The following is a 72,089-nucleotide window of genomic DNA, read 5'->3' as shown; positions in this document are numbered from 1 at the left end:
ATTTCAAATTCGGTTTCCTGAAATGTGGCATTAACACCTGGATGTACACAGCAGAACATTCCCTGAAGCTAATTGGGTAATACATATCACCCAGTTAAAAAGTCTCCAAAAAGACTCAAATACATGAAAAAAAGGCAACTGTAGCTTAGGGCAAGAATCAGCCTAAATATTTGTGTCATCTGTCACAGTTTTAAGGGAAGACCCTGTAATAAACCAATAGTTTGATGTCTCTCTCCACCTCCCAAGTTGCACTTCTCTTGTACCGTTCTCTAGCTCTTCATTTGGAGAATAGATAGCATTTCTTCCTGTTGAAATCTTAGTAATAAAAAAAAGAAAGAAAAAATGACCGGGATTCTCTCCTCAAGATGAAGTAATTGATATTGTAACTTATAAAAGAGGGTAGGATGCTGAATTATTTTTTATTCCCGCTTTGAGTAATACAATCTTATGAAAGTCTTTTTCACTTGTTCATTTTCCTTTAAGAAATTTATAGTAAGAATACATACATCTAGCCCTGGGCCTTAAGTCTCACTAACTTTTAACAAGCTTTCTTGAGCATCAGTTCTTCCTTTTGGAACTAGTCTGGGGAATTTGCCTTTGGCAGTAGGGCTTTGAGGATAGAATATCAAAGCAAAAAATCAAGGGAAATCAAAAAGAATCATTCTCATGTAGTTGCCTCATTTGTACATAGGAAGTGCTTAATATACTTTTATAGATTTCAATCTACATTTATTTTCTATCCTGTAACTTTGCTAAAGTTATTACCTCAACTAGATTCTGTGATGATTCCCTATGGTTTTCTAAGTGAATCATCATGTTATCTGCAAACTGAGTAATTTTGTCTCCTTTTTAGCCACAGTTATGCCTTTAATTTTTTTTCTTTTTTCTTATTGCTATTGTTGTAACACTATGTCAAATAACAGCGGGGGAAAAGGAGGCATTCTTTTATTTATTTGGAAAGTTTCCCATTGCAAATAATGCTACCATTTTTTTTCAGGGTTAGGTCTTTGTACCATATTAAAAATGACCTTTTCATGTCTAAGCTTTGGTGAGTTTTTAAAATATTAATTGAATACAATTATTTTGTTAATTATTCTCCCTAAGGTTGATCTATCTTTGTGTTCTTGGCATACATCCAATTTGGACATAGTGAATGAGTTTTTGCATGTACTTCCATAGTATTTTTGCTTAGTTTTTTTGGTTTAATTTTTTGGCATCCATATTCACTGCTCTATAATTTCCCTTCCCCTCTGTTCTTTCTCTCCATAGAAACACAAGATTTATATTCTTTAGAAAATTTTGTAGCATTTTTTACTTCTCAAGTTTTAAAAATAAATTTTGTAACTTTGGTATTTGTTTTTTTTAATGCTTGATAAAATTCACTTGTTCTGCTTGGTCCAAGAGTTTTTTCTTTTCGTGGTTCCTTTATGGCTAAATCAATTTCATTTTCTGAGATTGGGCCATTTAAGATTTCTATTTCATGTATTGCTAATTTAACTGCTTTATATTTTTGTGGGTAATTGTCCATTTTCATTAAATTATCAGTTTTCTTCTTATGTAATTATGTGTAGTGGGTCTTGATAAAGCATACAAAGCAGATACAAGGTCACATTAATAGGGAAGTTGAGAAGGCACTAGCATCTGGGGAACCAGGAAAGATTTTTACGTAGAAGGTGTTGTTTACCCTGAGTCTTAAAGGAGATCAAAGATTTCAAGAAAGTGAATTGAGGGTGCATTTCAGGCATGGGAGATAGTCTATGCAAAAGCATGGAGATGGGACATGAAGTGCCATATATGAAGAAGAGCAAGAAAGTCAGTTTGGCTATACTGTAGAATACGTGGAGGACTGTAATATTGTAATAAGGCTTAGAAGTTTAGATGAGTCTGGGTTTTGGAGATCTATGAATAGCAATAAAAAAGGAGTTGGGATTAGGGAGTTTACATGTGAACCTGAAGTAAAAAAAGTCCCTGAAATTTCTTGAATAGAGAGGTGACACAGTTAGAGCTGAACTTCAAAATAATTTCTTTGGAAGCTATGGAAATATAAATTAGAGAGGAGAGAAATGAGAGAGAAAGGCGAAATTAGGAAGTTAATTCAAAAGTCCAATCTGAAGATGATGAGTGTGTGAACTAGGGTGGTGGCCATGTGAGTGTAGGGAAGAGGTTTATTTGAGAGATATTGTAGTTACCTTTTTTAGCTACAATCCAACATTTTGGTAAGTTGTCTCACCTTCATCTTTTACATATTAATGAACTGTTTTTTTATGATTTGTTCCTTGATGTTGTTTAGGATGTTATTATTTAAATTCCCGCATAAGTCTTTATCTTTTATCTGTATTACTATTTCATTATGCTGTATTCTGCAAAGTACTTTTAAATGAAAAAAAAAATTATATCTATGGATTGGAGTTTCTGTTGTTGTTCTGTGGATTCTCTTTATCTGCCCTTTATCATCTGCTTCCATTATTTCTAGGTAATTTTCTGTTTGGCTACATGAAGTATAGTATTCATATTCTTTTTAAAAAATGTTTCTTGAAGATCTATAATCCTTGGATTAGATCTTTCTATATCATCTTCAATTTCATTATTCTTGTTTTACAAGTTCTGATGTTTTCTTCCAATTTCCTTTTAAAAATATTCCATTGATTTTCTTCTGTTTCTGAATTTTTGAAGTCCAATTCTATTTTTTCTTTCTTTATAGAATCTAATGTTATAGAAAGTATCTCTCATTTGTTCTAAATTCTCTTTTTTTATAAGGCTTACTGAATTCTTCCATGAGAGTTATTTCTGTCTTTATTTTTAAAAAAATATTTTCACTTAATTCTTTAATTGTTCTTTTGAACTTTTTCAGAAGTTCTTAGTGTTATTCCACCATCATTTCAGGGGCACGTACAGAATTTTGTGTAGTACCTTTTCATTCATTCCTGAGGGGACTTTGAATCAGTTTTGTTTGTTGTAAAGTATTTGTTCACTTATGTGACTCTTTCCTTCAAATGTTTGTTAATTTCTCTTCCTCAGTTCATTCTTTCTTTGTGAAACAAATTGCTGATTTTTTCCTATAGTGTCCCTACTGTAAACCTGCTTTTTATTTTATCTTATAAGCATGTACTATTTTTCCCTCTCACTGCCCCATCCCCATAGGACAGCCAAAAAAAAAAAACCCCTCATAGTAAATATGCATAGTCCAGAACAAATTTCTCCATTAGAAACATCCAAAAAGTATGTCACATTTTGCGCTTTTAGCCCATCACTTCTATGGTAGGAAATGAGTGGTGTTTTTCATCTTCATTCCTATGGACTTGTGGCTTAGTGCATGTATCACCATTCTAAAGTCATTCAATGTTGTTTTTCTCTATAATATTGTCATATAAATTGTTCTTGTAATTCTGCTTACTTTACTCTGCATCAGTTCACAAAAGTCTTTTCAGTTTCCTCTGAAACTGTCCATTTCATAATTTCTTATGGCACAATCATTTTCCATTACAGTCATACACCATAATTTGTTTAACAATTTCTCAATTGGGAGACACTCCATTAGTTTCCAGTTTGGGGCTATAGAAAAGAGCTGCTCTAAACATTTTTGTACATATAGTCCCTTTCGTCTTTATTTGATATGTCAGGGGCATAGACCTAGTAGTGGCATAACTAGGTCAAAAAGTATGCACAATTAATAACTTTTGAGCATAGTTCAAAATTGCTTTCCAGAATCATTGAACCAATTCACAGCTTCACTGCAGTGCACCACTGCAGATGTACCCATGTACATCTGTTTCTTACTGACGGTCCTTTACCTTATGTAGGCCCCATCTTGCAGTTCCCTTCCACAGGCCTGCCTTCATGTTCTGTGTTGTATTTGCTGTTCATCCTTTGTTTTTGAAGAGGACCAGTGACATTACAGGGTGATGTCTTGACTTGATCTTGAATTGGATTTAAGTGAGGCAGAGTTGCATAAAGTCATAAGCCTCACTGTCTCTTCCACAGTCACTGAAGTCCAATGGTAAGACAAAGTCAAGATGACTGGTGATAGCCTGGGGTACAGTGGATGACCTTGATAGATTCGATGTTTGACCAAACTCTAAGCACTCTACAATGCCTGCTTCAGCCGCATTGATGGCTGTTGGAACAAACTGTTCTCATCTTCCCATTCCACCAGGGAAGTCTTCACTCTTGGGGTAGACATCCCTCCAACTCACCAACACGTTTGAGGCCCATCACTTACCTTCAATCTGGTTTAGCCCACCTGCTGAGATGGTTTTACTAGATGTGGCCCCTATGAATTCTGTGGCAACTTGGAGCCACAGGTGAGAGTTTGGTGATAGATGGACACCAAAGGTGGATGAGCAGCCCTGAAAAAGGCTGAGCAAGCCCTCATAAGAGAGGTGCTAGTTCTCCCTGAACACCCTGTACAATTTATGGGACCACTCCCTACAATTTACACTTGAATTCCCAGTTTGGGTCAGCAGGGGTCAACTGAGTACTACTTTCAGGATTCTAGGGATAATTCTTAAGGTTTGTAGTTTTAGGACTGGCATTTATGGGCCCCTGCCAATGTGTTTCTCCATTAACAATCAGCCAGTAGCCTCAATTACCTTTTAGAAAAGGTTTTTATTAGGATGTTATAATAAAAACAATACACACATTCTTCCTAGCCCCCCAAATTTTTAGACCACACTTTCCCACAAATATGCATATGTTTATGGAAAGAGCGAGATGGAATTTATAGTACAAAGCTAGGGAGACACACATATGGTATATCCTTGAGGCAAATAGGGAAACATATACTTCCTACAGATTTATGGACTAGAAATCCTTTACTGAGTCCATTGTCTGCATTCTTCTATTGTACAAGTGGTCATATTCCTTGAAATTACCTTCTTTCATGTTCATTTAACCTTGTTATGTTACTCTGCTCCTGGCTGAATGTATTATCTCCTGCTGGTCAGTTCTATCTGATTCTAGATGGATGCACTGTCTGTTACTGTTCCAATATCATCAACAACATGGCCAAAAGAAGGAGAAAGGGGGAGGAGGAGGAGGAGAAAGAGATAGAGAGGGGTGGGAGGAAGAGTTGAGAATTTCTGCTCCCTTGTAGTGAGAATAAGTATGTTGACTTAGAATGAAAGCTGTGTTATGTTTTAAGCCTCCATTTTGTTTAAGCCTCTATTTTGTGATTAAGTATAGGCATACCTCAGAGATATTCTGGGTTTCATTCTGGACCACCACAATAAAACAAATACTACAATGATTTTTTTTATTTCCCAGTGAATAAAAAAGTTATTTTACAATATACTATAGTCTGTTAAATGTGTAACAGGTATTGTCTAAAAATGTATATTCCTTGATTTAAAAAAATATTGCATTGCTAAAAATGGCAACCATCATCTATGCCTTCAGTGATTTGGTGGAGGATATTACTGGTGATGTCGCTGGCTGCTGATTGATTAGGGTGGTGGTTGCTGAAGGCTGGAATGGCTGTGGCAATTTCTTAAAATAAGACAACAAAGAATTTTGCCATATTAATTGACTTCCTTTTGTGAAAGATTTCTCTGTAGAATGTGATGCCATTTGATAGCATTTTATTCACAGTAGAATTTCTTCTAAAATTGGAGTCAATCCTTTGAAACCCTGCTGCTGCTTTGTCAAATAAATTTATGTAATAAACTTCAATATTATTGTGTCTCAAGGAATAGGGAGGCCTGAGGAGAGGGACAGAGATGGGGGAATGGCTAATTTTATACGGGCATGGTTTGTGAAGCCCCAAAATAATTACAATAGTAATATCAAAGATCACTGATTGCAGATCACCATAGCAGATATAATAACAATGAAAAAATCTGACGTATTGCAAGAATTACCAAATGTGACACAGAGATATGATGTGAGTACATTCTTTTGGAACAATGGTGCTGGAGATTTTCCTGATGCAGAATTGTCACAAACCTTCAATTTAAAAAAAAATTATAATATCTGCAAAGTGTAATCAAATGAGGTATGTCTGTAGTTGTTATGTAAGTTTTTTTTCTATAGTAAGATAAGCATTCAAGTGCTATAGTTTGGCAATGATGTTTATGTCTCCCAAATCTGGTAAACAAGTACTTATGACATGTATGTGTTCCAAATCTAGTAATTAACTACTGATGATATATGTATATCCCTCAGATTTGGTAAACAAGTGATAATGGTGTGTGTGTGTGTGTGTGTGTGTGTGTGTGTGTGTGTGTGTGTGTATGCGTGCATGGGTGTGTGTCTCAAATCTGGTAAACAACTGATAAACACTTGTTAATGACAGCTTTGACGGATAGTTTCCTTTGATTGTAGGCTTATTTGTCATAAATAAACATTAGATGTTTTCCTATCAACAATGCAGGATAAACAAAATTTGCCAACTTTCACTATGACTATTCAACATAATTTTGATAGAAAGGGAAATGTGTGGGAAGCATTCTGCCTGGGTTTTTGTTAGTGGGATAGTGACTCATACCCTGTAGTTATGACTAAAGAATTGTCTGGTTATTTTTTTTTAATTAGGGAGAATTCTTTTGTCCCTCTCCCTTTTATATCTTATTCATTTTTTAAAAAAACACATTTTAATGATATCCTTTGTTTTTACATCATCTACTTGCAAACTGAGGCTTGGGGAAGACCTTAATCTAGAAAGGCCAAGGTCACTGCATCCTGGGCCATCTCCAGTCATCTTGACTTTTGTCTTGTCATTGCATTTTGATGACGCTGGAGGAGAAAGTGAGGCTGACAACTTTGTGCAGATCTGCCTTACTTAGATCCAATTCACATGCAAATCACATTTTCACCTTTGTGTTGTCATTGGACTTTTGAGAATGAAGAACAAATAACAACAACAAGCTTAGGTCATCAATTACCAATCTGCCTTTAGCCAGAACCATTAGAGCCTATTACAGGTCCTAGTCATCATCTTGTTCTTGGATCATAACTAGGAGAAACTCTTGCATTCCTCTCATTTGGAAATGTGAGCATCCCATGTTCACTCTTGAGCAGTGCTGTTTGACAGAAATTTCACAGAATGACACCTCAAAGAGAGAGATGATTGCCTCTGGCTGGGCAGAGAGGAAACCTTATTATGAACACTAGGTACAAGAGGCATGAGACGTACTTCTTTAGGAAACCAGTTAGTGGCTTATTTCTAAATGGTTTGATACTTGTTTTACAGAATACGTGATAAAGTTTGATTGCTAGTAGTGAGGAATGTAAGTCTTATTAGTGTACCACAAACCCTACTGAGCATACGTAACAAGTTGGTTTCACATGTGTACCCATGCATTGCATCTCCCCAGTGATTGCTTTTGAGGAGCTTGGCTCCAACTCTTGAACTGGAATCTTTAGCTCTGGAATTTGGAGCCCTCTACCACTGGACTGGCCCATCTGGGGTGTGCTGGTAGATGTTTTACAATTTTATTTCTATAAAAATGTACAAATAGCATACATAAGTTTTTAAAAATTTTATTTTAAAAGAATTATTTTTTACTTTTTAAGTTCAATTAAGTTTAATAAGTTTAAGTTTTATTGACATGTTCTCAATCAGTTTTTTAAGTCTGGACAATCAACAGAACAATAAATTAAATGTTTTTGTTAGTTTGCTGATTTCCAAAGTGCAAATGCTTACATGGAAAATTTAACAGTCATAGCTGGTTTGAGCTGACTCCAGCACACCCCTGTAAGCACCTTTGAATTTTTTAAAAAATTATTTTATTAATTTATTTTGATTTATCAACAATCACTTCCATATGCTTTTGAGTTTAAAATTTTTCTCCCCCTTCCTCCCCAATACCCTCCCCAAGATGGTGCACAATCTGATATAAGCTATACATTTACATTCCTATTAAACATATTTTCACATTAGTGGAGTTGTAAGTAAAAATTAAAACCAATAGGAGGAACCATCAGAAAGAGGAAACAAAACTCAACAGAAGAGAAAAAAAAGATAGCGATTCAACTTTCACAGTTATGATTACTATCTGTGTCTTTTTCTCCATCCTTTTTTCCCTCGTTTATGCTTTTCTTTCTCCTTTCTCCTTTCCCCGCCACTAGTGTTTTGCTCTTGACCACCATCTCCTTCAGTCTCTATTCCCTTCTATTATCCCTTTCCTTTTCTTCCCTTTGCATTAGTGCTTCTTCCTCCTCTTCCCCTCCCTTTTCTTTCCCCTTTTCCCTCCTACTGCCATAGGGCAAGTTAGATTTCTATACCTAACTGATTATGTTATTCCCTTCTTGAGCCAAATCTGATGAGAGTAAGGTTCAAACAATGCTCACCTTCCCTTCTTTCCTCTGCTGTAATAGGATTTTCTGTCTTTTCCTGTAATGTAATTTACCCTTGTCTGCCTCTCCTTTCTCAGTACATTTTCTAAGATCAGACTAATCCACTACTTGGATCCATTTAACCCACTTGATTAGATTTTTTTTTATCATTACATCAAAGTCAACTAATATCCACCCCTTTATGTACTCCTTTAACATGTGTAATAACAATACAGTTCTCAAGAGTTGCAAGTATCATCTTCCCTTGTAGGGATGTAAACAGTCCACCCTTATTAACAACATTTGTATCTTTCTGTCCATTTACCTTTTTATGTCTCTTGAATCTTGTACTTGAAGATCAAATTTTTTGTTGAGCTCTGGTCTTTTTATCAGGAAGGTTTGGAAGTCCCTATTTTGTTGAATATCCATCTCCTCCCTTGAAAAATGCTCATTTTTGCAGGGTAGTTGATCCTTGGCTGCAATCCAAGCTCCTTTGCCTTATGGAATATCATGTTCCACGCCTGTGTCTTTTAATGTAGAAGCTGCAAGGTCCTGTAATCCTGACTGTGGTTCCATGATATTTAAATTGTTTCTTTCTGGCTGCTTGCAGCACCTTCTCTTTCATCTGGTAATTTTGGAATTTTGCTATTATATTCCTTGGCATTGTCAATTTGGGATCTCTTTCAGGTGGTGAGCAGATTCTTTCTATGGTTATTTTCCTTCTGGTTCTAGGACTTCGGGCAGTTTTCCTTTATGATTTCCTGAAAGATACTGTCCAGGCTCTTTTTTCATCAATTTTCAGGTAGTCCAATGATTTTTAAATTGTCTCTCCTGGATCGATTTTCCAGGTTGGTTGTTTTACTGATGAGGTATTTTATGTTTTCATCTATTTTTTCATTTTTTTGTTTCTGTTTGACTGATTCTTGCTCTCTCATAGAGTCATTAGTTTCCATTTGTCCAATTCTAGTTTTTAACAGATTGTTTTCTTCTGTTAGTTTTTGTACTTCCTTCTTCAATTGGCCAATTGTATTTTTAAGGGATTTGTTTTTCAGTGTACTTTTTTTCCAGTTTGCCAATTTTGTTTTTTAGGGACTTGTTTTCTTCAGTGTACTTTTTTTCAAATTGGCCAATTGTATTTTTGAAGGACTCTTCTACTTCTCTCATTAGATTTTTAAAATCCTTCTTGAGCTCTTCTAAGAAGGCTTTTTGAGCTTCAGACCAGTTCATATTCCCTTTTGATGTTGCAGATGTGGGTTTGTTGACAATGTTGTCCTCTTCAGAATTTCTGTCTTGATCTTCACTCTTCTCATAATATGAATCTATGGTACGTTTCTTTTTACTCATGGTTTCTTTATTCCCTGGCCTTTAAAGAGATTGAGCTCTCCTGCTGGGGAACAGAGGGCACTGACCCAAGCTTCTTGTGTTGGGAGCCTAGGTCTTGGTCACTGGCTTTGTGTGCTGGGGCCTCTTATGTTGGCAATTGGAGGCTGTAGGGTTCTGGCAGCTTACCTCATGTTGGGCTGGAATCAGCAAGGCTGGAACTTTCAGGCAATTCTAGGTTGCCTGCTTTTCCTTTCCTTTAGCTTTCTTCAGCTCCTTTTAGATGGGTGCTGCAGGGTGTTTATCTGCCTGGGGCCCTTGCAGTGCTGCCTCCCTTGTTTCTGCTAATGCACTGGGAGATTTCTTTGTGGTAGAGTGCTGAGGCACCTGGTGGTTTTCTGAGCTGGTTTCCACTGGTCCTCCTGTCCTCACTGAGGCACTTGGAGGTCCAGGTGTTGGTGTTTGCCTGCTGTACCACCTGGGCTTCAGGATCTCCTCCTGGTTGACAGTTGGAGTCTGTAGGGTTCTGACAGCTTACCTGGTGTTGGGTTGGAATCAGCAAGGCTGGGACTTTAGGAAGACTCTAGTTTGCTTTCTTCAGCTCCTTTCAGATGAATGCTGCAGGGTGCTTATCCACTGGGGTCCTTTGTAGTGCTGCTTGCCTTATTTTTGCTGAGGCACTGGGAGACCCATTTGCTGGGCTGCTGCACTGCTGTCCCTGTTTTTTCTAGTTCAGCTGTTCCAGGGTTTTTTTTTCCTGGGGTGATATTTTCTGGGTTTTCAGAGTTTGATAAGGGAGGGTGAGAGTGACTACCTTTTCACTCTGCCATCTTGCCTTCCGGAAGCCAGCACCCTTGAATTTTAGGCTAAACTGGTACTCTTAAAACATGTAGTCCAAGGAGTGTGATTTGGTTTTCTCAGTCAAGTAGGAGATATTTCCTAGTGGCATGATTTTTCTATTTGCCTTCAATGTCAAAAGTCCTATAATGCTCTCAAGTTGATTAAGAAATCATTTAGGCCTAAAGTGAGTTGTAGGAACATTCCTGACAATTGATTCATTGATGTAGGGGAAGGAGGGAGGATCTGGGTTTTTGTGATTATATTAATTAGAGAGATAGAATCCTGCTTACATTTTTATTTCAGATCACCATGGTTGAACCAGATCTGTTGCCCTCAAGAGATGAAAATGACCATTAGGGGTACTGTCATAGGGAATTTCTGAGAGGTCCCTCTAGCTAGGCCTCTACTTTTTCCATGTCTAGGTTTTTGGGTTCAAACCTCCTCTGTGAGGCTATTTTCAGTTCGTAGAATGACCCTTGAGGGTTGGTAAAGCAGAAGAAAGGGAAAGTTCTCTTAGGACACTGCTTGGGGGAAGCTTTAGAAGCCTTTGTAATTGGTTCTTCCACTTTTTCTGTTGACTGCCTATTTCTTCCTATGAACCTGAATTTCTCGAATTGTTATTGATTTGGATCATTTTTATATGGTTATAGATAGTGTGGATTTTTTTCCCTTGAGAACTACTTATGCATATTCTTTGAGAATTAATTTATTGTGAATGGCTTTTGTTGTTATATATTTAAATAAATTTCAAATACATCTTAGATATCAGACCTTTGTTAGATTAACTTGCTGCAAAATTGTTTTTTTTTTTCCCTAGGCCCTTATCATCTCACACTTGGACTATTGGCAGGTATCATCATCCTCCTTGCCACATAGCCTCTCAATTTCTGTGTCATTCTCAGCTCTTCACTCACTTACCTTGTGTGTCTAATCTGTTGCTAGTCTTCTTGTTTATACCTTTATAACATCTTTGATGTATGTGTCCTTCTCTCCACTCATACAGACTGTTACCCTGATGAAGGTCTTCATCATCTCTTGCTTAGACTATTATAATAGTAGGTCTCTCTAATTCAATTATTTCCCCATGCTACCCCATCCTCCATTCAGCAGTGATTTTCCTAAATTTCAGGTCTGATCATGTCATTCTACTCATCAGACTGAAATAGCTTTCTGTTTTCTCCAGGATCAAATGTAAAATCCTCTTAGGGTTTTAAAGCCCTCCACAATCTGGCCCCTTCTTACCTTTCTAATCTTCTGACACTTGACTCTCTTCCTCTTATTCTATCAGCGTTATACAAGACTCTCCACTTACTACATACATGCCTTTTCACTGGCTGTCCTCCTTGTTTGGAATCCTTTTTCTCTACTTCTGCTTCCTAACTTCACTGACTTCCTTCAAGACTCATCTCAAATCATCACTCCTGCAAGAGGCCTTTCCTGCTGTGTTCTCAACTTCTTCTATTAATAGTGCCTTCTCTCTAAAGTTACCTCTGACTTTCATTGTAAATATCATATATGCACACAATTATTTTCATGGTGTTACCGAAATTGGAATGTGAGGCAGGGACCATGTTTTTGTCTTTCTGTTCCCAGCACTTAGCACAGTGTTTGCCCATAGTAAGCACTTAATAAATGCTTATTGACATTTTATGCCCTTGGTTCCCTTCTGAGATCCCTCCAGTGCTAAAATTTCACATTCTAAAATTTTATGTTGTGTATGTATAATAGCTTTATCTATTATAACTCTAACATTCCCTGGATCCATTTGTACTTTCATTTTTGTGTTTAAGTTTCTATATGTAAATATGTATGTGTGTGTAAATAGATGTATAAATATACATATATATGATCTAGATGTATATAAACTATTCATGTAGTTTATCTATACAAATAATTTTACCCTTTGAAGGTATCTATTTATCAACACGCACACAGTGCTGGCAAACGGTAGATTTTCTCATGAGAGTCCAAGCTAAATTTAAAGCGTTTGGCTATTTGACAGTTACTGTGTTTGGCTGAATGTTGAGATTGCCTTTTCTTTGCCAGATGACCCTGGCTTTGTTTACATGTCCGAAGCAAGTAGCAACAAGTAAGGAATCTTCTTTGTCATGCTTTCAGGGAAAACCTTACTGTGTGCCTTATAATGAATAGACCACTCATTTATCCATCAATCAATAACATGTATTAAGCACCTTCTAGGTACTAGCTGTTATGCTAGGTTCTGGAATACAAATGCAAAGAATTAAACAATCTTGGCTCTCAAGGAGCTTGCATTCCAACAAGTATATGCAAGAAAATAAAAAAATAAATACCAAAAAATACAAAATTGTTAATGACAAAGTTGTTTGGGAAGAGAACATTAGCAATTGGAAGAATCATGAAATGCTGAATATAGATGATGTTTGAGCTTCTTCTAGAAGGAGGAGAGGAATTGTATAAGGCAGAAGGGAGGACGGAAAAAAAATTACAGGAATGAGGGATATCCAGAGAAAATGCCCAAAGTCAGTAAATGGAGTGTCTTGCTTGAGGAAGAGCAAGAAAAGAAGTGCTGCTGAATCATCCAGTATATGAGGAGGAAGGGGTGTAAGAAGACTAAAAGGGCAGAAAGCCAAGTTAAAGGCCTTTGATCACCAGAGGGTTTTATTTTTTATCCTAGAAGTAATAGGGACCCATAGGGATTCATTGTGTGTGTGTGTGTGTGTGTGTGTAGGGGAGTTGATATAGCCAGACCTACATTTTAGGAAGATCATTTTCTCAGCTGAGTAGAGGATAAATAAGCAGGGAGAGAAACTTGAGGGAAACAGACTAACCAGAGAGCTATTGCAATAATATAGACATGAGGTGATGAGGGCCAGCACCAGGGTGGTAGAAGTATCAGAGGAGACAAAGGGATATATGTGAGAGATGTTACAAAAGTAACATCAACAGGCTTTGGCAACAGATTGGATGTGGGGGGGGGGCAGTGAGAGATAGTGAGAAATTGAAGGTGACACGTAGGTTGCGAGCTTGAGTGATCTGACGGTGCCCTCAAAAGTCAGAGAGAAGTTAGAAAGAGGAGAGGGTTTGGGAGAGAAGCTAATGAGTTTTGGACATGTCGAATATAAGGTGTCTACAGGACATCTAGTTTGAGATGTCCTCTAGGCAGTTGGAGACGTGAAACTGATGGTCAGCAGAGAGCTTAGGCGTGGAGAAGTAGATTTGAGAATCATCAGCATAGAGATAATAATTTAATCCATGGGAGCTGAGGAGACCACCAAATGAAATAGTATACAGAGAGTATACAGAGCATAGTATAGGTGTATAGAGAGAGAGAAGAGAAGAGAAGAGGACCTAGGATAAAGCCCTTTGGCAGACCCATGATTAAAAGGTATGACCAAGAAGAAGATTCATTGTAGCTAAGTCATGCTATTATTTAATGATGGGGATATTGTGGAGGAGATTCCTTTTCAAGTATAGGTTGGAATAGATGCTCCCTGAGGTTTCTTCCACCTGTGGAATTCAGTGACTGTATAATATCTAATGTTGTGTAAGAGGTGCTAAATAAAAATATATAAAAGTCACAACCTTCTACCTCCTAACCCCATACTACTTTAATCATATTTTTCAGATTGAATCAATTTCCCCTTCCAGAATGCATCTTTATTGCTTCATTCCCCTGCATACAAGACTTACAATCTTCCCTCTTCTAATACTGATGAGCTGAAATGAAAATACTGAATGACTGTTACACTCAGCTTTTGCATAAAAAAATTCTTTGTTGTTATAATTGAGTGCATTTTAAAGTTTCATTTTCTGTTAGAATGACTTTTCATACCATTTTTGAGCAACATCCTAAACCACTTTCTTAGTTGTGTTTTTCTTGCTGTATTTCTCAATTCTATTCCATTCATTTCAATTTGATGTACTGACAAAACACTGGATTGGAAATCAAGAGTCCTGCCTCAGTTATGAATTTGCTGTGTGATCTTGGGCAAGTCGCTTGCTTTTTAGATTTCAATATCACCTGTAAAATAATTTCAGAAACTGACATTTCTTTAATCCTTTAGAGTTTGCAAAGTGCTTTACATGTATAAGAAAGTGTTGCCAAAGTCCCTCTGGTTGGCTTAGGACTGACTGACTTCATACAAGAAGGATAGAAATGTGAATAGGAAAATGGTGGAGATGATTTTGTCCCTTGTTCTTGGCATTCCTCTGTGTCTTTTCTCTCCTTTGGTAGAATGGAAGAGATTTGGAGTGTGAAAAATGGTGATCTATAAACCCTCTCCTCCTCTTCCTCTTTTCCCCTCCTCTTGTTTTCTTTTTCTTTTTTTCAAGATTGTTTCCTTATCTTGCCCAGGATAGAAGAGGAGCAGCCACTCATGGGCCCAATCCTAACATTGATTGGTTCAGAGGCTTTAACCTGCTGTGCCTTTCTGACCTAGGCTGCTTCTACTCTCCTGTTAACTGTTTGCTCCTAGGGCCTCACTATATTGATACCAAACTTATCATGGGCATCTGATCAGTTTCACCTTTACTACAGTTCAAAATTCCTCATCAGACTCATGAATCCAGTAACCTCAGTCTCCCTTAGTAGCAAAGATTACAGATTTGTGCCACCATGGCCAGTCCTGGTGGTCTTTTTTTTTCCTAAAAGAACTGGAAAAACCTGACAAAGCATAGTAGCATCTAACTGTTTTCTGAACAGAGAGCCAAGGATTTGAACTGAGCCAAAAGCTGGAGGCACTGGAGACTACAGCCAAGGCACTGCAGAGATTGCAAGTCTGGCAGAAACTATGCACCCAGCTGAGCAGCATCTGACCATGGAGACTATACAATCAACATGGTATAGGTCAAGCAATTGTAGAGCAATATAGTATCTCTCAAACACATCAGTAGCTCTGAAGCTTCAGATGGGAGTGTTGCCTCTTTACTTGTAGAACTCAACCATATATATTCCCCATGTGTGTGGCTCTTCGCATGGTTCTCCATGTATATGTACACTGTTCTTACATATGTATCTATGAAAGAGTGTGCCCCAGATGTATGGGAGAAATGTTTCATCATTATGAAATGATTTGCTGCTATTTTTCTTACCATTCTACTTCATTAAATGACTTTTCTTTGAACTAATTATATACTTTGACTGACTTAAAAGTAAGCATAATGGTAGGGCCTCCGTTACAGTTTTATGGGAAATTCATGGAATACATTGACCCCAGCGTAGACATCAGGACCCACACCATGAGGTAGGAAGTGCTCCCAGGTATTACACATGTATTATCTCATTTAATCTTCACCCTCCTACAAAAGTCCCTACAAACCAGCAGTAATACTCTCCTCGGTATTCCTACTCTATCCCTGAGGAGGATGGGCTCAAACTTAAATGGGTTGGTACATAACATTTCCTCATCCTTTTTCCCTTTGAGAAGTCCCCATCAAGTTTACTTTTGTATATGCGGCATAACTGAAGGATAAATACCTACTGAAATTCACATATCATCTCTGGACATTAGAAACTTAATGATCACTTCAAAAATTAACCAAATTAGAAGTTTAGGTGAAGAGACACTAAACTCAACATGGACATCTCTACATTCTTGTTCTGCTTTGGTAATAATGTAAAAAAGAAAGAAAAACTAGTTCTGTCACTGGAGTCTCTGAGAAAAAGAAAGAACATTCTAACTCAATCAAACTGAGCTTTGAAAACAAACCATAGAGTCATTGAACTTGCTTTAATGGGGGGGGGGGTGAAAGAGTGCTATACAGCACCACAGCCCCTGATGCCCTCCAGTTTGATTTGGTGCTGAGTTGGTACCCTGACCCCTTCTGGGGAGAATACATGGCTCAATGCTGAAAGGACTCGGCACTTTGATATGACGCAAGAAATCCTGGATCATTCTTTGGTCCTCCCCTATCCAATCCAATAACAGTGGCAGGGAAGCAAGATGCTATTTCAGTTAAAAAGGAGAGGTTGCTTTTGACTGGCTGTCTTCTTTTCTGCTCCTAGAACATGTGGAAAGTATTACTCCTTCCCTAGGCTTCTTGTGAGAGGTAGCAGATGGGAGGTGCCTTTCTTCCTACTCCAGCAACACAGCGTCTGTGAATATACGGCATGTAGACAAACTGAGCCTTGACCTTGGGCTCCTACCTGCCTTTTCTGCTTTGGATTTCTCACTTGAACATAGGTGACTGAATGGTGATCTTGAAATGGAAATTTCCAGGATTGGAAGCATGCTCATGAGTTCAAGATATCAGAATTTATGCAGTCCTTAGAACTGTCAGCAAAAGAAATTTGTGCTTTGGAGGGGATGACCATCAGTAGAAGGAGGTGATCAACTTCATCTGGCTTGTCAGAAGACATAGACTTGGAGGGAATTGTTGGATAGTAAAGAGCTTAGGTGAAATATGAAATACCAATTTATCAGTTCTGCATATCGCTCTATGTTCTAAAATTTAAATCTCAAACTCCCAGGAGGATACAACAATTACATTATTGTAATGGCTTGTTTAAGTTTTTCTGTAAATGCATGGGTGTGGATCTTCTGTATATTAAATATTTCTTATGTGTAGAGGAAATAAATAGCTGACTAATGCTTCATCTTTATTGTAAACCAACAATTCATTAGAGTGATTGTCTTTCCACAACCCCTCCATCACTGATTATTTCCAAATTTGGTCAGAATTTGATTCTATTTCCATTTTGAGGTTAATCCACTGAAGTTACCCTTTAGTCTTTCAGTCAGTTCTGAATTTGGCTGGCGTCTTGCCATCTCGTCCACACAAACAGCATAGGAGGTCTAGGAATTTCTTAATTCCTTTCAGGGCTAAGATGCTAATTAGGACTATCACCAATGCTCCACTCTTGCCCTAAACTGGGCTCCTGTGTGTGTGTGTGTGTGTGTGTGTGTGTGTGTGTGTGTGTGTGTGTGTGTGTGGTGAGGGAATGGGCTTTTTCTGAGAACTTTTTTTTTTTGAGGAGGGAGGTAAAATTGTTCATAGCACACATTAATCATTGAGGGATGCATAGTTTCAGTACTGATCGATTGCACAGGGGAGAGGCATCAAAGCCCACCAAATGCAGGAGTCTGTTCCTGGTTGCTGAAGATTAGGCATGGATTTTTTTTCTACCAGTTGGGGTCTTGGAAAAGGGAGAGGCCATTTGAGGGTTTGAAACCTATGAGGCCCCAGGCAGGATCAGAAGAAGTGAAAAGAAATGGGAACTAGATACATAATCCTTGTTAAGTTCCAAAAGGGAAAAGGTCACTGGCAACTTGTGGGTGTGGTCTGTGATTTCTGGAAGGAAATGGCATTTAAGCAGAAATTTAAAGAACAGATTAGGATTCGAAGTGGTATCAGAGGTGGGTGGCATTCTAGGCAAAGATAATAATGTAAACAAAGTAGGGGTAGGCTAGAACCGGTTCCAAGTAGCTTGTGGGAGCCGGTTGTTAAATTTTCAGAGTGAGCATTCATTTTTCAAAAACTCATGATCGTTACAAATTAGGGCTTGATTTATTATTTTGTTATTGTCTAAACCAATGAAAGTGTCAATAATGCAGAACAAACTGCAAAGGGTATGTGCATACATTTTTCTCCCAGAGGCCAGTTGTTAAACATTTACCAGCACACCCTCTTCTCCTTCCCCTTCTCTCACTGCTCTATAAACATTGCTTGGGCTCCTGGCTCAGCAAAAGGCTCAGGGCATGAAATCATTTCTAGACTGGAGGCTAATATCAACAACAATAAATAACAATAGTAATAGTAACAATGACGTTTATATAGCACTTTAAGGTTTACAAAATGCTTTGTATCAATGATTTTCCTTGAGCTTCCCAATGCCCCTGGAACAATGGTACAGATGTGCATAAAAACAGACATATTTGTGGAACTGTTCAGTTTGACTGGAGCATTGAGACTGTCATAATGGTATCAGATTGTGGAAGGCCTTGAATTCTAAACAGTAAGATAGGTTAGAGAAAACTTCACTCTGTAAGTAATTTAGAGTCACTGAAGCATTTTGAGCAGTGTTGCAGTGTTGGGAAGGGCATTTTGGAGGGAATCTGTTCCCTTGTAATCTTAGGAATTCAGAGTTAGAAAGGGCTTGATCTAGGTTATCGATAAGGAACTCATTGTCTCTTGAGGTAGTTCAATTTTGGCATACCTTGAATTGTGAGGAAATTTTGTCCTATGCATCAGCGGCCTCCTTGTGATTTTTTCCCTCTTTTTTTGTCTGTATGCAGAGGCATTCAGAACATGGCTGGTCTGAACGTAGGACAAGACTGCATTTCCCATGGAGTTTAACCCTCAAAGATGGGCCTGATTCAAGTTATCAGGACATCAATTGTCAAGAGACTGTTTTGCTAGATGCAAGGCAATTTCACCATGATGTGCAGTCTGGTTGGTATGAGGAGACTTTGGGGAATATGAAGGTTTGAAAGAAATCTTTTCTGTAAGAAATATGAAGCAAGGCAGGCAGATTGTTTAGAAGTATAATTGAAGTGCACAGGAAACCAGGAATTACATTATGTTCATGAGACCCAATGAAGCAAGGAGAGAATATAAATAATCCCTGATGAACTACAGAGACCACCGAAAACAGTGTTCAATAATGATACTAGGGACATCTGCATTGAAGGCCTAATTAGACCCTAATTTTGGCTGACTCTGCTAAACCCTAAGCCACACCCCAATCAACTGCTTTCCAAATACCCTGGGGGAAGGGAAGAAAGGAGCTTGAACTACTTGTTCAGGAATGAATGATGAAAACAATTTTTATTGTTTTGTTTAACAACTGTGTCTTGATTAAATATTATACTATTTTATTGAATGACTCAAAAAGTCCCCAGTTGTAATCTTGGTAAGGGTTTGAGGCAGAGGACATAATAATTGTCATCTGAAATGCTCCTACATCAAACTGTTAATATGAATCTGAGGTGAGTGTCATGTTGGTGAAATTTGTGGTGGGGTTTATTTGGGCATGTTTATTATTGTGATGTATAAAGGCATAGTTTCTGGGTAATTAATAATATTAATATATTAATATTAATATTATTAATACTGCTGGCATATTATTAACAAAAAGATGTTCATTTAGCCATCTCTCTTGGACTAAAGACTCCTCATGGATCCCACTCAACACTTATATGCTCTTGGAAGAGTGGGCATTCTCAGGGTAGAAATCAATTCTGATTGGTTAACAATTAATAAGAGAATAAATATTATAATGAGAGGTGGATCTATTTTAAGGAGGGTCTGGGGTACATGACTGACCAGTCATGTCAAAGTCAAAGAGACTTATCCCATCTGACAAAAAGGCCAATCCACATTTTCTCAGACCTGTCTCAGCAGAACACAGTGGGACAGAATCCATCAATTCACCTAACTACCTTTTGAGTAGATCTGAGTTCTCTCTTTCAGTATTAGCCCTGCACTTCAAAGACTGCCTGAGTACCTACAGGGGCTGATTTCTGCCTTTTTTTTTTTTTTTGCTTTTTAGTGAGGCAATCGAGGTTAAGTGACTTGCCCAGGGTCACACAGCTAGTAAGTGTCATGTGTCTGAGGCTGGATTTGAACTCAGGTCCTCCTGAATCCAGGGCTGGTGCTCTATCCACTGCACTACCTAGCTGCCCTACGGGCTGCTTTCTGAAAGAGGAAGTAGAAAAAGGGAAAAACCTTGGTCCCAATTCAATAACTAGTTATAAAATACAAGAGAGAAATAATCATTTCTCTTGTTATATTTATGAATGCTTATGATATTTATGAAGATTTTGAGTCAAAATAAGGCACTACTAAGCATAGCACTAGTGGGACACACTTAGCAGAATGAATGGGAGGAAGTGAGGGTAAATTGTCCTTGCTTACAACCCCCCCCCCCAAAGTAATGAATGATGAGGTTTTAACTCCTATGTACCCAACACCCATATCAATTCCTCATTCTCACTACCTGCTGTTCAGTTCTTTATTTCTCTCTATCTCATATTTGACCCTTGCCGTCTTGACCTCCTGCACCAAATCTTGACTGCTCCCCATAAATCACTGCTCTTGCCCCTCATATTCTCCCTCCTTTCTTTCCTATCCTACTGAAGTCCCTGCCTATACCACAGAAACACTAAAGAAGTATGAGTGCATGCTTTCTTAGGGAGATGTTACCCAGTAGATGGAAAAAATAATAGATGAGCCTGAAGAGGCCAAATAGCTAAAGCTTAGTCAGTTAGCCTAGTTAGCCTAGATGTTAGTAGAGAGTAGTTCAGATACCCTGAGATCAGCAAAGATTTCCCATAGAGATGGAAGGTTGAAATAGTGTCAAGCAGAGATAATGAAAGATTCAATGTGGAGTCATAGATCCCAGCAGAAATTATGCTACTTCCGGTGGAGTACAGAGAGCAGCAGACAGAAATACAATGATATATACAGAGGATATTAACAACTCTGCAGTTCTGATCTTATGGAATACCTAGCTACATTTGTGTGTGGGCCACATGTTTCCTGGTGTGGGTGCCCACCATGCATGTACCCTCGTCACATGTGTCTCCTGGATGTGTGCCCTTCCCTACTAGTGGTGTGGTAACCTGTAGGAGAATATAGCCCATATATTGTCTCATGATTTGATTTGCTATGCTTTTGACTGATTAAATATGTTTCGCTTTGAAATAACATTTTATAACTGGATGGTAAATACCCACATCCAGACCCTTGTATCCTGGCTGCTTTGTATCCAGGCATCTAGGAAGATATGTCAATGGTACAGGCCTTAGTTCCCTGAGCCAGTTAAAAATTGAGAACAGTTCCAATATCTTTTTAGGAAAAACTAGCCTGACTTATGCATAGGGAGAGGTGTGAGGAAGAATACTTAGTATATTTCATACACCATCATTACCATTTGTCTAAACTATATAATAGCATCCTACCTTTCCCCCATATTTTTAGTTTTTTCTTCTCTAATCCATCTTCCATAAAGCTGCTAAAATCATCTTCCAAAAGCACACTGCTCTCTTCATAAATCTTCAATGGCTACACATTGCTCCTAGGTTAGAATATCAACACATCAGTCTTGCATTTAAACACCCATGCAGTTTGGCTCCAATCTGTCTTTCTTGCCATATTCCCCTTTACTCTCCTTTATTCACTAAATATTCTAGCCTAACTAGCTTATTAGATCTTTCCGCATTCCATCTCCCACCTTGGTACATTTGTTCAAGCAGCCTCCTATACCTACAAAGCTCTTTCTCCCAAACTACACTCCTCTGAATCCTTATCTTCCTTTAAAGACTCCACTCAGGTACTGCTTTCTGAATGAAGTTCATCTATTTTGCTATTCCCTGTTTTTAGAGTTTTCTCCCTCTTCAAAGGACTTTATATATTCTTATTTCTGTATATATTGTATCCTACTTGCTTAAAAATATTAGCTCCTTAGAGGCAGAGACAGTTTCATTTTTTTTTTTAATTTCCAGCACAGTTAGTACAAGGCACTAATAAGTTTGACAAATTAAACTGAAATCAATCAATAAATACTTGTTAAGCAGCTACTAACTGAGAAACATTGTGCTAAGCACTGGGGATACAAAAAAAGGCAGAAGATAGTCCACATACCTCAAGGAGTTTACAATTTAAGGGGAGAGACAACATGCAAACAAATATGTACAAAGCAAGCTACATCTAAGATAAATAGGAAATAATGAAAAGAGGGAAGCACTAGGATTGAGAGGAAAGAATCCCTGTAGGTGAGATTTTAGTTGAGACTTTAAGGAAGCCAGGGAAGGACAAAGAAGGGAGAACATTATAGACATGGGGGACAGCCAGAGAGAATGTCTGGAGCCAAGAGATGAAATGTCTTGTTCACAAAATATCCAGGAGATCAGTGTTACTGGATGAAAGAATACATGTGCAGGAGTAAAATGTACCTTACTTTCCAGAAGTCTGGAAATGTAGGAGGGGACTAGGTTATGAAGGGCTCTGAATGCCAAACAACATTTTGTATTTGCTCCTGGAGGCAATAGAAAGCCACTGGAGTTAATTGAGTAGAGGGAGGTGATGTGATTGGACCTGCATTTTAGGAAAATCATTTTAGTGGCTGAATGGAGGATGGATTGGAGTGGGGAGAGACTTGAGGTAATCATATCTACCAGCAGGAATCCAGGTGTGAGGTGATGAAGGCCTGCACTAGAGTGGCGGCAATATTAGAGGAGAGGAGGGTACTATCTAACTGTCAGCTATTTTTAACATGTAAAATCCCTGTTAAAGATCTGGTTAATGTTCTTCAGATTTTCTTGAAAATAGATTTTTATTATTATCTCTTATTTTTATATCATCTAGATTTCTGCCTAGTTCCCTCTCCCTCTCTCTCTCTGAGACACTTAACAAATAATTTTTAAAAAAGAAAAAGAAGAAAAAGAAAAAAATCTGAGATTGCTCTGACTCCTTCAAACTACTCTGGCAGTGGGATTTCCCCCCAAGACAGGAATATAATCATATAAAATTTTAAAATAGCAGAAAAAAGCCCACATGATTACTTTAATAGATGTGGAATATCTTTGACAGAATTCAGCTTTCATTGGTGTTAAAATGCCCTAAAATCAATGGAATGGAAAGGTCTTGATCCAAAATCATCAAAAGCATATGTTTCAAATCAGAACTAGGATTGAAATCTTCCTGGCCCAAAGGGAGGCAAAGCACGGATTTCTACCTCCTCCCACCTGGTGCTTGATATATTTCTAGACATTCTAGCTAATGAAATAAGACAATAGAAAAAGATTAAAGGCATGAACGTCCAAAAGAGCAAACAAAATTCTCCTCATATGTAGATGATATGAGGCATATTTAGTAAATCCTATAGATTCTGTGAAGAAATCAATTGAGATGATTAATAGCTTCAGTAGGTAGCAAGATACAAAATAAATGCACCCAAATCATTAGTCTTTCCACACATCTATTTGCAGAAGATAGGATGGCGTACTTAGTGAATCCTACAGAATTGATATGCTGTTACTTATAGAAATGAAAAGTAAGGTATTGGAGAATCAAATTTATAAAAAAATTCAAATTAATCAATGTATAAGATTTAACTAGAAATTTGCCAAGCCTCTAAATTTAAAATCTATGCATTTGGTAATCAAACCAACATTCCAAAATATTAGAAGATATTAACTATATGTGTGCATGTGTGAAGAGTAAATTTATTTTATTCTCATAAAACTATTGTTTGAGTTCTTGTGATTTATAATATTGTTAAGTCCTAGAACCCATATGAAACAAACTGTTAGGATTTAACATCACAAAATGTATAATTGATTAACACTCTCTACTTATGTTGTAACTTTAATATAAAACACCAGCATGTAGCAATTTCTATAACTTTCCACGAAGAATTTTGTAAGAGTATATAGTATAAGATTGGGACACTTGGTTGGTAGAGAGGAATGCCTACTGATCAATCATCTCTCTTAAAGCTATCTGAATGCTTACTAATGCATATGCCCAAATCATCTAAAATGAAGGCACCCATGTGGGAGACGGCAGGATTCTGCTTCTGGAAAAAATACACTGTATTCCTGTACTATCTGGGTGGCCACAGCCTCTTTCCATTGGCTGTGAAGCCAAAATGGGCAGAATCTTTAAAACTACCAGACTGGAACTCTCTCTCTCTCTCTCTCCCTCTTCCTCTCTCTCTCTCATTTTTAAAATTTAGCCACAATTTAGGCCCTGCAGCCCTGAGAAATGACCTTGGGGGTTTTCATGTGTTTTCTTTTCCTTTTTCAGTTCTAGGTATAGGTGGTGGAGTCTCTGGACCTGGGAGCTTAAGCCATAGCAATTTAGGAGCCAAGATTCCAGGTTGGATGGTGCTGCCAGCCACAAGGGAAACCCAAAGCCAGAGTTCTGAGGTGCAAGCCCAAGAAGACCTTGAAATTGGAATTTGTTAGAACTGTGCTACATAAGGCCTGAATTGAGCTGAGAACCTAATTCTTTCCTCACTCCAGAAACTGAGGTGGTATTGGGGGATTATTCTCCCCAGGTGGTGGAGAGAAAGTTTGAATGTTTGTTTTTGCTATATCTTTAAAGTAAATATATAAAAGCTCATTTGTTTAGTGGTTATATAGAACTGAGGTGTTAGGACCCCCTAAAATTGAGAAAGCATACTTAATGGGAACTTTAGGCAACAGCAAGAGAGACTAAACATCCCTGGACCTCCTTAAGGATACCAGAGAACTCTAGGGGAAAGGTGAAATATAACATACACGTCCTTCAGGTAGTGGGGGCCAATATAGTTACTGTTACACCAATAAAATCTTATCTCATAGATCTGATCACTAAACAACTTTTAGTAATTTGATTAATTGCTTCTTACAATTGCAGATTAGTGGGAGAGCCAGGACTTGGATTCAGGTCTCCTGGCTCCCAGTCTAGCATGCTTCCATTGTCCTTTTTTGCTTCTAGGCTCCTTCAAGCAGGCTCTGAAAAAAAACCAAGTATTTTCTAAGGTTCATTTGCACGTGTGTAAAGCTAAGCAATTTATTCTTTTTTTTTTGTTCCGTGCTCCATTCTGAATGTCTCCTTTATTTGTACAGTGGAGACAGGGATTATTAATGACCTGGTGACTGAGCAATGACTCTTTGGAAAGCAGAGGAATTGCCTGTTTGGAGATACTAATTCAAGCACAGCAGGCAGTATTTACATAATCTATTTGGTGTGCACTGAGTTGAGAAAAGTACAGCTGTCTCCTGGTATCTCTTCTGTACCTCGTACTTGGTTCCAGAAGGATGGGGATTCCAATGAATTGTGCTAAGTTGGCCAATTGACCTGTCAGAGTTATTGGCACTGGCTGTCAGTAGTGGCCAGAATGTTTCACTCTACCCTATATACCAGGAGGGTTGCCAAAGGAATATTTTCCAGGATCTCTGCCACCTGTCCTTTACAGATCAAGAATGAGAGACAAAGCAGGGGTTTGGAATTAGGCTCAGTGTTTGTGGGCTCTCAGTTAGAGAATGTAATTAACATGAGGAAAAAATGCTGTTACGAGGTGATAGGAACAGGAAAGAAATTGGGAGGTTGGGGGCCAGTCACCCCACTTGGGAAGCCCAGGAATGAAAAGATGGTTTGAGCCCTTGTTTGAGAGTTAGGAAAGCTGGATTCTACTCCCAGCTCTGCCACTAACTCTTTATGTGGTTTTGAGTAAATTGCTTCTCCTGTGTGGACCTCCATTTTCTCATCTGTCAAAGTCATGGTAGAACAAGATGATCTCTAGGTTTCACTCCAGTTCTGCAATTCTACTATTCTGTGATTTCAGAGGCTCTGGGAAAGAGGACATCAGTTTGAATTTTATAGACTATAGCCTGTGTTTAAAGGAGGGAATTCCCTATTACCTCAATTGATTTAGTGATAGAAAGTAGTCACATATGATGAGATTTTAAGACATGAATGAGATGTGCCTGCATCCTGATCCAGTTGAGATTCCAATGCTTTTCTATGTAGGTTCAAGAAGAGAATATTATGACTGACAGAATAAGCATGTTAACCAGTTAAGATTAAATAATATAAATCTGTAGTGAACCTAGTCAACATTGTTTCATGATTTTCTCCGTCTTCATTTAGCAGTACATATGGTAGGAGCGAAGCCAGCAGTTTTTGGGAGAGATCCAAAGCTGAGGTTTGGCAGGGCAAGCTTTTCAATAGGACAGGGGGCAAGAGACTAAAGAGAAGAAAATATAGAGTTGTACTGGTTTACCAAAGGGACAAGATTGGGGAAGGAGGAGAGTACAGCTAGTGCAAGGGTGGTAGCCTGGGAAAGAGGTGAAAAGTGGAGGAAGTGGAGGTCATGGTGAAGATGAAGAAGAGGCTTTGGGGTTGCAAGGCAGAAGGAGAGGTGGAATAACAACAGATTGTGATGAGATAAAGAAATTTAGAGTTCATGAACATGTAAGTGGTACATTTGGGGATAATACCAATGCCAAGGGCATGACCATTTCTGTGTGCATCTGAGGTAGGGTAGAAGAGTAGGTCATGGAAAATGAGCAAGTTGTAGAACTAGGAGATTAGAATATTTACATGAGTATCAGTATGTATGTTGAAGTCCCCTAATAAGAGAACAGGAGTTGGAGAAAGGAGAAAGACTGGGAGCCAGGACTGAACTCATCGAGGAAGGGAGGAATTTCCTGGAGATTAGTAGACAATTTAGCTACCAGAATCTCGATTGGGTGATAAATCAGGATTGTATGAACCTCAGAGGAAAAGAGGTGAAACTATGTTTAATGCTGGAAAGAATGGCCAAGTAAACTGTATCATTGGGAGGGAGATAGTTGTTCAGTGAGTTCAAGAAGATAGAAAGAGCAGAAAAGGAAAAGCTTTAAGATAAAGGCAAGTTTGTTACTTATGGAGCAGGCATTTCAAAGAGCACAGTGGAAAGAGTGGGTAGCGTTCAGTGGAACTTTGGAGGAATTGGGTTGGGGGATGGAAATGGTTATGGTGGCAGGGCAGCTGGGGGTTCAGAATCACAGGGAAGGGGAGGGAATGATGAGCTAGGAGCATGTTAATTGCTGAGGAATGGGTTCAGGTAACTTCATTGTCCATAGAGATTCAGCTGGAGGGTGGAGTTGTCCTAGGACATTAGGTAGCAGTGTGCAGCTGGAAATGGGGAGAGGGAGGATGTGCCTGGGTGCAGGCAAACCTGACTGGTGTGCAGTCTGGACAGCTGAAGAAGTTGTCTAGAGGGGACTTCTTTATTTCTAACATAGCATTTCTGAAACAAAATGCCTCATGGAATGTTGAATCTAGAAGGGGCCTTAGAGATCATCTATTTCAATATTTCTCATTTTTCAGATGAGGAAACAAGCCCTCCACCCCACCCCCCACCCCCAATTTCAAAGGTTATTTGCTGAAGAGCCAAAACCAGGACCCATGTGTTGACTTCTGGTCTAGTGATATTTCTATAGCAGCAAACCATCATTTAATGATAAACAAAAGAAATGATATCTCAGGGTATTGAAAGAAATAAAAGTATGTGAAGAGGCTGGGTGACAACTTGTGTGCTATGTTGTAGGGAGATATGTGGTGTATAGTGGAAGGAGTCCTCATTTTCTTCATTCTTCATTGAGACAATCAGCCTCTGGGGTCCTTCTAAAGTCTGTATTTATCATCCTATAACCTCATTTTTTTGGACAGGATTAGTAGACTAGTTGATGCAGGAAATGCTATAGACATGAGTCATTAGATTTCAACAATTCATTTGATAAAATGGATTACTCTTGTGGACACGATGGAGTGTTGTGTGCTAGATGATAGTATTAAGAGGGCTTCTATGGCTCAATGGTTAAACTCAAAAAATGCTGATTAGCGAATCAAAATCAAACTGAAAAGAAGTCAATAGTAAAGTGACTGGAAGCTCTGTCCTTGGCTCAGTTGTCTTCAACATTTTTAATAGCAATTTTAATCAAGGTAAGCTTTTTTTGAGTTTTAAGATGACATAACGCTGAGGATACCTAATGCATTGGATAACAGAATCAGGAGCCAAAAATATCTCAATAGATTGAAACTTGGTCCATGTACAATAAGATGAATTTTAATATGCATAAATGGAAAAGCCTACATTTGGATTTTATATAATATGGGAAGTTGTGTCTTGAAGTTAGACATGAAGAGTGTAATAGGTGTCAATTAACAGTGTGATTGCCAGTAAAAGTTCATATGATCTTAGGATGCTTTAATGGAAAGACAGTGTCTAGTATTCAGGGACTCTTAGCTTATGGTTCATGAACTTGGTTAATTTTTTTTTCCTTTTGATAACTAGAAAGAGAACTACTTTGAAAAATCATGATATAATAGTGAAAAAGAGCTGGACCTGGAATCAGGAGAGACATAGTTTTAAGTCTTTACCTGGCTCTTGATCCAAGCAAGTCACCTCACCTCTCAGTTGCTGTTTCTGCATCTTTTTAGTGTGATGGGCTTAGAGTGGAGGGAGAGGGAGAAAGGAGTGTTCTAGTAAATGTTTAACAACAGGCTCTCTGAGAAAAAAATGGTACACTTTTAAGTTTAATCTGAATTATTAACATTTTATCCAATACTTCCTTAAGTCTAGATGATAATAAAAACAATAAATCAAGCTGATTTGTAGTGTTTGCCAGTTTCCTAGGTACAAATGCACACATTGAAAATTTAACAATCAGCTCTCTCCGGCTGGTATAAATTGACTTTCACACACCCCTTTTAACTCTGGTATAAGAATGGGGATAAGGGCCATACTTGTGATTTCATTCATTTATCATATGTAGGAAACATTCCAGGTAAAGTACTCCCTGCCAGGTTGATACCTTCTTTGCCAATTACAGTTTTAGAGAGTTGTCTGGGGACCTTGAAAGGTTAATTGATTTGCTTAGTGTCACACAGCTAATATGTCAGAATCAGGATTTAACCCCAGGTCTTCCTGCTTTCAAGACTGACTTCTTCTTCATTCTGCCAAGATGCTTCATTCTGGCATTCTATGCTTTTATGGTTCTAAGTTCATTTCCTTCTCTAAAATCTTGTGGCTCTTTGTTAAAACCACTATTGCCCATTCTTCCATATTCTAATACCTAGTTTTTATTGCACTTGGGCTGCTGTTCCCAGCCTTCCCCATTCCCTCACACAGTTATTTATGTCCAAGTTTTCATTCTGACAATCAGTGCTCTTTCCATTCCTCGCTGGGTCAAGCACAATCTGAGTGCTTCAGAGCCCCTGGATGTAGGTGCAGATAGTGTGTAGACACTGAATAGGATTATCAGAGAGCTGTGATTGAAGCCTCCTTGTGCTCAGTGTTGAGTGATTCAATCAGTTACAGTTCCCACCTGTCACCATCCAGCCATCTCAAATCTCTTCACTCACACCAAAATTACATTTTGACAGAAATAATGCCACTCAAAGGGTGAAATCAGATCCTAGCATCAAGGGCATTTAACAAAGAGAGAAAGAGAACAAAAAACCTTTGCCATTTTAAGTATTTTGTTGCAAATATAAAACCCAATTATATTCTCTGTAGGAAGAGCCCTTTTTAACTGGAAAACTCTAATCAATTAATTAATAAACATTTATCAAGCTCCTCTTAGGTGCTTGGCACCATACTGGGAATACAAGTACAAAGGACTGAAATGATCCCTATTTGCAATGAACTTATATTCCAATGGGGCAGATAAAAGCACACACATACATGCATATGTATACAAATACATATATATGTATATGTATATATCATAAATATAAAGTGAACAAATACAAATATATACAAAGGGGGGGCACTTGTAGCTGAAAGATCAGGAAAGGCTTCATGCAGAAGATGGTGCTTGAGCTGTATCCTAAAGGAAGAGATAGGCAAAGATGAGGAATGGGAGCATTCCAGAAAAGGAATTATGAAAAGATGAGATGGACAGTGAAGAGACATGGCTATAGGAAATGAAGTGTGATGAATGAGGACAGAGATAAGGTCAGTTTGGCTGGATCACAGAGTGTGGGAGGAGGAAGAATATCTAATGAGGCTGGAAAAAGATTGGGGCCAAATTGCGTGGGGCTTTATAAGCTAAACAGAGGAAGGACTTTTACTCTTGTTTTGCATGTCATGAATTCCTTTGGTAAAGGCTATGAATGCCTTCTCAGAATAATAGCCAGACACCTTCCATTCCCAAACACTGTTATACTTAAAATAACCCAATGAGGTAGGTGATGCAAGTATAATTCCCCATCTCTCCTTTCACAGATGATCAAATTAAGACAAAGCTGAAATTATTTGCCCAGGCTCACACCATGAGTAAGTAGCAGAGCCTGGATTCTTATATAATTTATCTTCTGCTTCACGGTACAGTTACTGGGTATATGTTTAATCTCGCTTTTTAGTCTGTGAATTCTTTGAGGATAGGAACTGAACTCAGTCTTATTTATCTTTGTATCCTCTTCCTTACCATTTCCCACCCCCCACCTCCATTACCACACAATTCCTAGGATAGGACCTTGTGCATAATTATAGCTCACTGTTTGTTGAAACTTCTGTTGAATATACAAAGAACAGGTGTGATGTACAGCATTACCCAGGTTGAAATCACTGTTAATAAGGACAAATGCAGAGAACATTGCTGTCGTGATGATGTGAAATGAGAGTTGCATTGATTTCTGTTCCTAATATGCAATTTACCTATTCAGTTCCCTTTTGCTGCTTGGCACCATTCCTAGAGATGAAACAGCAGTTATATTTGAGGACAAGACCCAGGCTTATCAGGTTCCCAGGCCCAAGATGACAAATATGCTTGCTTAAGCCATATTCAGTGAGCTTATTCCCTTCTCCGCACTTCAACAGAAGACTTCTGGAGCATAAGTTAGAAAAAAAAATGCTAGACTCAGAGTACTCAATTAATAGTACTCAAAAAAGGCCTCTTGGTTTTATGGACACATTGACTCTCAGAGCTAGAGGGGGCCTTAAAAAAATAGAATGTTGGAACAAAGAACAAAACGTTAACACAGAGAAGAGACCTTAGAATCACAGAACCATAGAATGTTACAGTTGGAAGCAGGCTTCCAATCACAAAACTACAGAGGGGGGCCAGTAGAAGGAACACAAAGGAAGATGCCTTAGAATGAAGAGTGTGAGAGATAGAAGGAATTTTAGAACATAGAACATATGAAGTGGGCCTGGTCTGGGGGCGTGTATTCCTTTCCTACATCTCCCAGGAGCCTTTGAAAACAAAAAATAAACAGAATCTGAAAATGTCTTTCTAAGGGCCATTGCAGTGGGACACAAAGATATTGCTATTCTTTGATGTTCTAGATAAGGACTGAGTAACAAATAAAGAGACAGAAGGGTTGATTACAGTGAAGGGAGTGAATTCCTGTCCTGTTGAACTGGGGAGTGAAGCACACAGAGAACCAGTATATACAGGACCTGAGGTTTTCACTGCTGTTTGACTGAGGGCAAGATGCCCAACTTCTAGCTAGAGCTGATGCCCATGAGTGATTTGAGCTTAATCCCTTGGGATTACATTAATCACATGAACTATCAATGTCTCCCTTCCAGCAGTGGAACTCTTCTGCTAAAGGTCCTATCATCGGGTTTTAAACAGTTTTTTTTTCATTTTGAACTTAAATATAAAAAGACAAACCCTCTCCCCCCCAACATTTAATGCGCACTGTATAACATAAAGAGAGGATTCATTATATAATCATGAATTCCCATTTCAAACTGTTCACTTAAAAAACACAACTACATACTAAATGCTGAACATTGTTTTCAAAGCTACCCTGCTTTTCTGTGCTTCCTTTTGTTTTCTGCTGTGCATTGCTTTTTTCTCCCTCCCTCCCTAGCACACCTTAGAAAAGGCTACAATTACACACAAATAGCTATCTATCTATCTATCAATCTATCACCATACTATACATTCTTCTGTCTATAGATTCTTTCTCTGGAGGTAGACAGCATCTTCTTTTATAGATCCTTTGGTTTGAGTATTTATGATACTCAAGATGAAGTAGTCGTCCAAAGTTGTTCTTAAGACAAAATTTCTGTTACTATGTACATGTATCCTATGTGTACATTGTGCACTATAGAGCTACTATAGACTACTGAATGCTAGAGTTGGAAGGAATCTTCAAACCTGTAATAGGAACTCACTTTTCTGCAACACTTTGAAGTTCATGAATCATATTACTTGCCAAAACATTGTCAAGTTAGCAGTGCATTTTCATCATTCAAAGAGGTTAAGGACCTGCTGTTGTTGATAACATAGGAAAGTTTTGCAAACTTGAAAGCCTTTTGGTAATTTTATACCACTACCTAAATATAAATTTTTCTTTCTTTTTTTTTCTCCTTAGAAATAGCATACTGTGATGGAAAGGGTACAATCCTAGACTCTGGAGAGACCTAGGTTCAAACTCCACCTCAGATACATACTAGTTATATGACCACAGGCAGCTTAGTTAACTTCTTTAAGCTTCCTTTTCCTCATCTACAAAAAGAATGAAATTTGTAAAGTACTTTTCAAACTTTAAGTGCTATACTAGGTATTATTATGTGACTTGCCCAGGGTCATGCAATTTAAAACCAATATTCCAATCCAGGACTCTCTTGATCACAAGTTGAGGTTCCTTTCTAACACAGCACACCTTTCTCTATCACTGAAAAAGACCAGGGAAATTAACTAGTTTAAGTCATTTTATGGAGGAGAAAACTGAGGCCCAGAGAAGTTAAATGACTTCTTCACTTTATGTGCAAGATCATATGATTAGTGAATGGCATGGTTCAGACTAGAAATCAGATCTTTTGTCTACTCTTTTCTTAGTACCATATAGCTAGTAATTTTTTCTCATTATATAGATTGGATTAGAAGCAGTCAAAAAAAAATCTGTGCATGCTCTATACTTAGCTACAGCTATAAGGTGGAAAGGGCATTTGTTTTGTATTGAATAAAATGGTAATGATAATTATTAATAATTATTGTAATTTAACAAATTTTAATATTAAAATTTAGTTAAAATAGTTTAATACAAATGACAATAATATCTTCATTTTTGTGGAATTTTCAGTATATAAAGATCTTTTATATTCATTATTTAATTTGAGAATCCTAACAACCCTACAGTATAGCTAGAGAAAGTATTATTATCCCCATTTTCCAGACCCAGAAAGTGAAGACCACACAATTAGCAAGTGGTCAAGTTGAAAGTAGAACCTCTCTTTTGTAGTTCTGAATTCAGTGCACATAAAGATGTTGCTAAGGGAGCTTTCAAATAGGTTCTGAAAGTATGCCAAACTTGGTTTCTTCCCTAGGTCATTCTTAGGATCATAAAGTAATCTTAGAGATTCTCAGTGGCTTAGTTTAAATTCCCAGTGATATTCATGATGAAAAATAATTACAATGAAAATTCATTTGTCAATGCCAGTAGCCTTAACCTTTAAAGGGACTGTCCATCAGCTTTGCTGAAATAAAGAGAGGCTCATTGATTAAACGAGGCATTGAAGTTTGTGATCCCCTAGTTAGGCTTGTCCCATTAGAGGCATACCTATGGGTCTTGTGAGTATGGTTTAAAACTTCCTGAAATGTCTTTTCCTCCCAAAAAGAACCATTGAACTTTTGGGATTTTTCCTGATGAATAGAACCTACCTACATAACCCTCCCTGACCCCTTATATAACAGAGTAATGCAGGCTAATATAACCAGAATGGCAATTTTAGCTACTATATTCACAGGGGCTTATAGGCTCTCCTGTTTTTTGATCATAGTTTCACGTGTAGGAATGAAATCTAAGTACATGAAACACACTTCACTTGTTCATTTGTCTCAACTTACCACAAGGAGACAGAAAAGGTTAGTCCTTCAAGTCTCACATCAATTAAATAGGTTATGGAGTTTGTCCTTTCTACTTCTTCTTGCCAACCTCCCTCTCCCCATATTCCACCAAATATGTCTAGGTGCCTCTCCATAGTGAAGGAATATTTAATCTTGAGACAGAGGAACTGGATTCAAATTTGAGCCATTATTACTGCCAGTGTATTAATGCCAAAATTACTCAACCTCTTGAGACCTTGGTTTCTTCATCTGTAAAAAGAGGGGGAGGGGAAGAAAGAGATATGATGTCCTCTAAGATTCCTTCCAGCTCTGAATTCTATGATCTTATGCTAATGATCTTTATTACATTGGCTTATCAAAATCTTCTTCCTAAAACTGCTTTGATTGATCATATCACCTTCTTTAAAAAAAAAAAACAAACGTTAATGGCTTGCCTTTGACTCAGGAATAAACTCCTCATGGTTTGGTACCACTTCACCTTTTCAGCCTTACCATCTACTCTCCATGTTTTTCATGCTCCAGGCAAAGTAAGCTACCAGTCATTGCCTGAACACATACCACATTTCCCCATGAAATTGTGTTAGCCTGTTCCCTCGAATTATCTTTATTCCTGCTCTGCTTTTCAATTCTTATGAATCATGCAGCCTTCAAGATTGAGGTTTTATATGAAACCCTCCCTGACTTTATTCCAAGCTGAAGGCATTCTATCCTCCTAGTTTGTATTGTAGTAATCAATTGTAGCACATAAATACTAATTGGACTGTAGTCATTGACGAATTGTATAGTGCTTATCTTAGTCATTCCTGCTAGACTGTGAGCTCCATGAGGATAGGGACTATGTCAAATTCATCTCACATCCTTTGTAGCAACTGCTACAAAGGGCCTTATACCCTCAACTAATGATTGGTAGAATTAGGATTAGAATTCAGGAACTCAATAAATATTTGTTGAAAGAATGAGTAAATGAAACTGTTAGAGACAATCTTCATAACAAATAGGATTTTGTTTTTTCTCCACTGGGGAATAGTGGAATAAAGTCAGTGCTGGTATTTTGATGCAATAATATACACTACCAAAGCACTTCCCAGTAAGACTGTTTTGCAGGAAACCCATTTCTTTTCCAAACTTCTCTATTTCTGATGTTACCATCATCCTTATATTCACCCAGATTTGAAATCCTGGAGACATCCCCAACTCCTTACTGTCATCCAACTAGTTGTCTGGTCTTGTCAGTTCCCCTTCCACAACATTTCTTGCATCTATCCCCTTCTCTCCACCCAGGCCACATCCTCCCTACTTCAAGCCCTCACTTCCTCTCACTTTGACTATTGCAATAGTGTCCTAAGAGATCTTCTTGTTTCAAGTCTCCTCCCTACCCAGTCCACACAGGTGCTCAAGTGCTATGGGTGAGAAATGATGTCTTAACTCCTTCCCCTATGCAAGTTAGGCTAGTTTTTTTCCTTAAAAGGTATTGAAACTACTCTCTAGAACTGATTGTCTCAGGGAAATAAAGGCTAAAGATATTGACACAGTTTCCTGGTTACCTCAGAACAAAGTATCCAGGAACAATTGAAGCCATTCTCTGATGCCTTTCAAAACACTGATGGGCAACTCAGGCAAGGGAGCTTCCACTTAGCTGAATCAAGTCACAGTATCCTTGAAGAATATCCTTGTTGAATATGCTTCTGCTTTAAGTAAGCTTTTTTTTTTAAATTAAAGAATGAACTTTTATTATGTCTCATTTTATTTTAATATAAACCTAAACCAGGGGTGGGGATTCTGCAACCTCAAGGCCACATGTGGCCCTCTAGGTCCTCAAGAGTGCCCCTTCGACTGAATCCAAACTTCACAGAACAGTTTGGATTCAGTCAAAGGGCCACATTTGAGGACTTAGGGAGCCACATGTGGCCTTGAGGTTGTAGAATCCACACCCCTGAGTCCTAAACTATCAAAAGACTGCCCTGAATCAAGCTCTGCCTAGAATTGGTGCCAAAGTGATATTCCTCAAACACAGATCTGACCGTATTACCCCCAGTTTAAAAAATTCCAGTGGCTTGTATTACCTCTAGGATCAAATACAAATTCTCCTGTCTGGCATCTTAAACCCTTTATAACTCAGTTGCATTGTTCTCTTTCACCCACTGTGTGGTCCAGTAAAACTGGTCTTGTTGTGGTTGAATGACATTCCATCTGTGTGTAACACTAGTCAGTACCTGTGTGAGGGATGGGGTGGAGTTGGTAAGAATGGGAGAGTGCTTCAGTTCTTTTCAAGCTCTTGAAATCTTCAAATAGTTAAGTCTTTGAATTTCAGATGATTTTGGCTTCCAGTTTCAAGAGAGAAGATAGAAGATATCAACCTCACTTCAGAGCACTGAAGAAAAAGACTCTGGAAAGAAGCCAATATGATGGAGACTGCCAGTTTCTCTCATGTCAGCTTCTTCTCAGAGTCTTTTCCTTCAGCAAACTGAAGTGGGGTTGGCATTTTCCACCTTTTCTCTCAAAGCTGGAAGCCAGAAGTGTCCAAAGTGACTTGAAACTTAAAGAGAACTGAAAAAATATTCAAGAAACTGAAACTTGCCAACCCCACCCCGCTCTGTGATGCAATCACAGGGCTTTGATCTCCACCAATAAGGATAGAGTCCTAAACAACAGCTTTGGGACTAGAGTTACACATCTAAATCTGTGCCTTTGAATAGTTGATACCTCATGAATGGAATGCACATCTTCCCTACTTCCTCGTCTCAGAACACTAGTTTCTTTCAAAGTTCAACTCAAATATTCCCTCCTACATGAGGGCCTTCTTTTTTTTTTATTCCTAATTTAATATATTTTATTTTCCCCCCAATTACATTAAAACTTTTTTTAAGTTTTGAGTTCTATGTCCTATCCTTTCTTCCTTCCCTTCCCCACCAAATGGTAAGCAATCTGATATAGGTTTTATATATGCAATCAAGTAAAACATTTTCATATATTTTATATGAGAAGACTCGAATAAAAGAAAAAGAATGTAAAAAATGAAAAATAACATGCTTCAGCCTATATTCAAACAATTTCACTTCTTTCTCTAAGGGTGGATATGGATCATGATCCTTTGGGATTGTCTTGAATCATTGTGTTGCTGAGAATAGCTAAGTCATTCACAGTTCTTCATCAAACAATATCACCGTTACTATATACAATGTTCTCCTGGTTCTGTTTACTTCACTTTGCATCAGGTCATGTAAGTCTAGGTTTTTCTGAAATCATCCTGCTCATCATTTCTTTATTAATTACATTAATGTTATCTATTATATATAATAGATATAATTATATACAGTAGGTATAATACAATCTACATTAATATTCCATCATAATCATATGCCACAGCTTGTTTAGCCATTCTCCAATTGATAGGCATCCATTTGATTTCCAATTCTTAGCCACCACAAAAAGAGCTGCTATAAATATTTTTGCACAAATAGGTTCTCCCCCCCACCCCTTTTTATGTCTTTGGGATATAGACCTAGCAATAGTATTGCTGGATCAAAGGTAGGCACAGTTTTATGGCCCTTTGTGCACAGTTCCAAATTGCTCTTCAGAAGGGGTGGATCAGTTCGCAGCTCCACCAACAGTGCATTAATGTCCCATTTTTCCCACCTCACCATGGGGGCTCTCTTAATCCTCCCAGCTGCTACTGCCTTCCCCTTCCAACTATCTTATATCTATTTTGTTTACATTTCAATAGATTTATATGTGTATAGGTTGTTTATGACTGATATATGCACACGTACATATATACATACACGCATGTATACATGTATGTATGTGTATGTATATATAGTTCAATAAGGGTAAGGACTGTTTAAGTTTTGCTTTTGTTTTTATCACAGTGCCCAGCATTTAATGGGGGCTTAATATATGCCTATTATTTTATTGGTTGAGGATGGTTGTTTCCACATTCCATCAACTCTTGATCGTCTATGTTCCTGGTATGGTAGAGATAAAGGAGATCATGAGTATCTCCCACCCCCAATATAATCACAAAACTCCGTTTTTGTCACATAGCTTTATAGCATATAGCCTTTTGCCACACCAGTTGAAGAATTAACTTGATTGGCTCATGTATTTAACCCTTCCCCCACAACTGCTGGTAGAATTGTTAATGGAATGAAATGGCGAGTTTGCAAGCAGGCCAACTTCTGCCTGCTTGCCTGAAAAGATAAATATACATGTATATTTATAGACTTAGGAGGGACATGATGACTCTCTTAAAGCATTTGAAGAGGTGTCATATGGAAGATTGATTAGACTTGTCCTGCTTGGCTGCAGAAGGAAGAGTCAGAATCATTGGATGACAGTTGCAGAAAGATTCCATTGGCTCTATTAAGGAAGACCTTCCTAACAATTAAAGCTGTCTAAGAGGGGAATAGATTGCTATAGGAAGCAGTGCATTCCTAATCATTTGAGATCTTTAAACATGAACCGGGTATTGGCACAGAGGCAAAATTAGGATTTATGCCCAAATCCTCTGATGCCAAATCCAATGCTCTTTCCACTTTACAAACATAACTTCTTACTTTCTACATCTGCTCCATGTCTCAAAATTGCCTTCTCTTTCACCCAATCCCAATTTCCATTTCCTTTGCTCTCAACAAGGATTTAGAATCCTAGAGAAAATAGAATGTTAGAGCTGTCAATGACTGAACAAAATATCTATGCTAACCACCCCAAGTTCAGAAGAGAGAATCAAAATCAACATGATTAAGTTATTGAAACAAGATCCATTCATTTGACAAGCATTAGTAAGAGCCTACTAACAGACTTCTGGCTAATTTGGCTACCTGAATGGGAACCGGCAGCCCAGCTCCATATAATTCCATAAAACAACCTGGAGTTCACACTAGATCAAATAATGACCAAGAAATCCAATGAGAAACCATAGAGACTTCTACTCCATAAGTGCACAGAAAGATCAGCCAGAAGCGGGACAATAGGAAAGGAGGCATACCAGCAAAGCCAGCAAAAGCATAGGCAAATAAGCCTCACTTCCCAGAATACTGGGCTAGAGACATTTGTAGTCTGAAAGATTATATGTCTGAGAACAGCAAGAGTAGAGGCTCAAGTGGAGAAATGAAGAAGAGTAATATTTCAGAAAAACCTAGGAAGACTTGTATGAATTGATGCAAAGGGAAATCAGCAGAACCAGCGGAACAATTTGTACAATAACAGCAACATTGTGAAGACCACTTTGAGACTTAAGAATGTCAAATAATACAATGACCACCTGCAGTTCCAGCAGGACAACGATGATGCATATTACCTCTGTTCTATCATCTGATAAAGACATAATGGATTAAAAATGCAGAGCAAGGCACATATTTTAGATTTGACCAATAAGGGAATTTGCTTTGCTTGACTGTGTTTGTTCTGAGTTTTGTTTTTCTCTTTTTAAAAAAAAATGGGGAATGAAGTGAGAGGGAAAGAAAATAAATGCTTATTGATTAAAATATTCAAATAAAATGAAGCCAGTGGAAAAGACAGAAAAAGCCCATTAGACAAGAAACATATGATCTCCTAAAAGATATGTTTCGAAAAGCCTAGACATGAAATACTAGGGATTCTAAGAGGTGGAGATGAGAAGAGTGTATACACTCTGTGCTTGGTGAACAGCCTAAACAAAGTCATAGAAATGATAGATTGACTGTCCTGAGTGTAGGAACACCAAGCACGGCAGTTTGTCTGGAAAGTAAAGTACACAAAAGAGAAAGCACAATAAGCCTGAAAAATTAGAATGGAGCTAGCTTGTGAATGGCTTTAAAAGCCAAACAGAAGAGTCTGTATTTTGTCGGTTAAGCAAGACAGATCCAGTGAAACTTCTTAATCAGGAGACTGCCCTTTATCAATCAATTTGGTAGCTGTGGAGAGGACTGATTAGACTGGGGAGAGATTGGTGGTACAGACACTAGTCAGGAAGCTATTGTAATAGTTCTAGCCATGAGGGGATAAGGGCATGAACTAGGGTGGTTGTTGAATAAGTAAAATAAAAGTTATAAGTGGAAATCTTTGGGGGAAGTAAAAGCAAAACTTGGCATGTGACTTGATTGTGAGGGGTGATTGTGAAGGGTGACTCAGAGGTTAAGTAACTAGGTGATTGTAAGGATGATTGGGCCTTCAACAGAAATAGGAAAGGAAGAAAGACAAGATGGTTTGTACAGCTATGGCTAGTGAAAGCTTAGCACAGTGCCCAGCACATTGTAGGCACTTAATAAGTGTTTACTGGCTGACTGACTGAAAGGATAATAGAGAAGCAATCTATTATTTGCTTAAAACCATTCAAAATAGTCTTCTTACACTTAACTCTCATTTATATACTCTCTGATCCAAAGACACTACTTTCTTGTTATCCCCAAACAGGACACTCCATCACTTAATTCTGGGCCTTTTCATTGTTGGTCCCCAATTCCTTGAATCCTCCTCCTCCTCATCTGAGCTTCCTTGACTTCCTTCAATACTCAGCTCAAATTTCACTTTCTGCTTGAGACATTTGTTCTCTGCCACCCTCCATTCCCACCTCCTACTTCTAGCTAGTGCCTTCCCTCTGGAATTACTGGGATTAATTAACATTCACACTTTAATATCTTGTATCTACAAATCTGTTTGCATGTATTATCCCGTATTAGAGTGTTAGCTCCTTGAGGGAAAGAACTTTATTTCTGTTTGTTTATTTTATTTTATTTTATTTTATTTATTTTATTTTCTGTATCCCCAGTGCTTAGCACAGTGGCTGACACACACAGTGAGCATTTAATAAATGCTTGCTGATGGATTGATCTTCCCAGGAATATTTCTTTTTCCAGGAAAACCTTGCTGGCGTCAATTAATTTCTAATTGATGGAATATAGGAAGAGTAGAGAGATTTTTTGGAACAGAGATTCTTTCCAGTGGATCTTAACTGCTGGATGCCATGATTTTTGAAATTTCCTCCATACACAGGATTAAAGAAGTCAATTTCTCTTCCTCTCAGATTCCTTTGAATAATAGAAAAATAAAGCAATTGTACAAATCACTTCAGTTCTTTCCAGTTTTAAACTATGGTCTTAGAGTCCTGTGCAATTTGGATTAGGCTGTCATATAGAATTGGCCACCAAGTTGCTGAACTGGAGAAAAGGTAGGCATAAAGATGACCAAGCCACATTTTAACTACTTTTTGTTAAGCTGTGTCTTGCTTAGACTTCAGCTGATTTAAAGATCATGAGGGGCCCAAGATGATGAAATATAAAAGTGAGGTTCTTTCAGGTGTAAATGAAGCATTTCACACCTTGGAAGGGGTCTTGAACAACTCAATCGCATATAAAATGCTCAGAAAAGCAAATGAGTTTACCTCAGAACACAAACTACTTTGTCCCTCCCTCTCCTCCTTCCTCCCCTCAAGAATCCAGGAAATATAAATGACTAGTCACCTTAAGGGAGGATTGCTCTGAACCAGGAAGAATTGTCAAACAGTAGAGGCTATATCAGTCCCTTCTCTACCTGGGAAGTGACAAACTTCAAAGACAAGGTCTTGATGAAGTCACAGAGGTGAAGCCTCTGCCTATAAGCCAAGGGTTTCTATCTTTTCTAAAAGAGTAAAATCACAGCACCGCTGAAAAGAACATTGTAAACACCTCAGTAAACATCTCCTGGCAGCACCCATGTGAGCCAATGGCTAGAAGTGGCGGAGACTGCATTTGCTTAGCAGAGAGTGAAACCAGGTAGTCTAGGAGTCCGACTTATAGAGCACAGACACTATATCCTTTGAAGAGCCTTGCTCAGAAGCCTGACTACTTGAATAGGCAAGCCTGGCAGCAGCAGGGTAAGGTGAGGAACCACCCCACCCAGGCAAGTCACCTTCCTGGCCTATTGCTGCAATGGATTTGTCTAGCAGAGATGCTGTGTCCTGTAGGGGACCATTCCAGCTGAACCATCACTGATGCCTTGTCTACTAGTGAACTCCATTTGGACTTCTCAGAGGGAGAAAGGACATTGAAGCCCTGTGGCTCCAGAGTCGTGAGTTACCTTAACCACATGTTCCCAGTGTGTGTGCCTTATGACATCATTGTACTTTAAGCTTATACCTACCCTTCCGCCCACCCCCCCACCAGACCATGTGTACATTAGGGGAGACTATGACCCCGAGTTTTGAGAGGAAGGTTTGGAACTACTGTGCTTGCTATGACTTTTGAATAAATGTCTTTGCTAACACCTAAATGAGTCTACTGACTATTAATGGGAAGCATATTGGGGGTGGGGTGGGGAGAAGGGAGTAGGGATTGTGAGCTGCAGCTTTAGTAAAAAAGTCAATCATGGGTTACCTCTAGAACTTGAGGTAGCAGCTACCCTGCTTAGAACATGACTTGCCAGTACCAATGTAAACAGGGTCAGTGGGCCCAGACAAGTTGCTATATTTACAATTATTCCAGGAGCCCTTATGGTCATAGCTGTTGGCATACTACTGAAAGCCATCTTGTCAGTTGTCTTTGGCATAGGCCCTGGAAAGGTTTTAGATTCCTGTGGAAAGGCATACTCATTGATCTATTGACATTCAGTCACACATCTTTAAGTGACTCAGATATGACTAAGAAGACTCAATTTTTGCCTGTGACATCATCCTCACTATATAAAGATTTATTTTGGGCACCCAGAGAAAACGAATTCCTCAAAATGGAAACAAATACTGTTGTACAACTGTTTCTATGATTAATTTGGGCTGTTGGGTGAGTGTTGATGATGGACAGTTAGGGTAGGGCTTTTCCGCTTCTTTGGGGACATCCTTATAATATTCCAGGTAAAAGGAAGCAAAGTCCTGAATTAGGATTGTGATTCCCAGCACATAGAATGGAGTGCTATCAAAACAAGAAGCTGACTGCTACTATGACTGGAAGTCATTGCAGGAACACCTGAAGCCCTTGTATGTTTGCAAGATTCCATAGGTACTGGTTTTAGGCAAAGCTTATTGAGGAAACATAGTGTAGTAGGTAAGAGTGCTGGACTTGGAGACAGGAAGACCTAGCTCTGATAGTTATTAGAAGTGTGACTCTGAGAATTTCACTTCACCTTTTTTGAGCCTCAGTTTCCTCATCTGTAAAATGGGAGTGGTATAAATACCTGTAGTACTCATCTCACTTAATGAATTGTTGTGAGGCTTAAATTGAATTATGTATATAAAGCACTACATGAATATCAACTCATTGCTTATTTTAACCCAGATTCAAAGTTGTAAATGACTTTAGAGGTCATCTTATTTCCCTCCCCCTCCCTCGTTTTCTAGATAAGGAAATTCAAAAGAAACATTAATTATATTTAAATTTCCTGAATTCATATAACTAATGTATAGTACCATCCTGGACAAAACACAATTCAATCAGTACTTAGAGTTATGCTGGAGCCAGCTCATACAGGCTCAGAAGAGTTATTTGTTAAATTTAAATTGTGAAATTGGCCAATGCTTTATGTCAGGACTTGATTTATTGTTTCATTGATTGTCTAGTCTTAAGAAAGTAATGGAGAAAATGTTAACAATGAAGATAAAACTTTAAATATATTATGCATTTTTGGAGAGCTGGTTGTTAAACATTTACCAGCACTTCCCCACATAATACTGTGCACAGGAAAAATTGTGGTCTTCCTACTTGATGCTCTTCTCCCCTTTGAGACCTTTTTTTAAACTTTCCCTGAGAAAAACATTTTATATTAGTCATTTAAACCTTGGTTTCAATGTAATTTATGGTATGTTCTTTTCATTCATTTTCATTCATTTCATTCAGCAAATGTTAAATTTGTGTAACCTGCCTCTAGCCATCTCTATATGGTATAGAGAGGTTTGAGGCAGGGGACTGACTTGTTGAACAGGTAAGTGTACATAGATTCTCAAGTTTCAAAATCTCCTGTGATTTTTGATTTTTGAAAAAGGTTGGTGGAAAAGAGAAGAAAGTCTGAGAAAAAGAATAGAATTAGTCTTATGGAGCCAGATAGAAGTGAGGTTTGGGGTGCAAGAGATGTATGCCCTGGCATTGGGCACATTCTCCTTCATCTTATTATGGTCTCTGCTACCAACCTACAGTTATTAAAGACTGGGGCCAAGAGGTCAAGCCAGAGACAACATGCAAAGCTGAATGAGACAGTCAGTGAGACACACATAGAGCCCCAGCCATGTTTCTCTCCACCTTCCCCCCACCTCAGTGAAAATGCAGCCCTCAATTAACTCTCTCAAATATCTGCTTTCTGTTTTTCCTCCTTTTCAGAGAGGGGAGAAATTAAAGGAGAAAAACCTCTTTTAGTCCCTACCAATTGTAGCTCCCAGGCGACTGATAATTCAAATGAACTACTTTTTCATTTCCTATCAATTTATTTCCTTGGATGGTTGTAGCAAAACTCCTCACTGCCTCTTCCAAAGTGAGGCCAGCCTCATCTTCCCCTTAGGATTCTAGGAGTACCCCTGAGAGATCAGGGAAACCTCTGTTTAACGCTCTTGGCTTGAACTCTCATTCTGGTATGTTTGCCCTACTGTGATTAGTGACCAATTTCATTTAACCTATTAATATCAATTTGCCTGTGCAAGGGAATATTTATTGCAAAGATATAGCAAGAATAGTAGTTATAAACATTCCTTCCCAATTCCTTGGGAAGGTGGTAGAATGCTGTTTTGTTTTTGGTTTTGCCCATGTAGATAACATATGTCCGTATCGATCTGTCTAGAGGTGGCTCACAGAGGGGCAAGAAGAGAACTCTTTAGTGTTTCCTCTCCCCACCTTTTTCAAAAGGAGACTTTGATTCCTGCCAGGAAGAGTAGGGGGATGTTGGGACCAGGGCCTGGACACTTTGTTCTCCTCAGAGAGGGGACACTGACCTATGATTATATCTCTCTGCTCCTTTTAATATTATTATTCAGGGGAAATAGTTTTCAGGTTCAAACTAAACTCCTGGTCACTGTTCCTTAGTGGTGAAGGAGTGTGCCAAGCTATATATCCAGAGCTTGACCCTCTTCCTGCCAGATTCCAGTTCCACGATGAACACATATAACAAATGGCAAAGAAACCCATTTATACAAGTTGATAGTAAAACAGAAATCATAGAAAGTTCAGACAATACACATAGTAAGTGAATGTTTCCACTGAGAGCCAGATAACTCTGTTCATCCAAGAGAGATCTCACCTAAGGTGAAATTCCCTAAAATCTTTAGGGTAGCAAGTTTGGGATGGTGACATGGTAGGGACTTCCAGCTCCTCTTATGTTGACTTCTTCTCAGAATCTTTCTCTCTTCATGGACCCAAACGAGACTGAAATTCCACATCTCTCTAAAAGCTCAATTACAGAAAAAGCAGACCTTTCCTTCTGTTCTCATCAAGTCTATTCTCCCTCTTTCTGTGTGAGTAATCAATCTCCACCAAGAAGTCTCATGTAATTGACCCTTTGGGTCAAGAGTTATACCATGGTCACTGGGAAGAGTGGATACAGATTTAATGCGGTTTCTACATACATTAGCAACCACTAGGTTCACTTCCAAATGTGGCATGGACACTGTATGAGACCTTGTCTATACCAATCTGTCAATCTCTGCTGGACTGGATTTCTCAGGTAGTATAATGGATAGAACACTAGGCCTAGAGTCAGAAAAACTTGAGTTCAAGTCCAAACTTAGGAACTTTGTAATTGTGTGACCCTGGGTATGTCATTTAATTACGTGTTTACCTTAGTTTCCTCATGTGTAAAATGGAGATAGTAATAGCACCTACTCCTGCAGGCTGTGAGAGTCAGATGAGATAATAAGTGCCTGGCATAAAGCAAGCATTATGTGTTAGCTATGTTATTGTTGTTGTTGTTTTTATTATTATTCTGCAGGGCCTTGTTGCTGGGCTAGCTGGCTACTCCTAGATCTCCTGATGGCTCATTTCCCTGACATTTCAAAGCTCATAAGATCATAATTCTCAATAATCTCCTTCACCTAAAGGCAAGACATAGACACAATACAGCCAGAAGCAACATTGTGCTGGTTCTGGATGAGGGAAAAAGGACCCTCACTGACCCAGACATCCATAATACTTGATTCTTCTTAGTCGGTGCCAACCCCTTTGGAAAGAGCCAAAGTTAAGAGACCCACCTGGCCTTTTGAAAGCATTCCAGTTCTGGATATGCCACCAATCAATAGTCTGTCTCCTCATCATTTTTCCACTAAGCCTTTCTGGTTTTATTATACATTACTCTGTAGTTCAATCAAACTGGCTTATTTACTGTTTCTCATATACAATATTCCATCTCTCAATTTCATCTCCATGCCTTTGAACAGGCTTAGAATGCACTCCCTCTTCCTCCTCACTTCTTAGACGCCACAGCTCTCTTCAAAGCTCAAGCTGAAGCATTACCTCCTACATGAGACCTTTCCAGATTGTCCTCTATGCTAGCTTGTTTTGAAGTCTTCACAACCCCTTTTGGGGGTTTTATTGGCAAAGATACTAGAGTACTTTTGCCATTTCCTTCTTCAACTCATGTTATACATGAGGAAACTGAAGAAAACAAAGTTAAGTGACTTGCCCAGAACCACACAGCTAGTAAGTGTGTGAGGCTAATTTGAACTCAGGTCTTCCTGACTCTACAGCCTGCACTCTATCCATTGTGCCACCTACCTGCCCTCTATGCTAGCTACCTTTTCACTGTCACTTACCCTCAACCCCCTCAAAAAAGGAAAGATTATTTTTTTGATAGTGGGTGTTTCTAAGGGGAGACAATATTTCTGAGACATCAGGAAATCACAAGATCTTACACTGGCATATGTGACTGGAGTTCTTTTTATTCTGTTCAATTTGAGATTTAGAATCGCTTCTGTAGAGAATGACAGTAATTGTTGACTGCCATTGAAGGAGAATTGCTGATGTCAACATGAGTGAATGGTAGCTGACTTTGTGGTTGAGACTACTAGGCTGTGGCAGTTACAAGCTGTTTCAGTACTAGACTTGAATGAGATGGAAGCAGAAGAGCTGACCAGAACCCAGTTGAACCCACAGCAGCTAGAGATGAATCAACTCCTGGAGTGGAAATAAGACTGTGGTGGATCAGGAATGGAAGATACTAAAATTCCTACAGGATGGTGAAATGGAGGAGCAAGCAGCTCTCTCCTACAGTGCTTCCTTTCATCTCTTGTTTATATAGACCTTGAGGTTCCTAGACAACTATTCTCTTGCCTTAATCTTTTCCATGATCTGGCAGTATAGAAGGTTCAGGTCTGATCCCTAAGATTTGAAGGATAAGTGGGAAGAGGTTTGGGGCAGGGAGGAGGTGATTTTAAGCAGAGGTTTCCATGAAGGAGCACTTTCAAGTTTTCCTTTCCTTTTCATTATTCAGTGTACTACTTGCTATAGTATATTGAGTACCTACATCCTAGGAATGTGATCAATCAATCAACATTTATTATGTGTTTACTACGCGTCAGGCACTGTGCTAAGCACGGAGGACACAAAAAGATGCAAAAGACAGTTCCTGCCCTCAGGGATCTTACAATCTAATGGGGAGACAACATATCCAAAGTTACATGCAGGATAAATAGGAGATAATTAACAGAGGGAAGGTACTGGAAATAAGAGGAGTTGGGGAAGGCTTCCTATAGAAGGTATGATTTTAGCTGGGACTTAGAGGAAGCTAGGGAGGTCAGCAGTCAGAGCAGAGGAAGGAAGAGCATTTCAGGAATGGGGGACAGCCAGGGAAAATGCCCAGTCAAGAGATGGAGTGCTTTGCTGATAGAATAGCTAGGAGGCCAGTGTCACTGAATTGAAGAGTAAGTGTTAGGGAGTAAGGTACAAGAAGATTGGAAAGGTAGGAAGGGAGGAGGCTAAGTAGGGCTTTAAATGCCAACCAGTGCATTTTGTATTTGCTCCTGGAAGCAATAGGAGGCCACTAGCGTTTATCGAGTAGGGAGCTGACACGGTCATGCAATTTAGGAAAATCACTTTAGTAGCTTAATAGAAGATGGATTGGAGTAGGGAAAGACTTGAGATAGGCAGATCCACCAGCAGGCTATGGTAATATTCTGGGCACGAAGTGATAAGGACCCACACCAGAATGGCAGCAGTGTTAAAGAGACAGTGGAGAGATGTTACAGACGTGAAATTGACAGGCCTTGGCAACAAATTGGATGGGGTGTGTGTGGTGTTCCTCTCCACAACAGTAAGAAAGTTAGGAGGCGGGGAGGGTTTAGGGGTAAAGATAATGAGCTCTGTTTCGGACATAGTGAGTTTAAGATGTCTCCTGGCTACCCTGCTCTAGATGTCTGAAAGGTAATTGAAGATAAGCAGAGAGATTGAGGAAGGAAAGGTAGATTTGAGAACTGTTAATATAGAGATGGTAATTAAATCTATGGGAGCTGATGAGATGATAAAATGAAGTAGTGCAGAGGGAGAAGAGAAGAGGACCCAGAACAGAACCTTGAGGGACACCTACAAATACACACACACACCACACACACACACACACACACATGCACGCACACATACATATACACATTTATACATATATGCAGATATGTGTGTGTATGTGTATATACATGCATATATATGTATGTGTATATATATGCATATATGTGTGTGTATACATATACATACATACACACACATACATATATATGTGTATGTATGTATATGTATGTATGTATGTATGTGTATGTATGTATGTATATATATTCACTAGCTTCAAATCCAAACCTTCTCAGTGCTGCCTTTTGAAGTGGTGATGGTGGAATGGTGTAGGCATTTGAAACCTAAGCACTCTCTAGTGTATAGTAGTCTTGTAAATATGTATACAAAAGGTTCCAACTATAAAAAATGCTTTCTATCTCTCATTAGCTATGTTGAAGTAAGGAGGACAAAATGCTGTAAACCTCTGAATGAAGAGAGAGGTTTTGGACCTTTATCTTCTCACTCAGGGTTCCATGAGGTAGACTGTAAGGCCCTGCTGTTGTTTCTATCACTGTTACATCTAGTCTCTTTTACTCTTAGATAGAGAAATGTCAGAGATGGCTGTAACCAGATGAGTTTTGGAAGTTTGGAAAGGTGGGTCACAGAGCTCTAGAAAGTGGAGTCTATACTAGAATTTGTCAGAAGCTACACTTGGTGAAGTGACCATGATGTGCCTGACCTGGCATAGCAGTGGATCCTGAAACAGTAGGTATGCTTCATTCAGAAGTGAGCTGGAAAGGGCAAATGTTTTGTAGCAACCTCTTTAGGCTTGAGTCTATTCTCTTAAAGGACCAAAGTGGTAGAGAGAAGAGTGTGCCTCTGATTCAGGGAGATGTGCTTGTATTTCTGTTCATGCTTTATCTTTTTGATAACATTTAGGTAGGAGAATGAATAGGTTGCAGAGTCTGATGTCAGGAAGGCCTGAATTCAAATTTGGCCTCTGACACTTATTAGCTGTGTAAACCTGGGCAAGTCATTTAACTTCTGTTTGCCTCACTTCCCTCATCTGTAAATGGGGTGATATAGCATTTACCTCATAGGACTGTTGTAAGGATCAAATGAGATAATAATTATAAGTCACTTAGTACAGTGCCTAGCCCATAGTAAGTATTATATGTTAGTTGTTATTATTATTAAAAAGGTAATTTGTGTTAATTGTTTAGATTGTTAGTAGGGTATTATTGGTTCAACCAAAGATGTGGGGAATTTATTAACTATTGATTGATAATTAGGAAGAACATACTTGTATGGGGGATCAAGCCAATAGCATTACAAATATACCCTTAGATCCTCATTAATATACCTAGAATCCTGAGAGGAAGCTATGGCTAGTCAACGCTGATTTGATAGTGTGAGTATAAGTTGGGATCAGAACTCCTAGAGTTTTATAGGGTTACACTTGTACACATTGACTTTTCACACAATTAAATGTAAACTTGAAAGCAAAGAGCTGGGTTTTTTTTTGTTTTGTTTTGTTATTTTTTTTTTGTATCCTTAGCACCTATTATAGTGCCTGGTACATGGTAAGCACCTAAAAAATGTTTGCGATTGATTGTTTGATTGATTGAACAACACTAACAATATTTTAAAAAATAAGAATCATGTGAATAAAGTCATATACTCAGTCAACAAGCATTTATTTATATTCTTTTTTTTTGGTTAAGCAATGAGATTAAGTGAGTTGCCCAGGGTCATACTGCTAGTAAGCGTTATGTGTCCAAGGCTGGATTTGAACTCAGGCCCTCCTGAATCCAGGGCCAGTGCTCTATCCACTGCACCACCTAGCTGCCCCAACAAGTATTTATTTACAAGAAGTCAACAAGTATTTACTATATGCTGGGCACCATACTAAGCACCAGGGATACAAAGAAAAAGTGCAAATAGTCCCTGCCTTCAAGGAACTTAAAATCGAATCTAAGTACAATCTCCTTTCTTTTTATTTATTTATTTATTTTCTTATCTCTTCTCATCAGATGCAGAAACTAAGGGCTTGGAGGTGACATTGCTTACCTATGGTCCAACAGCAACTAAAAGTGTTAGATTCCAGTTCTGGCCTCCGGACCACAGTTCCAGCACTCCTTCCACCCTACCACACTGCCTCTCTTGGCAATTTTTAAGGTGCTTTGAGTTTTATATCCACTATCCTAAGGAAAGCCAAAAGCTATGGTGATCGTATGGTCTGTTCCAACAGGGATTCTCTGTGCCCACATGGGTCTGATCAACTTGGCTGTTCTGGACTTAGATGAATGCCTTTCAAATTTGGTTATTATACTTTCTGCTGAGGGACACAAGGGCTTTCTCAACATGTCAAAGGTGCTATCACATTCCTAACATTAGTAAGAAAGGTATTTTCCCCCTCATATTGCAATGACTTTATGTTCCTTCCAGCAGTTATAAAACACTAATGACATTATGGATAATTTTGTTCTGATTCACATATTGCTTAATTAGGATTTTACCTAGTAACAGATGGCTGCCTTTATTAAATCATGATATATTCGACCCAACTGGAAGCAGCTGGTTTAGAAATATATTGTTATTTATTTTTTTTCCTTCCAGAAAGTCAGGCTGAGTGGAATCCAAATGCAAATTATTCAATTCATCTTATTCAGAGACTCAGGGACTTTTTCCTTGAGACTTTTGGAGTCCCAGAGATAGGCCATGGAAGGTATAAAAAGCTTCTTTCATGCCACAGGCAGATGCTATTTCACAGAAAAGCAGCAGAGCCAACTATGTGTGCTTAAGATTCTGTTCTCTAGGGCTCCTGGGAACTACAAACCAAATCAACAAACCTGGGATATTGTTTGTTTATATCAATAAACAGGACATGGTAATACCTCATTTCTTTAGCATCACTGAAGAGGAGACTCTTGTATGCAAGTGGATTTTCTAATTTTCTGAAATTCATCATATTAAGTGGTCAAATGATTACTATTTAAATTCTTGTGCATGGAAGTCTTTTGAAAAGGCATCACATTTATCTCTGCTTCCTTCAAAATAAGATAAGTATAATTTAACCTTTTTATTTTTAATTCAGTGTTCTCCTTAGTCATCTCTTATTGTGTTGGATTATTTTGAACTGGAAAAAAGCTTAGAAGTCATTTAAGTTTAATCCTTCATTTTAGAGATGAGTAAACTGAGGCACAATTACGTGATTTACCCATGGTCATATGAGTAGTAGAATCTAGATATGAATCCAATTCCTATGTGTCCAAAGTCAGTATCATATGGCCTCCCTAAGCCCGTACTAAACAATCTCTTAATTCTATGATTTTGTTTTAGTCATTTTTTTTCTGCTTTCATTCATCTTCTTTCTTTGTCAGGCTATCAGTGTAACTGCCTCTAAGAACCCGAAACTCATCTCTACTGTCTAATTGACTACTTTTAATCTTATATAAATCAGGAAAGATGATAACCAGCTTTATCAAAATTGGGTATACAGTAAGAACGAATAGGTTCTGAATGAAGTGCTAAGGGAGACTCATTAATAAAATATATGAGTTTTAGTGTACAAATTGGTTCAGAGGTCTCTTTTGCCTCATCCCTGTTTCTTGGTTGTTTTCTAGATAGGTGATGTTTAAGGATAAGTGACCCCTAGGTGAATTTTTTTGTAATATGTATAAGTGAATTAACAAATATATATGCATATATAACACAATATAATGCATACATGTTATATATGTGTATCACATGTGTATAGTTGCTATATATGTATATACATATGTTAAAGATATTTCTGTATACATGTTATCTGCCCCAGGCCCTCAAAGTCTATGTCAGTGGAGCACAAGCTCTGGCAGGTCCAAAAATACTAGGTAAGTTTTGCAGACCAATGATGGCTGTGTTTCTGTCATCCAAGGACCAGCCTTGGTCAGTGCATACAGGTTTATTCCCAGAACGGTGGAAACCAGGTGAAGATGAAAAATGATTTTGGCAACAACAAATCTTGAAATTGTCTCTCATTGCAGTTCAGTAGACAGAGTACTGGATACTTAGGTGGCACAGTGGCTAAAGTGCTGGACCTGGAGTCAGGAAGACCTGATGTCAAATTTGGCCTCAGGTACTTAACAGCTGTGTGATTCTGGCCAAGTCACTTAACCATTGTCTACCTCAGTTTCCTCACTTCTAAAATGAGGATAATAATAGTACCTGACTCCTGATGTTGTTGGGAAGATAAAATGAGATGACATTTGTAAAGCATTCTTCAAACCTTAAAGCACTATATAAATACTGCTATGATGATCATAATCATGACCATCATCTGGAGTCAGACAACCAGAGTTCAAATCCCAGCTCAGACATTAACTACCTGTGTTATCTTGGGCAAGTCATTTTATCTCTTTGGGCCTCAGTTTCCTCATCTGTACAATGAAAGGGTTGGTCTAGAAGGCCGCCTAGGTCTTTTCCAGATCAAAATCCATGATCTTATTACCTCCACCAAGTTTTTCCCTGATGAAATTATGGAGCTTGTAAGGAATAAATCAAATCTTTTGAGTAAGTATTGTACCAACTTTTAATCAATGACTTTATTAATGTCCATTGCTGGGACTTGCAGTAATCTTACTGAGAAAATCAGACAAATCAGTCACTTCTGAGAGCAATAGGCCTTTTCATTCAGTTTCTTTAAGGGAAGACCATTTGGAAATAACTGAAGGACACTGTGGGGAGGCAGGAGCCACAGAAGTGGATATTGGGTTAGCATTTGACACCTCCAAATCAAGTCAGCATGCCATGCTGCCTCCTACATTTGGACAGAGATTGATACCTCCAAAGTAGGACAGAATGGGTAGGAAAGAAGTAGAAATAAGGATATCAAGAGACAGCCTTATTATGGGCTTTATACAAGAGAAAGTTATTTATAACTTTTGTCAGAGGCTCCTCCTATAACAGAGTGCACCTCTTTGCAAAACCCTTGCCAATTATGGGGGAAGGGCTTCTTGGTCTCTGCATGCATTAGGACAAATCAGCAAAGTTGAAAAAGGCCAGCTGGTTTTGTAGGGAGGGATGGAATCCTACACAGGTAGGTCTGATTGGTTTCCCCTAGTAGGCAATAATCAATAAGGTTGTTTGAGTTTTTAGCTTAAAAGGTTCAAGGAATAATAGATATCAGATATTGGTGGGGAAGAGATCCAGAAAAAGGTCATGGCAAGAGTCCTTGGTAGGAGAAGGGTAGAGTCAGCCTGTTGGATAGAAAAACTAAACTAAAAAAGAAACAGATTATTTTTTTTCAGGATACAACAACCCCAAATGAATGATTATTTTTAGACCATCAGTTATGGACTTTGGCTGCAGAGTTACTCATTCACTTAGAGACATCCTATCCAGAAATTTGAGAGTGTGTCAGTTCCAGACAGTTTGAAGGACAGCTATGAGGCAAAGTAGAGACACTAATTTTCCAAAAAGACACAGGTACAGAGGGACAATGTTCGAGCAGTTCAAGGAGCAGGATCTCTGGCATCAAAAAGGAAAGCCAGATACAGACTAAAATGAAAAGTAGCCTTGATAACTGAGAGTTGAGGGACATCTAGGGGGCACAGTGGATAGAGCACCAGCCCTGAAGTCAGAAGGACCTGAGTTCAAATTCAGCCTCAGACCAAACACTTGACACTTTACTAGCTGTGTGACCCTGGGCAAGCCACTTAATCCCAATTACCTAAAAAAAAAAAAGGTAATTTAGAGTTGACTTGAGTAGAAAAGCAAATTCTGTCAGCTCAGTTGCATGTCAGCAGAGGTGTTGCGCTCAAAGGGAAAGCTTCATGATGATATCCAGAAAAAGGAAAAGGTATAGGGGACTTACAGCATTGGAGGTGTGAGTTGCCTTAGAAACATGTATTCCATCTATATGTGCTTCATTATAACTATACTTAAGCTTGTGTTCACCATTCTCGTAGATTAGTTTTTCAGTCATTTCAGTCATGCCCAATTCTTCATGATACCATTTGGGGTTTTCTTGGCAAAGACACTGGAGTGGTTTGCCATTTTCTTCTGCAGCTCATTTTTGCAGACGAAGAACTGAGACAAACAGGGTTAAGTGAGTGGTCCAGGTTTATGGGGGGAATATTTTTCTAGCTCCTTTTAAAAATATATTCTATTGGTAAATGTTTTTCCTTTGAGCTACTTGTGTCTACTAGTAGACTATTAAGGGGAAGCACACTGGTAGGGGCTTGCAAAATATATTTTTAGAAGTAGCCACCCAAAGGACACTGTAGAATCCTGACAATAGCACTTACCCTTTGGGGACCAAATTGTAATGCGGTGTAGGTTAATGGAGTAGCTCAGAGGAGGTGTTACATACAAATGAAGAAACTAAGGCTGAAAGGTTAAATGACTTGCAGTCACACAGCAAGGGCACAAAATGTCTGAAGAAGGATTCGAACTCAACTCTTCCTGACTGTCTACTACATGATGTCATTTTGTCAATTGATTATGTTCCAGGGCATAAAGGAATTATAAAAAGACGTAAATAAGACATCGATAACACAAATATTTTTATACACCTTAACATGAAAAATAATTATTTGTAAAGGAAATATGAGCAAAAGATGCTACAGCTAAATGGAAATCTAGCACTCTGTTCTTGGATTAAACAAAAATGGGCCTATTGTTTCTGATTGATTTTATTTCTTTTTTTATCTAGTCTATTCTATTGATCTACTTTTCTATGTTTTTTTTTTGTTCTCTCTCTTTCTCTGTCTCTCTCTCTCTCTGTCTCAGCAAGTACCAAAGACTTTACTCTTGACTCCCTGGATTTCTTTCTCTCTCATGCCACAGTAGCCTTCTTACCAAGAAAGTTCACTCCACCCCTGATTGGTCAGTTTCTCCTGGAACTTCCATTTTAAAGTGCCAAGGCCAGCTATATTCATTCCTTCATTCCTCTCCTGGCTCTACTCCAAACTCTCTAGACGTTTTTCTCTACCTTCCTTCCCAACAAGGTTTACCTTCTTGCTCCCCACTCCTACTTTTCAGCTTCCTTTTATGAGTTGTCGTCTCCATTAGAATGTCAATTCCTTGAGGGCAGAGACTTTCTTTTTGCTTATATTTGTATTCTCAATGCTTAGTACAGTGCCTAGTACATAGTAAAGACTTAATAAATTTTCTTTGACTTGACTTGGTTGGTTTTGGTAACTATTGTGTTATAATATAATTTAGGTATGATAATACTATGTCCTCTTCATTTGTACATTTTCCCGTTATATCTTTGAGAATTTGGAATATTTTTTCTTCCAAATTAATTGTTATTGTTTTTAACTAGTTCTGTAAAATATCTAATCAGTAATTTAACTGGTATAGCAATAAATCAATAAATGAATTTAGGTAGTATTACAGTTTTTATTATATTGCCATGACCTAGCCATAAGGAGTAGATAGATATCTCTCCAATTATTTGTTTTCCTTCATTTGTATGAATAAAGCCAGTCAGTCAACAAGCATTCATTAAATATTTACTACATTTCATTAAATATTTACTATGTTTCAAGCATTACACTAACCACTAGGGATAGAAAGAAGGTAAAACATAATGCCCCATCCTCTCAAGGAGTTTGAATTTTTGAATTTTCATGAGGGAAACAATTTGTAAATAACTATGTAAAATAAAGATATATAGAAAGTAAAATAAAAGTAATCTCAGAGGGAAGATGCTAGTATCAGGGTACTGGGAAAGGTCTCTTGCAGAAGATAGGATTTGAACTTAATCTTGAAAGAAGCCAGACATGTTAAGAGTAGAGATAAGGGAATATTACAGGTGTGGGGCGCAGCTAATAGAAAAGAACAGAGTCAAATGATTGAGTATTTGTGGAGGGAAACAGAAGGAAGATAGTATAACTAGATTGTAATGCATGGAGGGGAGCCAGGTGTAAGACGATTGAAAAGCTAGGGAGGGACCAGGTTTTGATAGACTTTAATTGACAAATAGAGCATTTTATAGATGATCCTGGAGATAACAATGAGCCACTGGAATTTATTGAGTAGTGGGTGATGTAGTTAGACCTATACTTTAGAAAAATCATTTTGGTAGCTGAATGGAGGATGGAGTGAAGAGGAGAACTTAGGTAGGGAGATCAATTAGAAAGCTATTGTAATGGTCCAGACAACCAACAATAGTGAATGATAAAGAAAAGAAAAAGAAAAAGCTTAAGGTTCTCGTCTCAGGAGGAAACTCTTTTCTGAAATGAGCACTCAGGATGCAAAGGCTTTGCTCATAGGGATTAATAACTTCAAGTTGACTGGAAGTTGTCCCTCCCCACACCCTTAGATGAGAAACCAAGCTATACTGGGTACAAATTTCTATGGAACCCTGCTGCACACAGAGCAGTCCAAGTGGAGATCCAGACAAAACATTTCCTCTGGGTTGCTCCCCAATGAATATTTCGCAACACATAGGGAAATCCAAAAGGAATTTGAACTTATCTAATGTTAGGAGGAGCTAGCTTCATTTTATAAGAAAGTAAATAAATGCATATGAGCCCTAAAGAAATTTGGAGTTTAATCAAAAAGGGTCCTTAGCTCTGGACTTGTGTACATAGTGAACATATTAACATAATTAAACTTAGGGGAGCCTGACTTCTGGAGAGAGGGATCAGGCTCTTTTATCTCATCTCTGGCTCATGATATTCCCACTCCAGAGCCTTGGGTAGAATTTTTTGTTTTTGTTTTCTTTTTTAGTTTATTTATTTTTAGTTTTCAACAATCACTTCCACAAGGTTTTGGGTTCCAAATTTTCACCCCATCTCACCCCTCCCCCCACCCCAAGATGGCATGCATTCTGAATACCCCTTCCCCTAGTCTGCCCTCCCTTCTGTCTCCCCCCCTTCTCTTAGCCCTTTCCCCTTCTATTTTCCTGTAGAGAAGGATAGATTTCTGTACCCCATTTCCTACATTTCTTATTTCCCAGTTGCATGTGAAAATATTTTTTTAAACATGTGTTTTTAAAACTTTGGGTTCTAAATTTTCTCCTCTCCTCCCTCCCCACCCAACCTCATTGAAAAGGCAAGCAACTCAGTACAAGTTATACATGTGCAGTTATGCAAAACACTTCCATAGTAGTCATGTTGTGAAAAACTAACTCTATTTCCCTTAATCCTATTCTACCTCCCATGTATTCTTTTCTTTCTTTTGACTCTGTCCCTCCTCAGAAGTGTTTGCTTCTGATTATCCCCTCTCCCAATCTGCCCTCCCCTCTATCATCACCCTGCTCTCTCGTTTCCTTCCCCTGCTATTTTCCTGTAGGGTAAAGTAGATTTCCATTGGGTACAATTTTTTGAAGGTTAAGTATGTCTCAAGTCTCATGTCTACTTAAAAGGGAGGAGTAGAAAGATATTCAATGTACAATGTAATCAAGTATAGAGGATAACTATTTCTTTCATTAGCAGAAGAAATGTTAAACATAAAATATTCAAAAGCACAAATTTTCAGAAAGACTTAAGCAGTTGCAGTAACTACTTATAGCTACTATTATACTTTCCCAGGAGATTGAGAAAACCTATAACCCAAAACTCCAATATCAACACATAAAGTAGTTTATTAGATTGGCAAACTGGCATTTCACATTTCACCTCAGTTCTGCACCATCTAAACAATTCCTTCCAGGCCCATGTCTTCTGGTAAACCGGGATAGCATGTGGTTCATTCTCCAAGAGGCACTGGAATAGTGCTAGGGGCTCCTACCAAAGTGAAGTTGACACTGACAGAGGACCTTGAGTTTCCCTATCTTTGGAACTGAGAAGGTTACCTCTAAGACTGAGCATGCTTACCTCAGAATCTCTGCTTAGTTACCTACATTCAAGAAAGAAACAAAATAAAACAAGGCAATATAGTATATAGATAAGTGGGAGACCTCAGGTCTGATTCTAGAATCAGTGTTTTTAGTTTGGTTTCTTAGATCATTTTAGATTTGGCCGAGTTCAGCCGTGAGTTATAAGGGCTAACTATGACAATATAATACAGTCCTACTTATGGTTTAAGATTTCCTAAAATCTTCCTATCAGAGCTTCTGTGATAATATTGCTTTTGGTCTAGTGAATAAAATGTAGACTCACAGATATTGGATTTGGAATAGTCCTTAGAGCACGGAATGTTAAAACAGGAAGGGATCTCAGAAATTATCTCATCCAATCTCCTCATTTTATAGATGAAAAAATTAGGCATGAAAAGATATGAGCCCTATCAGGCACACTTGCTTTTATGAAACAGGTGGCATTGTAAATAAAGTCAAGCTATAGGAAGATTTTGAATTTTTTTTCCCCCAAGTCCTTGGATAGCAGAGGTTTTTGGTGTCATATGAAGAATAAGGTTTGAGGGATATTGGTTAGTTCTAAAACCCAGGTACAACTGGTCACTTCCAGCTGATCAATTTATGTCAAACAAGCAATGTCAACAAAAGGATGGCACTCGGGTACTCACCAATCATGACAGCTAAGCTCTGGGGCAGAGTTCAAAAACTAAGTGGATTATCTCCCCAAGCATGGGTCTCAAGAGGTGCTCTTCTAGATGTACCAATAAGAACTAAATCCCTCATCAAAGAGCTAGGATTACTAGATTTTGAAGAGTTTTTGAATGCCAGGCAAAATATTTTGAGCTATTTACATGGTAGCCAATAGAGAATTACTAAAGATGTGTGAACAGAGTAACTAGATTTATGTGAAAGAAAGATGGAGTAAAAGTATAGAGAGATGGTAGAAAGACTTATTGGGATACTTTTAAAAATATTGCAGGTAGGTGACAAGGAAAGATCACACACTAGATTGGTTGCAGTGGGAACTAAGGGGAAGAGAGGCATGCCAAAGGTGTTTTGGTAGTGGGATCCATTGGCTATAAGAGTTGGGGGAAAAGGAAGATTCCAAGCTAATACTAAGGTTTTTTTTTCCTTGCTTTTTTTTTGGGTGGGGTTGAGGCAATCAGGGTCACACAGCTAGTAAGTGTCAAGTGTCTGAAGCTGGGTTTGAACTCAGGTCCTCCTGACTCCAGGGCCGATGCTGTATCCACTGCACCATTTAGCTGCCCCATAGTACTAAGGTTTTAAACATGAGACATTATGTGAATTGTGGTGTCATATATGGAAATAGTAAAGTTGGAAGGAGTTGAAGTTTTGAGGGGCAAGATAATTAGTTCAGATTTAGACATGTTAATGTTGAGGTCTAGGTGAAGAAGTCTAACACAGCAGTTGGGAATGCAAGTCTAGAGGTCAGAAGAAGTCCAAAGGACCCAAAGTCCTTGGGAACCACTGCACAGATACGGCTTTTGAAAACTTGGGAATCAGTGAGTTTGATACAGGAGAGAGTATAGAGAAAGAAAAAAAGAGGATCAAGAACAGAACCTTGGAGAACACTCACATTAAGGGATTAGGTGAATATGAAAAGTCAGCAAAGGAAAGAGGAGAATTTTGAGAGGTAGGAAAATAATGAGGTGAGTGTAATATCATTGAAGCAAAGGAAGGAAAGAACCTCTGTAGGAGATGGTAGTCAGTATCTAGGCTGCAAAAAGGCAAAAGGGAATGAGGATTGAAAACAAGTTTTTGAATTTGGAGAGAGGAATTTGGGGCAAGAGCCAGATTGCAATAGGTTTAAGAGAAACTTTGTTAAAGACCTTAACAGTGAAGAGAAGGAGAGAGAGATAGTAGAATAACTGGATAGGTTAGAAGAGTTAAAGATTTTTTTTAACATTGGAGACACTTGGTCATGTTTTTAGTTCCATCAGAAGAGAAAGTTTGAAGATATGTAAAAGAAGTGGTATGAGTATTGAAACAAGGCTTGGAGGAGGTGGTAGAGAATGGGTCAAGGATGAAATTAGAGGAATTGAGTAAGGAGGTCTCTTAATGAAACAAAAAAGTAGTAGAAGATTGTAGATGCTGCAGCTGAGAAGTTTTAGATAAATAAAGGGTGGAAGCTGAGGGAATTTATACATTTTAATGACTCATTTAGTCATTAAAATTTAGACATTTTAGACATTTTAATGTCTCAGAAAAATAGGAGACTAAGTTATTCTTTGTAAATGTCTTTTCCTCCCAGTTCCTGGTGTTACTGAATGATTAGGTGAGATCTCTGAAGCACAAAATTTAGAGTTATTTCACCTATATTGCATTTTCTAGGGAAGACTACATAAACTAATATAAAGCATGCCTGTCCAATTTATAGATGACACCACTCTAGGGAGGATAAATAGCACAGTGGGTAAATCAGGGAAATGACAAGACCTTGACAGGCCATAGCACTGGGTTAAATCTAATCATATGAAATGCAGTAAGGGTAAATGTAAAGGGTAAATGTAAAATCTTTTATTTGGGTTCCAACCATCAAATTCTCAAGCACAAAATATGGGATAGAAAGCACTTAGAAAATATCTGAGGGATTGGAGGCCCAATACTAGTCATTGGTGTAATGCGGCTACCAAAACAAAACAAAAAACCCTAGTGAGACTTGGAGCTTCATTAAAAAGACCATAGCTTCTGGGAGTAAGAAGGTGATAATTCCTATTTTCTTTGTCCTGATCAGAACACATCTGGATTATTCCACCATTAGACCACCTGCTCCTTCAGAACAGGGACTGTCTTATGGTTCTTTGTATTTCCAGCATTTAGTACAGGGCTTAGCACATAGTAAGTGCTTAATAAATACTTGGTGATTTGACTTGTTCCCAGTTCTGGGGACCACAGTTTAGGAAGGACATTGATAAGTTGGGGAACATCCCAGAAAATGGTAACCAGGTTATGAAGTGCCTTGAATTCATTTCACAATAGGATTAGTTGAAGGAACTAGATGATATATAGTTTAGGAAAGAAAAGCTTCAGGAGTTTGAGGGGGGGGTAGGGTGGATAGTAATGAAAACTATTGTCATCTATTTAAAAGTTCAATGTGCCAATGTGGAAGATTAGACTTGTTCTGTTTGATTTCAGAAGACAGGACACGGAACAATGATAGGGCTGCAAAGTAACAAATTTAGTCTTTAATCAGGAAAAAAATCCTAGAAATTAGTTTTCCCAGAGTGGAATTGGTTATCTTGGGAAACAGTGGGTTCTTTCTTCTTGGAAGTCTTCAAGCAGAAGCTGGATGACTACTTCTCATGGGTATTGTTTGTGGGCCATGTTTTTGTGATATGGGTTGAACTAGATGGCTAATGATATCCCTTCTAACTCTCTAATTCTGTGACTTGGAGACTGAATAAAATACTTTGATTTCTATTGCGTACCATATTAGCTATTATTAAAGAATTCTACATGACTAGATGTTGAGAATTTCAGTAGCCAATGACTACAACACCTACCCTGGGATGGGGGAGAACTTGTCTGAATTTAGAGACGGCTGTTCTCATTATCGGGGAAAGGACTGAAAAACTGGAGCTGGAAGCAAGGAGGAATTTGGGGTCTCAATACCAAACCAAAGTTGAAATCAAGATGCAAGCTGTAAGGACAGCCAGCAAAAACATGCCAGGAACTACCAAGTTTGTAAAGCTTGAGGCAAGTAAGAAATCCCCAAAGATATGTTTAAAAGTCAAGAGTGAATAGAGGCTAAACTGGTGGGAAGTGCAATTCAGATGTGAGAGCATGAAACAGTCACAGAAGAGTGAGATTGCTTGCTATTCACAAGGGGTGTTTGTGGTTTTATTTTAAGGGATAGGATGGTGGATGCTTCTTAAAAGGATCTGTTTGTCATAAGGCCAGAACCTTGACATGAATAATTAAACCCCTTAAGTGCAGAGTCATGATGAATTCCCTGATGAGGCTGCAGGTATTCTTAGTTAAGCACTGAGCATGTTTGACTATTCTTTTCAGGACCTAACTGAGCAGGAGCCAGCTCTGAAAAAGCAATGGTAGCTCAGTCATTCCCTTGATGGTGTTCAGGAACATGGTCTAATTTTATGCTTTGTGATTCAAATTCATAAAGCCGTAGTGTCCCTAAGTGGTCCAATTAGGCAGCTTGCCTTGTTCAACAAGGCTGTTGAATATTATTCTATATTAAAATGTAGTACTCATCCCAGAGGTCAGTGAGGATTAGAGAGGTCTAAGAAGGCTTCTTCTGGTTCTCACTGGTACTGAAGAAGGTGATGGAGCTCCTCCTCAAAGAGAAAAGGAGAGGCTTTTTGAAGACAGCAGACAATGATGGCAGTGCACAACTGACTGGGGACCAGCTATGAGCCCAATCCAGGGTCCTAATCTTTCTTGGTGCAGAAAGCACCGAGAAGCTGCTGCTCCTTTGACTGGACCAAGAGGAGCCCTCAGTACTGAAGGGAAAGTCCAGAGACTTTTGGAATCCATTAGATGAGAACAAATGACTATCTGCTGGCAAAAATAGTTTGAGGTCTTTTTTGGAGGTTGCCTGGGAATGGAGAACTATTCCACTCTTATTTACCTTCTTCTAGTTCCTGCTTCTATCTGTTCCAACAGACAAAGAAGGAGAAAGAGGAAAAAGTAATGGATTTCCCCTACTCCCTTAGCTGCAGAGAAGGTGACCAGCATTTAGAACAGTTATCTCTTTAAGCAGCATTTGAGGCTTCTTGTCATTGATTTGAAACTTTATTAAAAACCGGACAGTTATCAAATCTGTGCCGGCTCTACTTACTTGAATACATGTGGGGAGATTGAAAGGGAGGACATGACAATCCAGAAGGAAAGAGATTTGAATTGTTGAGGTTGGAAACTGGCAAAGATGACAAAAAGATAGTCAACATTGGAGAGAGTATGAGAAGATGGGCACACTGTGCTTTGTTGGTGGAACTGGGAATAAGTATAACCACTTTGGAAAGCAATTTAAAATTATGCAAATAAAATGATTAAACATCTATACTGTTTGACCCAGAGATTCCCCTACTAGACTTATATTCCAAGGAAGTCATTTTGAAGAAAGAAGTTGCCATATTCACCAAAAGAGTAATTTTTTTATGATAGGAAAGAATTGGTAATGAAGCAGATGGCTATCAATTTGGGGATAGCTAAGCAATTTGTAATACATGTATGCAATGAAAATGTGCTGTAAGAAACAATGAATATGATGAATAGAGAAGAACATGATAAATTTTATATGATCTGATGCAGATTGAAATAAACCAATCCAAGAATTTTTTTACAGTAACCACAACAATGTAAGTGGAAAAAATACCCACTACACAATCATAAGTGAATGCTGCAAAATTAAAAGAACAAGCATAGCTTCATAGAAGAGGTGAATGAGAAGAGACCCCGCTTCTTTTCAGAGGTGAAAGGCCCACAGACATGCACATATTTTCAGATTTTTTTGATGTATCAATTAGTTTTGCTGATTTTTTTTCTTAAATATTATTTATTTTTTGGCATGGTTCTCTGGGAGAGGAGGAAGAATACTGGGGAAAATTTTGGTGATGTAAAAAAAAGCAATAAAAAATTGAGAAAAACAGTATAATTCTCCAAGGTAAAAAAAAGGCTCTTCAAAAAGAACAAAGCTGAGAATAGAAAAACTTGAAATAGAAAAATGGGAGTAAAGAGAATCATAAAAAGGTTAACAAATGCTCTTTCTAATAAAATCATGGGTAAAGCAAGAATGTACATTTCCAATACCATGATTTGCTAGCTACAGTGATTAGAATGAAACTAAGGGAATAAACAGAAGCCAAAAATACTGTTTTTATGAAGCTATAATGGTATACTTAGAGAATTCTGGTCAACTAAAAAGAAAACAATAATTTCAGAAGACTTTCCTTATACAAAATAAATCATGTAAATCATCAGTATTTCTGTGTATTATTAAGAAAATTCAGTAATGAGAGATAGAAGAAGAAATTCCATTTAAAATAACTCTAGTCATGACCAAGCAAGATAGAGGACTAGTCATTTTCTTCAGGCCTCATGAACTCTCAAAACAAGAATTCAGAAAAGACATAAAGCAATTTCAACTGTCTTCACAGACTAAGATAAGAAGCCCAACAAGGTAACATGAATTAAAAACAGAGAAGACTAGTTCCTAATCCTTTGCGTACTTACTCAGAACTCTCTACTCTACCTGATCTTAAGTTTTGCCAGGCTGGTATAATTTGTCCCACCAGCATTTTTTTTTCTGCTGATGTTAAGGTCTATGCCAATTTGACCTGTCCCTACCCTCATCACACCATTCTGTGGTAATAAACAGCAGATCTCAACTCTGCCCATTACCTTGTAGTGAAGACAGAGATATGGGAAAGTAATATCATGTTCCCCCCGAACACATACACACAGACCCTGGGAAGCAATCTGTTGTAGCAGTGCTCTGCCAGAAAACAAAAGAACAGAAGGAAATGGAACAGGGTGCCAGCATATGTATGGAGTTGCACTAGACCTAAAGGAAAGAGAACTGTTACCTAGCTTGAACTCATCCTTTCCCCACCAGAAGTCACACATAGCAAGAACTGGGGCTGGTGAAACCTCTATTCCTTGACATGAAAAGAGATTGGGACAGATTTGAGGCCTAACTTTGGGGGATCTACCATCAAAAGGGAAGGAATATAAGTGGAAAAAAAAATCTTGAAATTATCAGAAAAAAGAAAATTCAGTTCAAACCCTAGAGTACTGGCAGATAAATCAAAAAGATAGATATTAAAGTAGACAGGAATGTGATCACAAAAATATCTAAATGAGTTCAAACATCGCTAAAAAATGTTTGAAGGCAAAAGAAATTGAACCAACACCTAACCAAGCAGGGCACTCTGGATTTGCAAGAGAGCATGGAATCATATCAAAATGTTCCTGGATGGTTCAAGAGAAAAATAAGAATCTTAAAAACAGAAATTAAAGGGAACAAATAACAAAATTTGTACAATGGAAATAATGAGCAGAATAGCAAAACTTGAATTCACAGTTTGTCTCTCTGAAGAAGTTAAAGAGCAAGTGTTTGAGAATGCGGATATACCAATATGAAGAACAATCTGGATAAAAAGAAAACAAAACAATAATGTTAAGAGAACAAATGGTCTTTATATAAGCAAAACATACTGATTTCAAAGACAAGATGTATAGAGATAAGTTAACTGTGAATTATTTGTCTTCCAGAAGAATAAGACAAGTAAAATAACTAAAAAGTGTACAAAATACTTGGTGATCTGCTTATTAAGACATAACCATGAACTACCTGAATTCAACTACAAAAGACTCATTATATATAATATACATATATATGTATAAATAATTGCAGAAATATTAATTGTTCATGAGTAGCCCAAGTCAACATAATAAAAATGGCAATATTGCTTAAATTAATTTACTTATTTAATGTCATACCAATCTAACTTCCAAAAGATTACATAGCTAGAAAAAAATAATGAAATAATGATATATTTTCTTTGGAGGAACAGAAAATCAATTTCAAGAGAAATATTTTTTTTTTAATGGAAAGAAGGAAAAAAATAAAAATGGAAAGAAGGGGCCTAGAAGTGCCAGATCTCAAACTATACTGCAAGGTAATAATCATCAAAATGATTTAGTACTGTTAAGAATGGCAACAAATTAGGTACCCAAAATAAAGAAGCAAATAAACCAAATAGATTCATGTTTGTTAAACCCCAAAACTCAAGCTAAAAGGGTAAACATCATTGTATTACCAAACCTAAAGGAAAACTGGAAAGTAGTTTGGCACAAATTAGGTACATACTGACATCTCATATCATACACTAAGATAAGTTCAGAATGAATATATGAATTAGACACAGAAGGTGACATCATAAATTAGAGAAGCAAGGAAGAAATTATTCTTCAGATTTATGGATAGGAGGGGAGTTCATGGCCAAACAAGTGATAGAAAGGATTAGAGAAAAAAAATGGACCACTTTGTACACATAAAGTTGCAAAAAAAAGTTTTATGCAAAGCAAACCAATGCAACTGAGATTAAAGGGGAAAGACAACTAGCAAAAATATTTTTATACCATTTTGTTGATAAGGGTTTCTTTTCCAACATATATAAGAAACTAATTCAAATACATAAGAATAAGAACCATTCCCCAAATGATAAATTGTCAAAGGATATGATTAGAGTGGTTTCTAAGGAAGAAGGCCAAACTCCCAGTAATCATTAGAAAAAATTCCAAAATTCACTACTAATTAGAGACATGAAAATTAAAGCAATTGTGAGCTCCTATCTTGTATTAAAGTTAATAAAATAAAAGGAAAATGACAAATGTTGATGGGGCTTCAGGAAAATATATACATAATATTCTGTTAGTGGAGCTCTGAAACTGGTATAGTCATTCTGGAGAGCACTTTTGAATTCTTCCCCTGAAGTTACTAAAGTCTTCATACCCTTGCCCAAGTGATATCACTACTTGGCCTATACCTCAAAGTGTTCAAAGAAAGAGGGGGAAAGGGGCAGCTAGGTGGCACAGTGGATAGAGCACCAGCCTTGGAGTCATGAAGACACGAGTTCAAATATGGCCTCAGACACCAGACACTAACCAGCTGTGTGACCGTGGGCAAGTCACTTAACCCCAATTGCCTCACCAAAAAGCAAAAAAAAAAAAAAAGGAAAGAAAGAAAAAATGGGAAATATGCACACCCACACCCATACCCAAAAATATCAGCTCTTTTCATAATAGCCCAAAACTGGGAAATAAGAGGGTACCCATCAATTGGGGAATGGTTGAATTTATTTTTATAACCCCATAGATTTCATGAGTCCAAGTTCAGATTCTAGATTCATTTACTTTTCTTATGGTAAAAGACTGAAAGTCAGATAGCCACCTTATGGAGTTGAACAGATTTTCAATGTGAGTGCTCAAAAGAATCGTTCAGTCACAGCAAAGAGGAGCAAAAACTTTGTGTCTTTAGCATTTGTCTGAGTTAGACACCTCTTATGGAGCAGGTGCCCACTCTAATGGGATTGTCAATCCAAAACTTTCAGTGCTCGAAGTTAGTGCTTGAAGACAAAATGGCCTCTGCTCTTACTCATCAGTTCCACCTTGTGGTTCACTACATATACTCATGACTATTAGTGCAAAGAAAAGGATCGCTATAAAATAATTGGAGCTCATGAGGTAAAACCTCTTATAGAAACCAAAAAAGAGAAATTCTTGAGAACTTGACATAATCTTTCAAACCAAGTCATTATATGCCTTAATACTCAATGATTTCAAAGTATTGGTAAACACAGAAAGGAAGTAAATGATATATTGAAAAAATTGGTACAGAATTATGGGACAAGAGAAGCTAAAACTTTGTAGAATACTCAAATTATAAAATGCTATGCATTTGTAAGGTAGTAATATTAGAGGATGTATTTAATTCTGGACATATGGAAATGCAACAGGTATAAAATATATTTTTAATGATGGGAATTATGATGGGAATGATGGTAGTCAAGAGACTTGGCTTCAAAGCTTGATGTTTAAATTGCATCAAACACACACACACATATACACATATATATTACATATATGAGAATTCCTCTTCATTAGAGGTCAACCAAATGATAGGAAGGAACCAGCTATGTTGTTTTATTATGGTTATGAAATCTGCTGACTCTGGGTGTTAAGATAAACTCAGAATTCTCAATAGCACCTAATACTTCCTTTACAGTCTCATTTCTCTAGCCAGACTGCTATCATGCAAAGTGAATTATGTTTTTATGGCTTGATTAGATTTTCCAGCCTCTTCTTAACTGGATCTGAAGACTGATGTTGACATCTGCTTTTTGACACCATGTCAGACCCACAAGAGCACCTTGGCAGATAGACTCCATTATTTGCAGACCTCCAACTTGCTGAAAACACTATCTTAGAATGTGGTATGTGTTTCATGCCTTCTGTCTGTTCTAATAACTGAAGTACTAGAGGTTACTAGAGCTGTTAATCATGGAACATCCACTGGACCTTGGAATATAAAATATGAGAGCTGGAAGAGACCTTCTAGGTCATCAAAATCCAACTTCCTTTTACAGAAGAGAGACTGAGGCTGAGAAAATAAAATAGACTTTCCAAATATCACATAGTTATTAGGTTGGTCGGTTAGTCAATTAACATTTGTAAAGCATCTGCTAAGTGCCAGGTACTGTATTAAGTGAGGCAACTGTGTCTAGAATCCAGGCCTTTTGATTTCTAGCCCACTGCTCTTTTCATTATACTCTGTTGCTTAATTTGAAACATTTAGACAAACATAATGACTCCATACACAAATAGGTTGGAAATAGCTTTTTCAGCAGAGATCATCTGCACTCTCTTTGTCCTATACTGATCACAATTATAAGGATGATATCTTTGCAAACAATTCACCTTCCTAATATGTAAGACCTTGGGTAAGTAATTTCTCTTCTCTGAACCTCAGTTTCCTTCTATGTAAAATGAAAGAGTTGGGCTAGATAATTCCAAAAGTCCTTTCCTGCTTTATCATTCTACATACTATCAATTGGTCTTCTTCCAGCTCTGACATCTGTTTTGTTACTCTGAAGCCTATTCCAGCTCTAACATTCTATGATTCCATCTAATAGTGAAACAAACTCAGCAAATTTCAATTTTTGCAAGGTTAGACTTTTAATTATCATTACAAATACAAAAGCATAGGGTAGCATGTGCTCCCTACTGCTCATTTGACAATTTTTTTTTTTAGGACAAAAGCATTTTTTTATTATGGTGGTATGGGATGAAGAGGGTGGAGAAGAAGTAGAATTGTGTGTGAATAAGATGTGTTGGTTGCATCATGTGTGATGCAAGAGGATGTTAACAGAAAATTTAATGAAGAGGCTAGTCAATGGCCTTCAGTACTTAGAGCTACTAGTTGGTTGTATGACCTTGGAAAAGTCACTTCCCCTCTTGACATCTCAGTTTTCTCACACTTAAAATGAGGCAACTGAACTAGGTATATTCTTGCAATACATCCCAATCATTTAAATACCTGTGTCCTAAGATTACATATTCTGATGCCCCTTCTAACTCTATTTGTTGTTCTCTCTCTATGCATTCTGTATCTTTCAGTCCTTTCCAGTTTTAAAATCCAAATTCTCCTAGTTCTGCCATTTTAAGTCTATGATTCTAAGGTCCCTTTCAGTTCTAATGCTATTTTCTGTCATTACTATCAATCAAGATTAGAAGGTTTCATGATTACAATAACAAAGAGAGTCAAATACACGAACAATTAGCTTAGCTGGCTTGACAGGACTACTTAGAAGCTGAAGTGAACCTGAGTGTATCTTATGACTGGCATATCCTTCTCTAATAGAACTAAAGCAAGGCAGGCTGCTTTATGATATTCCAACCTTGTATCTCATTAGGATCCACCATGAAATCGTATAAAAGATTCTCTGGCTGAGGAGAGATTTTTAATGGCTTAAAGTAACAGGGAGGAGGCAGGGAATTTAGGTGGCATCTGTGAGGGGGAAAGGGACAAGTAAAACCCAGCATGACTAATCCTGGGAGAGAGCATTTTTACTGCAGTTCTGACTTTCTGTTGGGAGGCTAAAGGTGATTGAAACAGAGCAAATTGCAGACACTAGTCACGAAACTTCAACTTCATCATCTTTCTCTACAAAAGATGCACTCTCGACACATATTCTTCAAAATCTGCAGAGGTAAGTTTCCTTTGAAGAAAGTACATAGTGTACCTAGTCAAGCAGCCTTTATTTTTATACTTAACCTCCTTGGGGATTGTGCAACTACTTCAGCAAATATTTAATTATTTTGGCAGTTTGATTTATCAAAGCTAATTTACATGGTCATGGGATATAGAGCTGGAAGAAACCAGAGGGACCACATAGTATAGATGCTTTAAACACAAGATTCACAGACCCCAATCATTTTAGGGGGTCTGTGAACTTACATGGAAAAGATTATCTTTATTTTTGCTAACTTTAACTAATATTTAGCATTTCATTCAATTGTTTAAAAAACATTATTCTGAGAAGGGATCCATAGTATTCACCAGATCACCAGAACTTGGATGAAAAAAATATATTTTTACTAACTACTAACCAAAATTTAGCATCTCCTTCAATTTAAAAAAAAAAGCATTCTGAGAAAAGGTCCATAGGCTTTGCCAGACTATCAAAGGGGTCTACAACACGCAAAAAAACCTGTTAAAAACCCCTGATCTAATCCTCTTATAATGAAACGGAATTATAGAGAAATGGAACAACTTATCCAAGGTCACAAAAGCTAATAAATGGCAGTTGGAGTAGAAACTCCCAACTGTCCTTTGACTCCAAATCCAACATCCCCTCCACTAATTAACAAAAATACTTGTCATTGAGAAGTAAATTATCTCCACTAAATATTCAAACAATATTAAATAGACACACACACACACACACACACACACACACACACATATATATATATATATATATATATATATGCACATATATATATAGTATACAGTTGAACAATGATTACTAGAAATTTAGGAGATATTTTTGTTATACTAGAGTACTACATTTTTTCAAAGCCATTTCAATACTAAGAACAGTGCCTGACATTCAGTAGATGCTTAATAAATGCTTGTTGACCAATTGTAAATCAATATAACTATCTTTTAATAGCCCCATCCAACACAGATTATTCTTATTTTTTGTCATTTTCCTAATTTACTGAGTAAGATAAAAGCTCAGGAATGTTTTGACTTTCGTTTCTCTTATTATTAGTCACTTGGAACAATCTTTCTTATGATTGTTCACAATTTGTGATTCATCTTTTCAGAACTGTTTGTTCATATATTTTAGCCATTTATCTATTGAGGAATGACTCTTGGGAGGTGTGCATTTTCTATTTGTAATGATCATCTAGGGAATGACAGTACCAGGAGAGGAGGAACCATGTGACCACATAGAAGACAGAGGCTAGAAGCAGTAGCAGAGTGGTGAAGCATTTCTGGGTCAATTTGATAGCTACAGGCATGGGAGTTGAGAGCTATGGCAGAATGGTAGAGCAAAGAAGACATGTTTGGATGAGGGGAGGAATTCTGTGACCAAGCCTCCTGATTCAAAAGAGAAGCTCGTGGATATTCAGTGAGCCCTTGAATCAAGCAGAGATGTTCCAGGAATAATCAAGAGCCAACAGAGAAGTACTAAGAACCAAGGTTTTGAGAAGAAAACCAAGACCTTGGTTGCCATTGGTATTGTGAATTATGTGGACTGTGATAGTTTAAATAAGGGAAATTAACTCTCTACTGAACCCTCTGTGTTGGAGTATACAACCAGGATAGTGCTTTAAGTCTACAGGTGACTGTGTAACTTGAAGGATAGGTTCACTTGAAGGAGAGGAATAAAATAATGATCCTGAGTGTTTTCTCCTAGGAGAGGGAGGCAGTATGCCAATCTAAGGACTGACCCACCACTCCAAGGAGTGGAGATTCACTGGAATGAGGAGTTACCTTGACTATTACTTGGCTCAACTAAGAGTCTGTTTTGTTTTACATTTTCTGTTCAGTGAAATAAAGCCTGTCTTACATTTGATGTATTGGTAGCATGAATGGCATGGAGATGAGGACCATCTACTGATTTGGTAAAGACTTAGGGAAAAGCAAATTGTGATGTTGGCAGATTAAAATTGAGGGAGCAAAGCAAAATTCATATGTTCACTGGTTTAGGCATAAGCCAAGGAGAATGATTTATAAGAAGTTCCCTTAAACTAAAGCCAATCTATAAAATTCAAATGCTTTCATTCTTGGTCATGGTTGGCATTTCTAGTGAAGGTTCTTTTGGCATCTTGAAAATTGTATTTCTAATGTATTCTATGATTGCTTCATAACAGTCTGTTATGACTATATTATTTAATAAATCATAACCATAAAAATGTGAGTGATAACAGAAAAATAAGTAACAATATTATCTAAAATTTAGGAGATTTTGTATAAATACAATAAAGGCATTTAGAATAAAAAGGGAATCTATGAATTGGGGGGACATCTTTGCATCTAAAATCTTTGATAAAAGTGTGATATATAAAACCTATAGGAATTAATACAAATATATAGGTAAGTAGTCAAATAAAGAAGTATAAATCACCAATAACTATTTGAAAATA

The sequence above is a fragment of the Phascolarctos cinereus genome, unplaced genomic scaffold (assembly GCF_003287225.1).
Source record: "Phascolarctos cinereus isolate Bilbo 61053 unplaced genomic scaffold, phaCin_HiC Scaffold_2;HRSCAF=192, whole genome shotgun sequence".
NCBI classification, from domain to species: domain Eukaryota; kingdom Metazoa; phylum Chordata; class Mammalia; order Diprotodontia; family Phascolarctidae; genus Phascolarctos; species Phascolarctos cinereus.
The sequence above is the reverse complement of the archived record's forward strand: the minus strand, read 5'-3'. Positions refer to the sequence as shown.